The 72089-nt window shown below is 43.6% G+C and overlaps 2 protein-coding genes across 2 annotated transcripts in view; both read left to right on the top strand.

Moving 5' to 3' along the window:
- The first annotated feature begins 29580 nt into the window (after positions 1–29580).
- POU2AF2 (POU class 2 homeobox associating factor 2) lies at positions 29581–59432 on the top strand. Its single transcript, XM_053670404.1, has 5 exons — positions 29581–29824; positions 32453–32562; positions 55555–55597; positions 57542–57840; positions 59031–59432. The coding sequence occupies exons 1-5, from the start codon at positions 29581–29583 to the stop codon at positions 59430–59432; spliced, it is 1098 nt and encodes a 365-aa protein (XP_053526379.1).
- An 11067-nt stretch (positions 59433–70499) lies between these two features.
- POU2AF3 (POU class 2 homeobox associating factor 3) overlaps positions 70500–72089 on the top strand; it is a 7558-nt gene continuing 5968 nt past the window's right edge. Inside the window, exons 1-2 of the mRNA XM_053670403.1 lie at positions 70500–70515; positions 70840–70934. Coding sequence (XP_053526378.1) covers positions 70500–70515; positions 70840–70934 — 111 coding nt within the window. The remainder of the gene's footprint in view (positions 70516–70839; positions 70935–72089) is intronic.

The raw sequence follows: 72089 nt of genomic DNA, 5'->3' as shown, positions 1-72089 counted from the left end.
CAGCATCTTTTGTCTCGATGCCTCACTTGAGACTTCAATTTTAATGTCCTATTTCAAATTATATAAGTACATGTTCAGATATTAACAAATGCTTAGTCATAAAACACAACCCCAAATATAAACCCACTAATTTTATGTTATTTCTCTAGATTATAAATCCCTCAAGTGCTGTAACCATATCTTCTACTTCTTTGCAACACATGCACACACACAGAAACATACCTTCTGTCCCAACACTGACTCAATAAACACTGGTAGCTGACTTGTTGATGATTTATCAGTGTATAACTAATTCTACAAAAGCAATCAAGCATGAGGTCGAAACATAATTTGGAGTCAGAACTTAGACTGCTGAGTTTCCAGCTAAATCAATAGCTGGCCATTTACGAGGCTAGCGCTGGTTCGTCCAACCATCCTCAGCTAAAGAAAGATGCAGATGAGACTGTTGATCCTGAAGATCAAGGGGATGACCAGCGCTGCACCCAGAGCAAACTGAACACCCAAACCACTACCAAAATGCATCACTCAGGTAAAATATCATTTCCTCCCTGGTAACTCATTCAAATCTGTAAGTACCAACACTTTCAATTGGAGCTTTAGCCCCTCTAGAATTCAGACACAGAACCTAAAATTCAGGTAAAATGTGTGTTTTTTTAAATTTTTATTTTATTTATTATGCCATTACAGTTGTTCTATTCCCCCCCTTCATTGCCCTCCACCCTGCACCCCTCAACCCTATCATTCCCCCCCTTTAGTTTATGACCATGTGTCTCAAGTTCTATATTTCCCATACAATTCTTGCCCTCCCCCTATCTATTTTATACGTACCATCTATGCTACTTATTTTTCATACCTTCTCCCCCTTCTCCTCCCACTCCCCTGTTGCTAACCCTCCATGAGATCTTCATTTCTATGATTCTGCTCCTGATCTAGCTGTCCTTTTAGCTTGCTTTTGTTTTAGATGTGGTTGTTAATAATTGTGCATTTGCTGTCCTTTACTGTTCATATTTTCTATCTTTTTCTTAGATAAGTTCCTTTAACATTTCATATAATAAGGGCTTGGTGATGATGAACTCCTTGAATTTGATCTTATCTGAGAAGCACTTTATCTGCCCTTCCATTCTAAATGAAAGCTTTGCTAGATAGAGCAATCTTGGATGTAGGTATTTGGATTTTATGATTTGGAATACCTCTTTCCAGCCCTTTCTTGCCTGTAAGGTCTCTTTTTAGAAATCAGCTGACAGTCTGATGGGAACTCCTTTGTAGGTGACTGTCCCCTTAGCTCTTGCTGCTTCTAGGATTCTCTCTTTCATTTTAATCTTGGTTAATGTAATGATGATGTGCCTTGGTGTGTTTCTTCTTGGGTCCAAGTTCTTTGGGACTCTCTGAGCTTCCTGGATTTCCTGGAAGTCTATTTCCTTTGCCAGATTGGGGGAAATTCTCCTTTATTATTTGTTCAAATAAGTTTTCCACTGGTGGCTGTTCCTTTCCCCCTTCGGGTACCCCTATAATTCGGATGTTGGAGTGTTCAAAGATGTCCTGGAGGTTCCTAAGTCTCTCCTCATTTTTTTGAATTCTTGTTTCTGCATTCTTTTTTGGTTGGTCATTTTTACCCACCTTCTGGTCCATTCCTTTTATTTGAGTACCATTTTTCTTTCCATTACTCTTGGTTTCCTGTGCATTGCCATTCATTTCAATTAGTTTAGCTTCATATGTTTCTCTAATTTGTGACTAAAATCAACCAGTTCTGTGAGCATCCTGATCACCAGTGTTTTGAACTGTGCATCTGAAAGTTTGGCTATTTCTTCGTCACTTGGATTTATGGGCTCTGGGGCTTTGAGATCTTCTTGAGCCATTTTTGGTCCATTGGTGCCCAGGAGCGGAGCCTTAGGGGTGAGGCGGGGCCTCCAGGGTGGGGTCGCTTGGTTGTGATGCTGTATGTGGTGGTGGGGTCAGAGTGGGGAAATGGCGTCCCCTTCTCTTGCTTCTCGCTGCTGGGTGAGGAGGGAAGCCTTAGGTATTCACCAGGGTAGGGTCACTCAGGTCGCTGGGTTGTGGCGCTGTATGTGGGGGCGGGGTCAGAGCCAGAAAATGGCAGCCATCTCTGCTGCCTTCGGGACCGCTTGGTCCTGACTTACTGCCCACTCCCTCGTGGGTCTATCTGCACAGGGATGCGCCAGCACAGTCAACCTGCCACCCTTCACCCTCGCTGGATCTGCCGGTTGCTCACTGGGTTGCACTCACTAGGTCGCTCACTGGGTCTGCCCTTTGCAACCCATGCCTGGGATCCGTGCACCTGAGTCCGTCTGACTGAGTTTTCCTGTGTAACCCCGCTCCGCCAGCTGCTGGTTTCACCCCTCTTACCGGTCAGGCTGAAGAACTCATTGTTATCGGACTTCCGAAAAGTTCACTTTTCTGTGTTCTGGCTATGTTTTCTGTTGCTAACATTATGTTGTCTCTAAACTTGGTTGTGTGAGACAGCACGGCGTCTCCACCTATGCCTCCATCTTGGCGGAAGTCCGGGTAAAATGTGTTTTTACTGACAAGCTAGCAAGCCAGCTCAGTTCACCCTGCGGTGTGCAGCAGTGGGGGCATGCCCACAGTTTCCTTGGGTCAGAGGGGAAATGTTCTGAATATCTCCTCTTTGGCCGGGGATGAAGTTCTCCTGTTGTAACTCCTTCCTCACATAAGATGTTTCAAGTCCCTGCCGCTCTGTTCAGGGGCTTGCAGGGCTCCAGGGCTGTAAGGCAGCGGGTTGTGCAACGCCGTGGGCGAATTGGTGGGCCCCAGGACCAGCCACTGGCTCTGTCCGTCATCCTCACCGAACCTGGGTTTCTTCCCCACTTCCAGTCTGCTCTGTCCCTCCAATCCCTCCTCCTTTCCCAGACTTCCAGCTCACCTTACTTTTGGGGATGGAAAACTCTAGCTAAATATAAGCATGAGTTAGAGTCTTCTCTTCTACGTTAGGCCAGGGCTCCTTCAAGTCTTTGCTTCTGCTTCTGTGTGGTCTGGGGAGGGGTAACAGCCCCCAGGGCACCAGCAAGAGAGCAGGGGGTAAAGATGTACTGAACATTTGTCCGAAAACACACAGATTTAATACTATGAGATATAGCCCTGCCATAAATGTTTTCCAACCAGTACCCTTCCTTCTTTGTGAAAACTGCTCTCCTTATTCACCTCCCATGCGGTGCTCTTTAAAAGCAAAACTGTTTGAGAACAGAAAGTGATACAATTTGAAAATGTTTAACCAAGATAGACAGCAGAGCTTAATAGGTAGAGCAAAGGTCATGGCCCAACAAGAAAATTTAATCAGTTAGGCTAAGTTGAAGTCATGGTCAGGGGCGATGAGAAGGGAATGTTAGGCAGAGTTATGGTCACAGCTGATGGCCAGTGGCCAGGCAAGAAAAGTAACCATATGCTGAGAAAAGTCAAGCCTGGTACTCAGGCAAAAGTGGTGACCCACACCAGGTAGGTGCATCTTTCTATTCGTTTTCCATTAGTCCTAAGATAATAAATCAGAGCTCCTGGAAGCCGAGTATTTGAACTCAATCAGTCGAAACAGATGTGACCCCTGCCACCACTTCCACCTTCACTCCCAGGTGCCCTGTCCATGGGAAGTTCTCCTAAGTGATGCCCAGCCTCACTGTGTACTCCGGGCCTGTGGGAGACACGAATATCCTCACTCTGGCCACCCCTCTCTCAGCCCAACCAACTGCTAATCCTCCTTCCCCTGCTTGATGGGATCAGATGGAATCTGCCCAGGGCAGATCAGCAAGTCATCCGATTAGAGATCAAGAGTCCCATCTCCCCTTCTCCAAGCTCTACAAGTCATCCTTCGAAGCCTCCTCTGTCTTAGCTTTGGAGTGAGGAAAGGATCACATGTAACTCACTCCTGTCCCAGGGGATGGAGAAGAAATAACTTCTCCACAGGAATACCGCACACCCACAGCTTTTTGTTCCCTACCCCCTGCTTCATTCCCTCCTAAACTTTTTCTATAGTCTTTGGGCAGGTGGGGCGGCAAGTGCCTGATTGCTTTGTAATGCGCCTGAAGGAGGGGACTAGCAGGGGCTCCATGAGTTGGTGGCTCTTGACACCCCAGCAGGCAGTTCAGCCATTGTTTTCTGCTGTGGCCCTGGTGCCCATGTTGAGATACTAGGAGAAAGATCACTCTATATCTTGTAGCAGGCTTCAAAAGAAAAAAGGACAAGTTTTTTTTTTTTAATACAATATTTTCACCAGAGAATCCAAAGCACCAATCTGTTTATCAAGGATGAGCGAGACGGTGTCTTTTTTCTGTAGGCACAGAAATCCTCTCCCATCCATATGTTTCATCTCTTCTATAAGCCAGTCAGGGAGGATTATTCTCCAGTCAAGGAAGCCAAACAGCTGTTTTGAAATGGAGAATAGAGCTTCGTGGGAATAGACCCTCAAAGCTTCAGCACCCTCCAGTGCCCCCTCAAATACATTAGCCCGGGGGGGTGGTTCAACTTCCCCTCATACTCAGGTTCCCACTTAACCCCTAAGTCAGTCAAAAAGTTTCTAACTGGAGGACAAAACTGAAGTCCATAAAACATGGATAACTAGAAGAATTTAAGAAGTAAAGAGAGTTGTTAGCAATTAGAGAGCTGTTAAGTTGGCCCCTCTGATTTTCACGGTGGACCCTGAGAAGATGTGGATTTTATTTTATAACTTGATATGGAGAACAGAGGATTAGTGTATCCAGGAGACCCTGCTTTCTCCCTTCACCTTTCTGCATCCCCTGTAGCTGCGCAATGAGCTGACAACTCTGCAGTCCCTCTGTCCGTATGAGCAGAGAGCCGCCGCCTCCCCCTAGATGCTGCCAGGAGAGGCACACTGCAGTCACCACACCCCAGCTAAGCATGAAAGCCACCGACTAAGTTTTTTAAACCAAACTGATTTCAAAAGTGTTACATCTAGCAAAGTATCCAAAAGGATGAAGGAAAAAATGCCAAGCTAGATACAGGATGGTTACAAAGGGAGGAAATGCCAAGAGCAGGCCAATGGGAGTGGAGGAAGTGGGGAGGTGGTGAACGAAGGGAGGCAGCCAGCCTTGGGTTGAAACACTGGTATATGGTCTGGAGGCTCTGCATGCAAGGACATGGTCAACTGGAAGAAGTTCAAGATCGAAAGAGCAGCCTAACAGTCTTCTCCCAGCTTTGTGGTCAGAGGTGGAGCTCTCTCAGTCCTAGGAGCCGGAGGCATACCAACAGGAAAGACTAGAAAACTCATAAACTGATTCCGTCGTGAGGGCCAGTGAGGTGGCAGATTAATCCTACCAAGAACTAAATTTAGCTTGGTTTGATTTATATCTAACCTGGACAGGCCTAATAAATAATATCTACGCCACCACAGTGGAGCAATCCTGAGGCAGGTCACTTTCCTTATCCCCATTTTACAGATGAGAAAACTGAGTCGTGTCTTGCACATGTTTACATAGTTTATAAAGTGGAGCCAGGTTTGGACCTAACCCAACAGATCCAGAGCCTGTGTTTTTTGGCTTTGTTGCCTCGCATGAACAAGAGAGGAGTTCCCACCCCAGGATCCCCCCAAAACAGAGGCTCCTACTCTGTGCTATTTATTACCTACCCTGAGTGGCAGCAAAGGGCAGGGGAAAGAGTCAGAGAAATGAGCAAAGAAGTTGGGGAAATGAGCTCTTTCTCTGCAGGCAGCCATGAAAAGAACATTAGGTTGATTGACTTTCAGGATTTTCAGGAAGAAAGGAGTACATTCCTTTCATATTACTGCAGTTCCCCCCAAACCCTTGGCTCTTAACCCAGCAGTCAGATCTAGAGCCCTTTGGTGAGCTACTGATGGGCTTGAGGCGCCACCTAGTGGCTGAAACTGAAAATACTCCCAAAGGACGTCTCTGGGGAATCAGACAAGGCGGTAAACGGGAGATCTGTCCAAGGGAGGAAAAGAAAATCGAAAGCTAAAGCTACCCACGCCCCAAGCCTTACTGTAGTCTCCTGTAGCCTCTAGCTACTCATCATTAAAATATGTCTTTATGCATGCTGTCCTGTTCAAGGGTTTACCCAGTGTACCAGGAACGAAGCAAGAGTTAGAATGCCGGTGACCTTAACTCCAGACCCCAGTCACTTACTCCCCAGTAGACTGAAATATTGTGTCTCCTAAATATTTTCCCAGAACTGAAAACCAACCCGGATATCTGTGCACCTTACTCAACATCTGCGGGAAACTCAACAGAGGTGTTAGTGACAATGAAGGAGCAGGGAAACAAAGGAGGCATAGGAAAGAAGGTTTTCCCTCTCAAAGAACAGTTTCCAAGGACGCTATGCAAAAACCTCAGAGTAATAAAGGGAAGGGCCATGGAATGCACTGTTACAGGGCATGCCCCATCTTTTTTGTGGTTTTGGGGGTTATTAGCTGATGGAAATCCCCAGTCTCTTACTTGGCACGTGTTACAGAACAGCCAGAGGGGACCTGATGGAGCAGGAGCAAGGCAGTTCACCTGAGACTGAAGCATCACACAATTCTATGGCAGACAGACAGGCAGGCCAGGTCCACTCCCCTAATGGAACCCTGGCCTGGGTCAGGCATGTAACAATGGAGAGTTGTAAGAAAGGGGGGTAGCTAAGAGGGGCAATCTGGAGGACCCAGATGTAAGCACAGCTTCTGGGATTCTGCACCATGTCCCATGCCCCAGGGTCAAGGGCACATGAGGCAGGTAACTGGTAAAGTGAATTCAGGGAGGTTGGTGGGAGGCTTTGTGTAGGACCCAGCCCCAGGAAACTGGGCAGCAGCCTCCCTCCCCTCTAGAATCCTGGAGAAATTCCAGGCATTTAAAGGATCAGATGGGAAAGATCTAAATAGACAGTAGATTCAGGAAGGTGCCAGGTGTAGTGATAGAGCCTTTACCCTAAAGAAACCAGGATTCTGGTACATTTTCTAAGAATGAGCCTCCAGATGTGTCTTTCTGTCCCTGGACTTTATTACAACTACACTGCAGGCACTCCAGCCCCAGCAACCCCAGCACTCAGACCAAGGCAGGGAATGACATTTCTCCTGTTTTAGCCTCAAAATTCTTACCCTCAGACACACCTGGACAGGCTTTGCAGTCCACTCCTTCACCTTCGTAATTGGTCTCTATGTCAACTCCCGAAAGCCCCAGTTCCCTCTCATGTGTTTTAGCTCATCTTTATCTTTCTTTCTCAAGGTTGCTTCTGTCCTTGGTGAAGTGTGACTTTTTCACCTATGTTCTAAGCTGAGCTCAGGGCTCAGGCTCACCGGTGGTCACATGGTCTGAAGGCCTCCGGAGCCCCTCTGCCCTGTGTCAGATCCCTGCCGGCTGCCCAGCCACGGTGTCTGGCTGTTGTAAAGGCTCAGAGCATTGAGCTCCCCAGACTCCTTCAGGGCGGAGGGGTCAGTCCTGGGTCTTCATCTACTTGTCAGACAGAGCTATTAGCATCCCCTGAGATCAATAAATGAACGCACCTTCCTCTGCAGATGTTAATGGCATCCCTGCTTGTGTGTTTTCCCCATTGTAGTTGTAACAAAAGGCTAAACTGCTGTAACAAAGAGACCTTGAATTACGGTGGCTTAGGAATGAAGTTTCCTTCTCTCTCATGTTACATTCAGTTCAGAAAAGCTACAAGCTGTTTTCTGGGCACAGTCATTCAAGGTCTCGTCTATTTTATTTCTTCACTATGTTTTAGAGAATTCTCCTATGTGAGCACTTACTATTTAAAAGGTGCTGGGTAAAATTCCCCAGGAGGTACAGCCTCAGCCTCCTCACAAGCAAATGGTAAGTATGTTAAGGGAAGAAAAACAAGCACAGTAGAAGGTCTGTAAGGATGAAGTGGGGGAGGAGTCGTCTCCGATTCAGGGGCAACAAGAAAGCCTTCACCAAAGTCCCGCGTGAGATGGAATGTGAAGGATGAATTAAATGACAGCACATAAAGAAAAGGAGAATAAAGTGTTACCAGTAGAGGAAACAGTACGAACAAAAGCTTGAAGACAATAAAATCTAGAAAATCCAGGAAACGAGGAGCCTAAGCACGTGGTGTATTGGCAGAACAAGGCTCGGAGGGGAGAAGAGACCCTCACTGCAGAGGGTGGGTGAGGAACCAACCCTTCATGTGGGTGGGCCAGGGGGTGTCTTTTAGGATTTCGAGTTGGAGAATGAATGGTGAGAACTCTGAAGCCGACCAAAACAGGTGGACTGAAGGGGAAGCCCGGAGATAAGGAAACTCACAGAAAACCACCATGATAGTCAGGGAGACGACAGTGGCTGGAATCAGGTTATCAGGCAGACAAAGGAGCCAGAGAGAAACCCACAATGGAGGCAGGACCGATGACATTTGGCACCTGGTTGAATGTTGGACGTGAAAAGGAGAGATAAAGCAACTCAGTGGTCAAGGTTTAGCTGCCAAAGAGCGGCGCTGCTGCTGAGCTCTGAAAGCCAGTGGGTGGAAGGGTGAACACTGCAGTTCCAAATGTTAAGCTTAAGTTTCTGGCCGACTTGGGTAGTGGTTTCTAAAAGCAGTTCAAAATGCAAGTCTGTAGCTGAAAAGATAACGTTATTTCTGAGTGTGAGACCTGAATCTAAAAGTAGGCTGTAGGGAAAGATACCCAAACGGGTAAGAGGTTTCAGAGGAAAGGGGTCAGAAAACCCGCACACAGCAGTACTACAAGAGGGAATCTTCAGGGGGAGTAAGAAAAGGAAGACATCTGAAAAGCCAAATTAAAAAGTCCCAAGTGTGCCATGTCCTGGGAAAGAAGAAAAGGCCCTCCACGCGGCCAGCCACACCTAACACAGGGGGAACTCCAGGACGATGCAGGTGGAGGAGGAGACATTCAGTCTGATGCTTAGTGTGTAAGTCACGACTTTGCAGAGTGTTTGAGTAAACTGGGAAAAACAAAAACAAATGTATTAATCAGCCAGTTGGGGAAGTTAGGAAAAGAACAGAGAAAGTCAGGAAAGGGCCAACAAAATAAACCAAGGGCAAGCAGAAAAATGTATAAAGCATAAATTAATGAGGTAAAAAAATAGAACTAATACATGGATGAAAAGATGTATCTTTAAACAATTAACTACTAGCTAAATGGTTAACAAAAAGATAAAGCATAAATATACATAAAAATAAATAAGTGAGAAACCACCACTCCAAGAGTTGAATATTTAAAAATAAATAAATAATGAAAATACTAAAGGAAAACATGGAAGAATTCCTTTATTTATAAACCTGACATGGAAAGGTTTTCTTACTCAAATCAAAAACTAAAAGTGTAGAAGAAAAAATTTATAAATCCTGCTAAATAAAAACTGTATGAAAAAAACTACAAAAGTTAAAGCCATAACAAAATTAAGAGATAAATGACAAACTGCAGTAAATTACTTCCACTCACATCACAGAAAGTGCTGATCTCAATTTATAAAATACTGCTAGAATTTGATAAAATTAAAAATAATCAATCCAACAGAAAAGTAGACAAGTCACAGAAAAATAAATAAATCTATAAAGATATGCTCAATCTCACTCGTAGTAAGGACAGTGGAGATAAAAACTATACTGAGATAACATTCATCACTTAAATTGGCAATTATCTATAAATTTGGTAACTGTTAGTGTTCTATCATCACTGTGTTAGATTACCACAAAATTAAAGGGTTAAACAACACAAATTAATTATCTTACAGTTTTATAGGTTAGAGTCCTATATGGCTCTCCTAGAGCTCAAATCCAGGGGTCAGCTGGGCTATGTGCCTTTGTGGAGGTTCCAGGAGAGAACCTGTGTCCTCACTCTATCTAGCTCTGAGAGCTGCCCACACGCCTCTGCTGGTGGTCCTGTTGAAACCAGAAAAATAGAGGTTAAAATAGGGACTGCCTTAGAGATTTGGCCTGGAGACAGAAACCACAAGGAAAAAACATAGGGAGTGGAGAAGGCGGAACTACAAAACCAGTGGGGCTGAACAAGTAGAGGACCACCTGTTCAAGTGTCTAGGTTAAAATTTTTCCATTACTCAAAACCCAGAAAGCTTAGGTCATGCTCACACCACCCAAGTAGCCAATAGCTAACAGCCACATTTGCTTCTATACAATGCTTGCTTGCTCGCGCCACCCGAGTAGCCAGTAGCTAACAGCCACATTCACAATACTTGCTTGAGACTTAGCTGTAAGCGCTTAGGGCGGCTCTCATTTACAGCTCTTATGAGCACCGTGTCTCCGGACACTCTGAGGGTCCGCCCCTGCGCAGGTTAAAACTTTGGCCAATAAAATAACATCTCTGAATCCTGAAAGTTTCGGACAATTTGTCTCTCGCGTTGGTGGATGCAACAGTCCCATCCCCCCACCTAACGCAGCTGCATTGCCTCTCTCTGAGCTTTTCTCCTGTAGTCACATCTTCCTCTGACTGACTTTCCTCCTACTTCCCTTTTCTACTTAAAAAATTATTATATGTATTTTTACAAATTATTAAATCTATTGGAATGGCATTGGTTTATAAAAGTATATAGGTTTCAAGTGTACAATTATGGACCTTGGTTTTAGAGAGGATTTTATGAATTTGACCCCAAAGGCAAGGAAAGTGAAAGCAAAAATAAGTGAATGAGAAGCTAAAGATCTTCTGCACAGTAAAAGAAACCACCAACAAAACAAAAATGGCAGCACACTAAATGGGAGAAGATAGTTGCAAACAACAGCTCCAACAAGGAGATAATATCCAAGATTTATACAGAACTCATATCTCTCTCTTCTGCTTTTAAGGGCCTTTATGATGAGCTCAGACCCATCTAGACAACCCCAAAACATTGCCCCATTATAAGCTCTGCTGGTTGGCAACCTGAATTCCGCTTTGCCATGTTAGTTAACTTATCCACAGGTTCAAGGGATTAGGACTTGGGCAGCTTTGGGGGAGGCATTATTCTCCTGACCACGGACACTACCAGCACAGCTGTCAGAAACAGGCACCCCATGATGGCCGGGGCGGGGGGAAATGCTGCAAGGGCCATGCAGAGCAATTCGGCAATACCTCTCAAGATTTAGAATGTATATACCCTGCACAATACATACATATATCAGATCATTATGCTGAATACGTTAAAGTTGTACAATGTTAGAGGTCAATTCTATCTCAATAAAGCTGAAAAATTTTTAAATAAATAAATTAAGTGCACATAACCTTCAAGCCAGCAATTGTACTTCGTGAGTCGATTCTACAGATATACTTTCATATAGATAAAATGATGGATACCCACGATTTTCTGTTGTAGCAATGTCTGTAATAGAAGATTGGAAATAACTGAAATGTTTATTAGTAGAAAACTGACTGAATTAATGATGGCACATTCATAGAAAGCAACACTATGCAGAAACTTTTGAAAAAAAAGGCTGCAAGACAATAAAGTTAGGAAGCCAAAAATGGAATGTGGAGGAATTGTGTGTACCGTGTGCTAACATTTTTGTAGGAACTGGGAGCCCGATAAGAATTTATATTTATATTTACTAGAAAATACATATGGAACCCCTAGAAAAATACACAAGAAATGAAGAATGATAATCTACAGGGTCAATGGGATGGGTTGACAGGAAACATTTAATTATATACCGACAGACATATTTGGAAGACTCGGATCCAAGGCCTCCTCTCCAGGAACCCTTCCTGCATTCTGAACACTTCCTCGATCCCACTCGTACGCACTTCGTGCCAACAGTAGACATTCCGACAATGTTAGGGAATCTGTGCTCTTCTTTAAATTCCTTAATTTGAGCTAAATTATTTTGTCCACAGAGAATGAAAAGGAGAAGGAGGAGGAAGAGAAGAAAAATAGGGAGGAAAAAGTCACCTTCTAAATCTTTAGGAGGGGAAGATTTTTAATGTTTAACATGAATTTTTAACAAAAAGAAACATGAATTTTTAAATGGTTGAGAGGCACGTCCCTGCACCATAAACATTTTGAGGGCAGGGATAATCACCCTGAAGCGACATCTGTCACACACGGCATGCTTGCTGATCATTCACTTACTCCTGTCTTCCCACGGAACCATGAGCCCCTTTAAAGAATGAATGGCTTTCACAGTTTCCTCACACACAGTATGGAATCCATGAAGAACTGACTGAGAATAAATTTATATTCTTTAGCAGAGGAAAAGGTTGGCAGCTTGGAAAATGAATAATAAGACACACAGATCTTAGAAGTTTTTTCTTATTTTACAGATTCTAAGCTACAAACGTTTTCGCGTTTCAGCATCTCTGAAACTGAGTGGTGCGTGCCAAGCAGAGATCATGGCCCGCTGTCATCACCAGTGTCACTGGGACTTGGCCTAGTGGTTCCTGCTGTGCCTCAGTTGAGGTAAGTGTAAGGTGGCCACAGACCGTGATGCTCAAACCGAGACTCGTTTTCAAGTGAGAGGGAACTCTAACCAGACCGGATGCCATGACGAGTGGAAAGAGGGAGTGTGCCATGCAAACATGGACAGAGGGTCACCCTGGGGATGCACCTTGTTGGTACCACGTGTGCTGGACTTAATGTCATTCAAAAATGTCTTCAAAGAGAGGACACTGTGGTAAGCATTGTGGTTAAAAATGTCATGTCCACAAGAAGCACAGAAGAGAGCAGTGAGACATAAACTTGATATTAGTAAAACAAATATTTGTTTTTGGAGAAATGACTACAACTCCATATTTTTTTTACAAAGCAATAACTAAGTAAAGTAGATACTTCAAGTCTACAGAAGTGTGTTATATTTTGGGGTGGAAAATAGATTTAAAACATTTATCAATATTTTTAATCTTCACCTGAAGATGTTTGATGATTTTAGAGTGAGAGGAAGGGAGAGAGAGAGAGGGAAGGGGGAAGAGAGAGAAAGAGAAAGAGGAACATTGATGTGAGAAACATTCATTAGTCACCACTCATACAAGCTCCAAATGGGGACCAAACCTGCAACCTAAGTATGTGCCCTGACTGGGGATCAGACCCATAACTTTTTGATGTACAGAGTGACGCTCCAACCAACTGAACCACCTGGCCAGAGAGAGTGCATTTTTAATAAATATATTTAAATGCCAAACAATGTGATTAAAGGCAGGAAAAGTCATCACATCCCTCAAAATCAAAGACAGGTCTTTCAAAGCAAGAAGAGGCTCAGTGACAAATTCCCGCATCAAGACTACTGTCACTGACAGCTGAGATGGCAGCTTTGCTTTCTGTCTGGGACAGACGAAATCACGGTCTGCTTTACAATCCATAGCACTGCAGCTTAGCCCACACAAATGCAAAGGCCACCCGCATCCCTGCAGACCATGCTGTCTCTGACTGGAAGGTATCTGTTGGAATGGTTTTTCAAGTGCCTTCAACGCCTACCAGAGGTGTGCTTAGGCCAACTTCAGGCCCAGCTTCTGCCTCAAATCAAGAATCTCTGAGTAGACTTACCTACCTCTTGTACCTAGGCAACATGAGGTGAAATCCCCATTCAGACAAAATCTACTGTCTACTTCTTGATGTGGATAGTGAAGTCCTCCACTTCAATGGTCCCATCCAGGATACCTAAAACATGAGAATCTATGATCCGAAAATCCTGGCATTTTTGTTAATCAAGGATTATGGTTCAGGGGAAAGTTTCTTTTCAACTCCCCTATCATCGGTGCTTCTTCCCCTCACTACACCAGAATTAAGAGACTCAGAGGCAGGCTCTTCCACTAAAGAAAAAGGCATGACGGTCAAGGGTGGGAGAGGGTAGGCATCCACCTTCTGCACCCCTGTAGCAGCTCACTCAGATGTTTCTTCTATCCCTAAAATCCCCTGATAGATTCTGGGAATAGGCTCAAGAATTTGACTGGTGTCTAAGTGTAAAGCTCAGGGTCCAAGAGTAGTGCTCAGCAAATAAACACATCTCCCTCCCCTGCCCCAGAGAGATATTTTGAGCAATTTCATTGCTTCCTGGAGGGGTCAGTGTGTGTCATGGAATTGTGTGAGAAATAAAATAAAATCTCCAAAGTCTTCCTTAGGCCACCTCATCCATCCTCTCCTGGGGCTAGGGGTCAGCCTGCCCTTGAAGCCTGCCCTGCCAAAAGCAGCCCCAGATGCCTCTCATCTATAGCTCCAGTGGCCTCTGATACCACAGTAAATGCCAGGATGGATTTAATCAGTTTTCCAGGGGTGGTGATCTAGGATCTCGGTCTAGGATAGCAATCCTCCCCATGCAAATTAAGGAATATAGGCTGCCGAATCAATGTCCTTTCCAGTGGAAACACTCTATTATTTGCATTTTATCCTTCAACTGACTGTCCACATGCCCAGTGCCAGAGTATTTGCAAAATAGCTATTTTCAGATTCAAGGGAAAGTTTGTAGCCATGAAGCTGGCCACATGCAGAAGGGTCATGATAAATGGCCAGGACACCCTACTCCCAATGTCTGACAGGTCCCTCTAAGTGACAGTTCAGCTGGTTCTGGGTGGCCACGTCCAGCTTCTTTCCTGCCCTTCATTGTACCTCAGCCATGCCATTGGCTCTGTTCTCAAGGCATCTTCACCCTTACGTGACAAACTCAGAGGGTCAAGCCCATCCTCCCTGCTCAGTCTTCCCCAGGATGACTATGCCCACCCCAACGAAGCATGAGCTGTTGGAGCAGACCCAGAAAGTTGCCACCTTCACACTGTCACACCAACCTTCACACCTAAGTGTAGGGAGGAAAGAAACCTCTGTCTGCAGGTGAGAATTCCACTGGGCCCACTGGGCATGTGCTTGTTCATGACTGAAATTTTTCTAAAAAATGAGAAAGTTCTCTATTCACAACACTTTTGACAGTGAATGTGTGTGTTTTCACACACCAAGCGACTGACTCTCCAGTTCTTGGCAGAACCTGACTGGGTGTCCCACAGTCAGGGTTGACTGGGACCCTAACGAGCCAGAGTTAGTGCAGACCCTGAAGGTTAGGGGCTCAGTCCTGTTAGACTGCCTCCCCACTTCAGACGCCAGCCACGAGTCCCAAGCCAGCATGTGCATGCATTTCTGAGCACTCTGCTACAATCGAAGATTTTCCATAACACCCGCCTCAGGTTCAGTAATTTGCTAGATCTGTCGACAGAACCCAGAGGAAGAGTTTGCTTACTAGTAACTGATTATAAAGGATTCCACTCAGGAATAGACAAGTGGACAAGATGAGTAAGGCAGAAGGGACAGAGACGTCATGCCCTCTCTGGGGGCATCACCTTCCCAGCACCTCGGTGTGTTCACCAGCCTTTAAGCTCTCTGGAGCCTGTAGTTCAGGGATTTGGGGGAAGGCCTCACCTTCCAGCATATAGGTGTGATCAATTATTAACTCAGACTCCAGCCCCTCTCCCCTTCCTGGAGGATGAGAAGCAGGGCTGAGAGTTCCAAGTTTCTAATCATGTCCTGGTCTTTCTGGTGACTAGCCCCATCAGAAGCCACCAAGTGTTGCCTCATTAAAACAAAAACACTCCTATCGCTCAGGAAATTCCAAGGAATTTTGGAGCTCTATGGAAGTAACTGGAAACAAAGACCAAATATTAGGGGAAAAAGATGCTCCTAGCACTCATATAGCTCAGGAAATTACAGGAGTTTGAGTTCTGTGTCAAGAACTGAGGGCAGAAACCAAATATATATTTCTAATTTGGTCACAATTTCATTCTTTTCTCCATTTAGGAGGTATCGGGTTACCATCAATAGCACATTTCTTCTCTACCTCCCAGTGAACCCTCTCCCCTTCCCCCGTACCCTATAGTAAGGGTGTCTCTGAGCCCCTGTGCACTGTGGGAGTGGGCGAGACATCACCCAAGCTACCAGGCAGCCTTACTGCTCCCTTCGCAGCCTTACTGCTCCCTTCGACTCTCCCCCAGAGAGGACTCGGAAAGAGAAAGCCTTGGAACAAAAGCAGGGTGGGGGACACAGAGGGTGCCTACTCCAGGGTCCCTCACACCCGCTCTCCACACCCTCCCCTCCCCCGTGTCTGCCAAGTTGTCAGGAGCTAGCCCACCCATGTAGCAGGTGCCCAGCCATGGAACGAACAGGGAAGCTGATACAGAAACCTGTGGTTTGGAGGATCTCAGGGTGTCCCCCATACAAGAGAAAGGAGACCAATACTAACCATGCCTGTGCTCCACGGACTTGTGTTTACTGTGCCCAAAACTACCCTTGCTTTCCCAACAGGCTGCCCAGACCAGCCCCACACCTCACCACGGCTCCACAACCCACCTGGCTGCACATGTGCCCTGTTTCTGAACCCATCAGCCATTGAAGCAAAACAGACAACATCCTTCCAGCAGCAACCATCCACTCAGATCTACAGAAGACTCATTTCTTTGGTGTATGAAAACAACCTTTTTGAGGAATTTTTAAAACGTGTCTAGTTCTATGTAAATAATTCTGGAGTTCTATGCAAATGAAGCAAGTGTACTAGAGGGCTGTTTAAAGCACAGCAATGTATCTTTTGCAAATCAGTAACTCAGCTTCAATGCATTTGAGCTCTCTTCCCATGACACTTAACATCTGTAATGCTTCTGCAAGGTACTGAGCATTTCTTCATTAAACTTCCTCTGGGAAATCAGCATGTCTTTGAGTCTGGGGTACAGGACCAGCTACAGGATGAAGGTTACAAACTCTTCAGTGTTGTATTCAGTTTGTGGAAAGAGGAAGGAGTTATACTCATCATGTTTCTTTACCATGAAAAGTTAAGGAATCCCTTCTGCTCTGCTTTCTCTTTTATGTGCTGCTGCTCATACCCAGAGACTATTGTTTCTGATGGATCCAATGGCAGGCTTTAGCATGTCCAGCACTCATAAGGACCTACTATGTGCAGAGACCCATACACACAGTTAAGTGCTATAGGAATACAGAGAAGAAAAAAGAGACTCTGGATGGGAGGGTGGATATACAAACCACTTACCAGAATGAAAAACAGCATGAAATCAGTGTCATTAAAGAGAGCCAAGTAAGACACACCATGAAAGGGGCCACTGAATCCATCCTGGTGAGTGTACAAGCAAACTATGTGGAGAAGGTGTTACCGAACAAGAGGAGGTGGTCCGAGGGAGGGGCAATACAATATTCGGCCCACCTAGGGATGCCCAAAACTGCTGTACAACAGGGGCCCCTCCCAAAAACCAAAATATTAAAATCTACTGGGCCCTTCTGTCCGCCGCCAATTGGAAACACATCTCTTAATGCCAGAGATTTGTGAAAAGGAAACAAAATGTTTATTTAATGCTATTCAGGCCTAATGCCTCCACTAAAATATTAAAGTCCTTTAGGTTGTACACCTACACCCACACAGCGTTCCCTTCTCCCACTGTCCCAACTCCGGGTACCGTAAATCAGGAAAAGAGCACACGTCTGTGTTGCAGGCCGCTGGCACCGTCAGCTGTGTCGCTGTGCAGGATCTCGAGTTAATCCAAAGTACTGTGGTACCCTCTCATGGTCCACTGGCAAGAGTCCTTTGTACCCAGTTCCAGTCAAAGTCTCTGTTGCTTTTCAGGCCCCGCGGCCAAAGGGGGCACCCCAAAGCCGCGTGGGCCTCTTCTACCAAAGCTGCAGGAGTCCGCACTCCACCAAAAGCATGTGGCTGTCTTCTTCACCTGGCTGCAGGGATCTCCATTCTGGCCAAACTGCGTGGTTTTTCCCTTTCACCTGGGAAAGAGGGGGTCCGCACTCCGCCAAAACCACGTGGCTCCCTCTTTCACCCCACCAACAGGGGGTCCTCACTCTGCTGAAACCGCGTGGCTCTCCCTCAATGGCTGCCGTGCCTGGCTCTTAAATCCCAGCACCCATCTTCCTCTGTACCCCTATTTCCGACTCCTCCCAAGATCAGTTACACCTGCCAGTATTCTGTATTAATACAAGTTTACTGGGCTGCCATCGTTAGTCTGGGCAGTAATCATCCCATGTCCTCGAGCCAATCTTCTCCAAGCCCCTACGCAGGCGCTGTAACTTGGGGGGACCTGCCCCCAGTTACATCTTGGGGGGAAGTGACTTCATCCCCCCTAGCTCCAAGCCTGGCCACAGCCATTTAACATATCCAAGTGACCGCCAGAGGCTATAGATATGTTAAAAGACAATGCCATGGATTAGCTGCAAGGCTGTGGCTGTACAAAACTGTCCCTTCCTCCCCAACTCACACCTGTGGGGGTGGGGTGAGGACATCTTATATGTCTCTCCATTATTCCCATACACTTTGAATTCTGGACACCATTCCAAATCTTTTTTTGGGGGGCCCCCTTTGGCTGCACCCTGTATCAAAGGTAGCATTGGTACTGAATATTGAAAACCACTGAGTTATCAGTTATAGCTAGAGCAGGGGCCCTCAGCCTTCAGTATTTATTAAGAATCACATGATTTACAGAGATTCCACTTCTGGGAATATATCTGAAGAAACCCAAAACATTAATTCAAAAGAATACATGCACCCCTGTATTCATTGCAGCATCATTTATAGTAGCCAAGACTTGGCAGCAGCCCAAGTGTCCATCAGTAGATGAGTGGATAAAAAGGCTGTGGTACATTTACACAGTGGAATGCTACTTGGTCATTAAAAAGGAAATATTACCCTTTGTGACAGTATGGATGGACCTGGAGGACATTATGGTAAGTGAAATAAGCTAGTCAGAGAAAGACAAGTACCATATGATTTCACTTATGTGTGGGATCTAATGAACAAAATAAACTAACAAACAAACTAGATAGAGAGGACAGACTGACAGCTGTCAGAGGAGAGGGGGGTTAGGTGAAAAAGGTGAAGGAATTAAGCAAAAACAAAAAAAAACAAAAAAACCCGATAGATACAGACAACAAGATGGCTACTACCCTTTGCAACAACATGGATGGAACTTGAAAGCATTATGCTGAGTGCTGAGTGAAATAGGCCAGGTGTTAAAAGACAAATACCATATGATCTCACCTTTAACAGGAAGCTAAACAACAAAACAAACAAGCAAGCAGGATAAAAACAAAGACACTGAAATAGAGAACAAGGGGACAGTGACCAGAGGTGAGAGGGGAGGGAATTTAAGGGGAAAAAATGGGAGGGATTTGGAGGAACAAGTATGAAGGACACAAGGACAAGAACTAAGGGGGGGTGGAAATGGGAGGGAGGTGGGGGGCATGGGGCGGGGTGGGCTGGGATGGGAGAAATAGAAAACTAACTGTACTTGAAAAATAACTAAATAAAAATTTTTAAAAGGGGGGTGGGGAGAGGCAGAAGAGAGTAAATGGGGGAATAAATGGTGATGGAAGGAGACTTGACTTGGGGTGGGGAACAGAATAAATGGACAGGTGGTGTGTCATAGGACTGTACCCTTGAAACCTACATAATCTTATTAACCAATATCACTCCCAATAAATTCAATTATAAAAAAGAATCGCAGCAATGGGAAGGGCAGGGATTTCCTTTAGAAATGCAGCAACCATGAGAGAGATGTGTTCTGCCAGTAAGAGAAGCACAGACAAAAAGTTCTCAACTTTGAATGTGCATTGGTACACCCTAGAAACTCACTTAAACTTAGCTTTTTTTCCAGAAGAGCAGGTTTCAAATATTTTGTTCTCAGAACACCATTACTCTCTCATAAATTATTGAGGACCCCAAAGAGCTTTGTTTTAATATGACTTATTAAAATATAAATAAATTAAAATTTAATTGATCGAGCTATCTTTATTATATAATGTATTCATTAATATACATTAATGTAAAATTCTTAGTATATTATATACTAAAATTTTAAGCACTTATTATTCATTTAAAATAACAATAATGAGTGACAGATAACCTTATAATAAAAAATAGCAATGTTTTCCAAACTAAAGAAATTATTGAAAAGGTAGCACTGTTTTATAATTTTGTAAATGTCCTGGTATGTCTGGCTTCATAGAAAACAGCTGGATTCTCATATCTGGTTCCCATGTAATCTACTAGCATATCACAAGTCAGACAGCCTCTAGTCAGCGGCTAGAAAGTCAGAAAACTCCTCTGTACATTCATGAGAAGATGAGAGAGTAAAGGCAAACTAATCTGTTATGAAATTAATTTGGAATTTGCAGATCTCCTGAACCAGTCTCTGGGACCCTGGGGACCTCCTAGACTCACTTTGAGAGCCACTAGTGTCTGGGTCCATTGGTCTGAAAGGTGGTTAGCACGTGAGATTCCGAGCCAGGTTGCAGGACCACTGCTCGACACCCGTGTGAAGCCCTGAACTACTGGGTGTTACACAGATCCAGGGAGACAAGAAAGGTGTCCAGGAACTAACTCTGTTTAAAGACAGGAGACAGAACCAAAAATTAGGTTAAATAGCAATTGTGGGTAAAGATGAATAGAGACATGTCAGAAAATACCTAAAATTTCATTTCTTTAAATTTTTCTCTAGAGGAGTTTATGATGATGACTGTACATCAGAAAAGACCCATTTCCCACTTTTAAATCATTTTTATTCTTCAATTTTAATGGTGACACACATTATTATGTTAGTTTTGGGTGTACACCTCAGTGATTAGACATTAGTAACTTACTTAGTGATCATCCTGACCAACCTTGCACCCATATGTCACTATACAGGTTTTAGAACATTATTGGCTATTTTTCCAGCGCGGTGATTAACACCCCAAAACTATTCTGGAACTACCAGTTGGCACTTCTCAAGCCCCTCACCTTTTTCACCCACCCTCCCGAGCCCCTCCCATCTGGCAACCACCGAAATGTTCCCTGTATCTCTGAGTCTGTTTCTGTTCTGCTTATTCAGTTATTTTTGTTTTTTAGATTCAATTGTTAATGTATGTGTGTTTATTTTCACTTTGGTGTTCATATCGTTTTTACCAAAAAAAGACCCTTTTTTAAAAACAACAGAAAGTTTGGTTTAAAAACACAGCTCTCCTGGGCCTCCCTTGGGAAGAGTCTGAGCAAGAGTCCAGGGAACAGGGCTGGACACAGGTCTTTCTAACCAGCTCCCCAGGGACTCGGTGTGCTGCCGGTCTAGGAGCTCTGTCCGAGACCCGATAGTTATGTTTTGTGCATAATGAAAAGGCTAATCCATTGTATGAAAATGACATTCATTTTTATTTTTATTCATATGCAAAAATATCTTCCTAGGATTCTGAAAGATACCTAGCTTTTAAAAAAGCTATTATAATAAGTGCTTATAATCTAAGTATTACAAGCATAGTACCTATATTTCCTACAGTTCTTTTTCACACATACTGTTTTTTAAAACCTACATCTAAATTAAAGGGATAGAAAATGCCACTTCTATTCATAGACAAATAATGGATTCCTTGTTTCCATAATAAACTTTTGAAAGAGTGTGTTCCTAGTGGAAACTCATTGTTACTGAATAAAAATCTTCTTGGGGAGGAAAACAGTACCTTCATATATAATCTACATTGGAGATGCAAATTGGAGAGAAACAGACACCAAAGTATTTGCATTTAATAAAATCCAGAGCTAGTCATTCAGAAGCATCACTACCGTGTACAGAAGCCTTTCCCATCAAGATCAGCCAGCCCTTTCCAGGAGACCAGGACTCTTGATCAAGGAAAATACACCATTCACCAGAAACCCTACATTGCTATTAAGAAGGAAATTCAGCAGAATCATCAAGAATGGAAAGTGGTAAGTCAGTGTCAATTATTAAATTTTAGAAGAAACTTTCAGGGTGGGGACCTGCTGAGGGAGTGGGGGTGGGTGGGGCAGGGGAGAACAATGGGGGGAAACTGGGACAACTGGAATTGAACAACAATTTTAAAAATACAAAAAAAACCTGTCAATAATCATAATGTTTATTTTTGGCATCACAAAGTCATAACTGAAGCAAAGGACAAGGAGAAATATCCTTAACTCTGGCTAGAAGATATAAAAATATCAAAACATATACCAGAGACCAACTATTTAGAACTCCTGGTAACATTTTTATAATTCTATTCACATTTAATTACTAGTTGTTGATTTATTTTTGCTGCATATAATTTAGATTCATATTTATTCTGAAAGATGAAATCTATTGAACATCATTTTTATAAAATGAGGACTTGGATATTAAAGCATTCTTTTCCAGTCTACTAAAGTTTTATGGTAAATGAAATGACTTCCAGCAAGCCCTTTGTTATAAGGAAAGTGTGAGAGGAGAATCCACACATATAGAGAACTTGAACTATCCTTTATTCATGCAGCTTGCTCTGGGGTCTTAGGCTAAAAATGAGGACTTTCCACATGCAGGAGATGAGGAAGAACCTGAGCCGTTATTGCATGAAGTCAAACTATATGGAGATCTTTTCTCTGTGTGTTCACTCTGAAGATACAAATATTAGTGTAAACATAGAGTAAAACCCAAATCTGAGATTAAAAAGTTAGCATTTTACGTATCAATAAATAATGACAAGAAGTATTTCAAAAATGCTTTGTAAAGTACCTTGCAAGAAAAACTAATATTTTTTCAAATGCCACAACTCTTCAAGGTCTGGTCTCAAACAATAAGACAGCAAGATCCATGAAAGCATCTATGTTCTGCAGTATGAAATTGGTTATTGACAAAAGTGTTAAGTTTTGGGATCCAGCTGCTATGAGGTTTAAAATCTGGGAAATGGGGGCAGCTCCTGGGAAGGCCTGTGGACAGATGCCTGCTGTGTGGGCAAACCAAACTTTAACAAAATCCTAGCAGGTTAACTAATTTGGCTTCCGTTCTTTAAAAGTTTTGGACTTTATTTCCAGTTTAAGATTTTATAAGCAGTATATATTTTTCCTGCCTAATAATCAATATTTTGAACATTTCAACATAACTTGTTCAGTGTGCCTTTCCTTGTGTTCTCCTGAAGGTTTCCTATGATACAATGACTACGACAAAAAGTCCAAGGTCAGGAGTGGAACTACCAATGCCGAGCCTCTCAGGGGTAGACCTAGCACTGTTATTCCTAGGTGGGGGTCTGCCTCTCCCCGTGAGGGGGCTCTGCTCCTCAGCAAGGCAGGCCGAGCTGGGTTATCAGCATGAGGAGAGGGACCCCCCACAGTTCCCAGGGTTGGCACCTGAACCAGATGGTGCAACAACACACTATTGTCACAGGCCTGTCCAGACCTCATTCTTGGCACTTTCTGGACAGGCAGAGAAATAGCACCAACATTTACACTGTCCACCAATAACTCATCATTCAGAATTTTCATTCTGTTCTGTCTTGAGTGAGATTATGACTATATTCCATATCTTGAGGGTTTACAATGGAAAAAGACATCATCTATTATCTCAATTCTGGCATTGTCTAATGATATAACTCAAAGTATAAATTGTTCTTTTCTAAAGTTATGATATGGGGGTGGTTTTATTCTTTTTTAATTATATTTTATTAATTATGCTATTACAATTTTCCCAATTATCCCCCCTTTATTTCCCCTTCACCCTGCACCCCCCAACCCTCCAGCATCCCCCCTTTATTCATGTCCATGGGCTGTACATATAAGTTCTTTGAGTTCTTTTTCTTATACAATTTTTGACCTCTCCCTGTCTATTTAATGCCTAGCAATTATGCTTCTTCTTCCCTGTACCTTTTTCCCCCATTCCTCCCCTCCCCTTCACTGAAAACCCTCCACGTGATGTCCATTTCTCTGATTCTGTTCCTGTTCTAATTGTTTGCTTAGTTTTTGTTTTCATTGTTTTTCTGTATTTTTTTAGGTTCATTTGTTGATAGTTGTGAGTTTGTTATCATTTTACTTTTCATATTTTTTATCTTCCTTTTCTTAGATAAGTTCCTTTAACATTTCATATAATAAGGGCTTGGTGATGATGAACTCCTTTAACTTGACCTTATCTTGGAAGTACTTTATCTGCCCTTCCATTCTAAATGAAAGCTTCGCTGGATAGAGTCATCTTGGATAGAGGTCCTTGACTTGCATGACTTCAGGTATTTCTTTCCAGCCCCTTTTTGCCTGTAAGGTCTGTTTTGAGAAATCAGCTGACAGTATGATGGGAACTCCTTTGTAGGTAACTCTTTCCTACCCTACCCTCTGCTGGGTAACTTAATGATGATGTGCCTTGGTGTGTTCCTCTTTGTGTCCAACTTCTTTGGGACTCTCTGGGCTTCCTGGACATCCTAAAAAGTCTGTTTCCTTCACCGGATTGAGAAATTTTTCCTTCATTATTTGTTTAAATAAATTTTTAATGTCTTGCTCTTCCCCTTCTCCTTCTGGCACCCCTGTGATTCAGATATTGGAACGTCTCAGGTTGTCCCAGAGATTCCTTAACCTCTCTTCATTTTTTTTAGATTCTTGTTTCTTTGTTCTGCTCCAGTTGGATGTTTATTTCTTCCTTTTGTTCCAAATCGTTGCTTTGAGAGCTGGTTTCCTTCCTGTCACTGTTGGTCCCCTGAATATTTTGCTTTATTTCATTTTGGGTATCTTTCATGTGCTCTTTCATTTTTCAACCAAACTCAATCAGTTCTGTGAGCATTTGGATTACCAGGACTTTAAATTTTCCATCAGCTAGATTGGCTATGTCCTCCTCACTTAGCTCTCTTTCTGAGGTTTTGTTCTGTTCTTTCGTTTTGCCCCTATTTCTTTGCTCCGGTCCCCTGGTAAGTTATAAGGGGGTGGGGACTTAGGTTTTCACCTGGGCAGGGCCACACACCCTCTTGCTGTGCTGCAGCACTGCCTGTGGGGGAGGGGCCAGAGAGGGAACGAACGATGCAGCTCCCCTGCTCATCTCTAGTGCCCTTTTCAATGAACCCTCCTCTGAGAATGGCAGTTTCTCCCACCGCGGCAACCCCAGCGGTAGTCCACAGTCAGCTCTGAGTCTCCGTTTCCCCTTAAGTCAGCCCCTCCCTTGCAGCCTGCTGCCTGACCTCACCCAGTCCTGCCCCCATGGTCTCCTGCCTCACTGAGGTTTCTCTTTGTCCACCACCTTACCAGTCTAGTTGTTCTGGTTCATTTTTTCTTTAATTCTGTGGTTGTCAGAGTTCCATACAATTTGATTTTCTGGCCCTTCTGGTTATTTATTGATTTTAGAGTGGTTTTTTTCTCCTTTTGGTTGTTTGAGAAAGTGAAGGGTTTCTACCTTCACCCCCATCTTGGCCAAAACTTGTTTTATTCTTCTGCTTTGTTTTGGTTTGAACTCTCTCTTCATTCCCTTACCTATTTAACAAGAACCTTCTTTGATACTCTAAAAATTTTAAAGCAAGGAAATGTAGTTCAGAGAATGTCATAAAAATAATAAAATAAGAATATGCTTAAATACCATAAATGTATTTGATATTTAATAACTAAAAACAGTTTAAAAATTACCCACATTTTTAAATATTCAATTTCAAAATATATGAATCTGACTTAATGCAGGAAATGTTTAATTTTCAAAACAATATTAAAGTAAAAGCACCATTAAATTTACTAGGGGCCAAATTCTTCAGCAAAGTAAACAGGAACAGGGAGAGGATGTGATGGAGATGACCTGTTGCATATGCCTTGTTATGCAATGCTACACAGTGCTACACAGGGCTGCACAGTGTTGCGCAGGGCTGCACAGTGCTGCACAGGGCTACGCAGTTCTACACAGTGCTGCACAGGGCTGCACAGTGCTGCACAGGGCTGCACAGGGCTGCACAGTGCTGCACAGGGCTGCACAGGGCTGCACAGTGCTGCACAGGGCTGCATAGTTCTACACAGTGCTGCACAGGGCTACACAGTGCTGCACAGGGCTGCACAGGGCTGCACAGTTCTGCACAGGGCTGCACAGTGCTGCACAGGGCTACACAGGGCTGCACAGTGCTGCACAGGGCTGCACAGTGCTGCACAGGGCTACGCAGTTCTTCACAGTGCTGCACAGGGCTACACAGTGCTGCACAGTGCTGCACAGGGCTGCACAGGGCTGCATAGTGCTGCACAGGGCTGCATAGTTCTACACAGTGCTGCACAGGGCTACACAGTGCTGCACAGGGCTGCACAGGGCTGCACAGTTCTGCACAGGGCTGCACAGTGCTGCACAGGGCTACACAGGGCTGCACAGTGCTGCACAGGGCTGCATAGTGCTGCACAGGGCTGCATAGTTCTACACAGGGCTGCACAGGGCTACACAGTGCTGCACAGGGCTGCACCGGGCTGCACAGGGCTGCACAGGGCTGCACAGGGCTGCACAAGGCTGCACAGTGCTGCACAGGGCTACGCAGTTCTTCACAGTGCTGCACAGGGCTGCACAGGGCTGCACAGTGCTGCACGGTGCTGCACAGTGCTGCACAGGGCTGCATAGTGCTGCACAGGGCTGCACAGTTCTACACAGTGCTGCACAGTTCTACACAGGGCTGCACAGGGCTGCACAGTACTGCACAGTGCTGCACAGTTCTACACAGTGCTGCATCGTGCTACACCATACCTCACCACAACACTACAGTATAGTTATTTCCCAATTCTAATGATTCTTATTAATAAATTTGGGATTTTCCCCGGAAACATGTGTCTTTGTTTTCTCAACAACTGATCTGAATGCAAGCTTGTATCTAGAGTATTTGAATAAAAACCCAAGCCTCTCCTGGTTTACTCAGGTGCAGAGCCTTTAAATAGACACAGCACAGGGAAACTGATGTCTGGGAGTAGGGATACTGGTAACATTTTTAGACTCTAAATATCAGGGCACTCCAAAAAAAAAAGAAAGTAGGGTGAGTTAAGGCACTTTCAGAATTCTTGAAAACATGAGGAATATTCGAATGATAGTTTAAATTTGTACTAGGTTCCGTTGCTTAAAATCTATTTTAATTCTCCTTGAGTGCTGCGTAAAATGTTGGTATTTGCTTTTCGGTACCACTGCTTTGGAACATGGTTTATCCCCACTCCCCCTACTTTCTCACAACCAGAGAAGGGTTTTCATTGCCACCTCTTATGAAACTGTTCTCCCACACTCTAAAAAAGATCTGTGCCTTTCCAAACCTGTGGTCTTTCTGGGCCTTCGTTTCCTTCAGCTTCTCCAAAGCATTTTATTTACTCCACAAATATTTATTGAGTGCCTACTAGGTTCCAGACACCTGACGTCACTGGTGATTTCTATTTCTCTGCACTCCCCCTTTCTTTCATTTCTCTGGCACTACCCTGATGGGACATTGCATACTTACGTTTCTGACCTCTCCCACCCCTTGGCTCCCTAGCCCCACTTCCCTGTCCCCTGCTTCCCCCTGAGAACAAGATCTAGCCTTTTCTTGATATTCTGTGCTTGGATTTCTATTCTTCTTTTACCACAAAGACTTCCTTGGAGAACTTCATTTTCATAGCCTTAGTTACCATAGTTTTAATGATGATCCTTAGATGTGCAGTTCTAATCCTAGTCAAAGTTCCTACCCCATATATAACGTATTTTATTTGATTAAGCCACCACAATTACATGAGTCTTTACCCTTTCTACACAAGCCTTGCTCCTTCCTGCCTCTGCCTTTGCTCATGCCCTGCCTGATGTCTCAAATACCTTTCTCCCTCCTTCCTAACCTGTCCGCACTCTTCCAAATCCAACTGAAGTCCCACCCTTTCCCACAAAACATTCATCAACAATCAAAAATGCCCCTTTCCCTCCCCTACTCTTTTACATGTAAATTCCTGGTCTCTCTCACTAAAATAGGATCTCTTTGAGGACATCTGTTATGTAATCTAAAATTATTTTGCATCCCCTGTGGCATACAGCCCCATACTTTGCACCAAAGCAATACCAACTGGTACATAAGACTGATTGTTTTATGACAAAACTTCAGAAGTGTTGATCTGGTTATTTGCCATCTCATGAACTTTATCCCTCTATTCATGACTGTGTGGTTATTTGTTAAACTTATTTAGAATAGGTGTATTTCCTCTGAGCTTTTTGGCATACACACAGAGTATAAATAGATCATTCAGATTGAAAACATCAATTAAAAAGCCCTTTGGGAAAAAAGTGAAGCCAAGACTTTCTGCAAACACACAAAGGATCCAGCCTGAACCTCTTCAACTTCCACCTTCTCCTCCTTCTCAGATCTGAGTCCACACCTGCCGGCAACCAGTCAGGTGTTCCCCCTTTTGCTTAGCCAGGAATGCCTGTGTTAGAGTTGGCCCTGCCTCCAGAGGAACCTCATCTGAAGTCCTTATTCCTATGTTTACCCCAGGTTCTCATCAGAATTACCAGGAGGGCTTATTAAAACATGGATTTCTGGGCCCCCACCCCTACGTCTCTGATTCAGTACATCTAGAGGAGGGCCTGAGAATCTGCATGTCTCCTTTCCTAGCTGATGTTGTTGCTGCTGGTCTGCAGATCACATGTCTAGGACCACTGGTGCGCATTCTTGCTACGGCTCATCTGTCTAGCTTTGACCTCTACCTTGTTCTGACATTTAGTACTTGCGTCATTCTCCTACTCCAGGATGCTTCTAGGGGCACTAAAGGGGTCTTGATCACTGTGAGTACCACCCAGCCACTGCCCCTCCCCCCTAGATTATCTCAGCCTCAGAGGTTGAGAACCAACTTGTGCCCCTGACCCCAATTTCTTCCTTCCTTTTCAAAACATCATTCCATCATTTTCTCCCTTCCCTAAGTCTTTAGTTCCTTCATCTGTCCTATTTAAATATCCTCGAATCTCTGCCACCCATAAGCACATAAATGGATATAAAACCATAAGCAAACCTCTCCTTGACACTGTAGTTCTCTCTAGTTATGATCCAATGTCCTGCTGCCCTGTGTCATCCAAACTTCAAGAAGTTGTTTCCCTCCCTGTCTCCACCTCTTCCCTTGACATCATTATCTGCAAAGGAAAGAGTATTAGGAGATGAGGTAAGAGGTATCACAGAACAAGGCTCTAGCTGTTCTACATGTTCACAATTGCCATTAATCAAGTCTAACACCAGCCACCAAATTGAGAGCAATAGAAAACAATGGCTGCTTTGCTGTCTTTATCTTCCTGGATCATTCTGCTACATCTCATGCTTTTTCCTTTTTTTTTTTTTAATCTCCTCCCCCGAATTCTGTGATATCTTATGTCCCTGGTTTTTCCTGGTTTTTCTTCAACCATTTCATCTCCACAGGACTCTCTCATCCTCTGACAACCCTCCAAATAAGGACGTTCCCCAGGTTTCCATCTTTGACCACTTAGTCCAGAGCTTCACAACCAGAGTTTCAGGAATCAGTGTTCTAGGAGTTTCCAGGATATTGATCCTTTCAGCCCTTGGATATGGCCTGGCTCGTTTATTCCAGGGTGCCTGACACATGCTGTTTCTGTGTGTGCCATCCTGTGACTCTGCCTCTCAAATGCTCCCCAAGAGATTTCATCCTCTTTCCTGGTTTCCTCACCATCAACAGTGTGATGGCTTCTACCTTGTGTGTTCAGAGCGAACCCATGGAGGAAGCTTAAGACTTACCCTTGAATTTTCCGTCTCCTTTCCCTCCCACATATGAATAACTTCCAAATCCACCTGCTCCTTGTTCTCCTATACTACCTCTACTCAGACCCCATTATCTCTTGCTTGAATTATTCTAGAATCTTCCTGCCTGATCTCCCCGTGTTTTGGGGATTTTTAAATCCATCCTTCACAGAGCTGCCAGATAAATCTATACAAAACGTAAATCTAACCACGGCACCCCCACGCTCAACAGCCGCCAGTGCCTCTGTGACCTCGTCTGGACAGGATGAAGTCCAAACTCCTTCACACAAGAAACTTCATGACCGAGCCCCGCTCATATTATTTCCCCAGGCGCACTGCCTGCCACATCCTCCCTCACCCGCCTCTCTGTCCGTGCCTGCAGCCGTCGCCCATGCTGCCCTCTACGCCTGAACGTCCCTGCCCACTTTGCCGCCTCCGCAGAACCCTGGTCTCAGCTCGGTGTCACCCCGCCTTCCCCAGCTCCCACCCACACACAGAGGACGGACACGGTCTGTTTCTCTGACTATCCGGGGCGTATTTCCCTTGTTGTACTTAGCACCTTGCATTATAATTATTTTCTCATTATAAGTATTTCTCTACTCCCACTTGAGAGCATGTTCTTTTGTATCCCCACTTCTGACACAATGCCTGACACAGAATACATTCAACAAATAACTGATGAATAAATACAGCTTTAAGCTTTTCTAAAGGGTAAGACATCACACATAATTCTAGGAGCAACACTTAGATGTCTTTGGAAAATCCATCATTAAGGTCATTAAGCTTTAAATTTTAGGCTGATTTGAAAGGTGTACTTCAAGCTACTTTAATTAAAAGATATATAGTTCAACTCCTGTCAAATTTAGACCCAAGGGATCATTCAAATAACTTTGTTTTGCTAAAATTAGGTTATGTGTGCATTATCTGTATTAAATAATAAATTGTCTTGGAACCTAGATTTTTTTTCCTCCATTTTGTACAGGTGCTTTGTATAAAATTTGGTAGTTTTCAGAGCATTTTCATATACATACATGATAAAACTCTGAAGTCAACTATGGAGTTATTATACCCCTATTGCAGATGACAACACTGAGGCCAAACCATCAGGACTGTCCCAAGCCAGTGACTAGCACGCAGCCGTGCAGCGCAGACGCAGGGCCAGCGGCCTTTCCTTCCAGCGCATCACTCCGCCTCTGGTTCGGGTTTGGTTTCGTCCTTTCCTCCCTCCTCTCACTCTCTTTGTAATGAGCTTTGGCTCTTAAGTCAGATACATGCTAGCCTACGTACAAACTCAGCCAGATTGCATAATAGTTTGGTTAGATACCTAATACATATGAACGTTAGTAGGGTCTGCCAGACACACGATGCTGAAGTCTGTGCCACTGTAATTGCTGGTAAGCCAGCAACACCTCAGTGAATCAAATCCATCCAACCTTCTACAGAACAACGGTATCATAATTAGAAAATGTCTTATAATCCCTCTAGCTAACTACTAATTCAGGGCTTAAATATTTTCTGTAATAATCCAAAGAAAAAGGGTCTCCTGTCTTTGTTTGATCATCCTTGTGAAAAGAACTTACTTCTCCCAAAAGCAGTGCTGACAATTTCAGAATGTTGGGGGGACATTTTCTCTTATCATCTGTTATATCTCTGTATTTCATCAGGGTAAAAGTAGGAAACTCTCAGGTCGTTAGAGCTACAACTTGACCTATGTCTGGATTGTAGCTGCTAAGTCTGGTTATTAGTTGAGTATGATACCTTAGCCAATAAATAACTTAGTCCCCAACCTAAGTTTCTTCATCTGTAAAATGACATAATGGATCAAATGAAGTAATACATGTAAATTGTCAAGCACTATAATATGTTCAATAACTACATGTGGTAAGTGCTCAATAAGTATTTGTTAAATGAATGAATGACTCTTCCCTTATCCTTGGCCTAGTTTCAAAACAGCAACTCTTCATGTTGAATCAGTGTACTTTCAAAAATTAAAAAAATACATACAGAAACAAATCGCTGTCTCCTTAAGAACATAATCTTCCCAAAACAGTCCAGTTGACCTGCTCACCCACACCTGGTAGCAACATGATGCGGCAGGAATACGGTCACACTGTAACCTAAATCATGCAAATCTGACTTTTGCATCAGGTGTTAAGAAGCATTATTCCCAGTTGTATCCAATCCATGATCATGCAAGGAAAGCACAAATTTTAAGTCTTCCTTGAGTAAATCTTGACAAACCAGAGTACAAAGAAGGGGACACTTAGAACAATTGTGTAGGAGATGGAGTAGTGTTTCTTAATCAGAGTGTGGATGAGTTTCCATTAAGGACCAGGAGATAAAAATAAATGACCTTTTTTGAAGCCTCTTCAAATTCAAGCCTATTGCCCTGGCCACTCAGTTGATTGGAGCATCGTCCCATATACCAAAAGGTTGCGGGTTCAATTCCCAGTCAGGATACATACCCAGATTACAGGTTTGATCCCCATAGAGGCATGTATGAGAGGCAACCAATCAATGTTTCTTTCTAACATCCATGTTTCTCTTTATCTGTCTCTCTCTCTTCCCCGTCCCTCTCTATAAAGCCAATAAAAATATATCTTCAGGTAGGAATAAAAAAACATCTATTACTTTATTTTTTAATATATTTTATTGATTATATCATTACAGTTTTTCTATTTCCTCCCTTCATTCCCCTCCACCCTGCACACCCCTCCCCCACCATTCCCCCCTTTAGTTTATGACCATGTGTCTCAAGTTCTTTAGATTCTATATTTCCCATACTATTCTTACCCTCCCCCCTATCTATTTTCTACCTACCATCTATGCTACTTATTCTCTGTACCTTCTCCCCCCTTCTCCTCCTCCCACTCCCCTGTTGCTAACCCTCCTTGAGATCTTCATTTCTATGGTTCTGCTCCTGATCTAGCTGTCCTCTTACTTTGTTTTTGTTTTCGGTGTGGTTGTTAATAACTGTGAGTTTGCTGTCCTTTCACTGTGCATCTTTTTTATCTTCTTTTTCTTAGGTTACTTTAATGAGAAAATAGCATCACAATGATCAACTCTGAACACCTCCCTCCGGAGGTTAACCTAATCACTCCATCCACATTTGATTGTTACTATTCTATTTTCTTAAGTCCCAGGAGACTACAGCAAACGAGTGTATCAAGGTGTAAGAGTGAAGCACACAGTCAAAGATCTACTGGCAGAAAAACGATCCAGGCAAACGAGTAATTCAAGATTTAATGTAAGTCTTAATTTAATACATTCTGAAGTCTTTGGTGGGGGTGGGGGGGTAAGTCTTCTATTAAGGTTAGTTATCTCCCCTCTCCCTTTATTTACACACCAACCTCTCACCTCTTGAGTCTGATATCTAGATCGAAAAGCCTTCCCTCAACGGCACTTACTATATAATTACCATTATTAACACTATGGCACATCTGTCAAGCAACAAGTAAGCATTCCAAGAGCCCTACAAATGTATTGGCTGACTACTACAACTAGTGGCAATGAAAAAAAAATATGTCCTCACTTTTCACATCCCCTCAGTCATGAATTCACAAAGGCTCAGTTGGTGAAAATAAAGCTGACCTTTATCACTTCTCACTCTAAACTTGATAAAGACAACTTAGAAGAGTCCTCTCGTAACACACAAAATCCGATTTTAAAATCCAAGTAGGGCTCAGCCATAAGAAAATATGAAATACCGCCATTTGCGAGAACATGAATGGACCTTGAGAATATCATGTTAAGCGAAGTAAGTCAGACAGAGAAAGCCAAGAACCCTGTGACTGCACTCATATGTAGGGTGTAAAACTGAAACTCAGAGACGAAGACAACAGTGTGGCGGTTACCAGAGGGAAAGGGAGGCCAAATATATGGTGATGGAAGAGGATTTGACGTTAGGTGGTAAACACATGGTGCAACATACAGACGGTGTATTACAGAATGTACACTTAAGACCTATGTAATTTTATTAACCAGTGTCACCCCAATAAATTTAATAAAAATTCAAAAACAAAAGATGAATCTTAGTAAGAGATGTCTTAAGTCTAAAGCCTTTATCTACCAGATATGTCTTCATAAATAGCCCTGCTCTGTGCCTATAATGTCCAAATAAGGGCATCCAATGCTCTAAAATAAAAATGACCCTAGAATGGAAACATTTGGCTATCAAGATGGATGTATAACTGTTACCCTATTGGGTAAAATATAACCGCGTGACTGTCAGGCATCTGTCAGGCATTGCTGGGTGCAGGACATGAGAGCAGGCAACCAGGGACAACTGGAGCAACACGCACAGCAGCCAGCACAAGGGCTGGCACACATGGGCATCAGTTCTTCCAGCGCGTCTGCTCTGAATGCCAGCACCAGTTCCAGCACTGCTCCCAAACCAAACTTCTAGGGCATGTCTTAAATCAACAGTCCCAGATCTGATTTTCCAAGAACACCTTTGGCTGCATATTTTCTGCCTGCTTTTCTTTTAAACTACCTCCTCTCTTCTAGTTCAACAGATAGAGCTTAACTGATAAAGAGAAATCTAAAGAAAGCAATGAAAAATTGTCCTTCAGCGAGGATAAAAAATATATATCCATACTAATCTATGAGACTGGGGAAGGGGTGGGGGAAAGAGATTCAGAGTCTTCTGTAAATGAACCACAGCTTCACAGAAGTCGTGTGAATTGCTCAGCCACAACTGTAGCTAAAATTGTACAACTAAATGAAAGTTCCAGGAGAACTGTCAATTGGGAAGACAAAAGTCACAATAAGGATAACACCCTAATCAAGGAACAAACAGTGTATCTTTGCAGTGTGAGTGAGGATGTAATTCAGTCTCTGGCATTGTTATCAATACCTGTACCCGACAGACTTACATGGAAAGACCAGAAGGTGTACGTCCAAATGGTGGATATAAATATATTTTTCTTTAAAAATTACTTAACATGACTTCTTGTTCAAGATATGTAACTATCAAATAGTGTGTTCTTTTTTGATATTTTTGCTTTTTAAAAACTATACCAATATAAAAACAAAAATAAGCCACATTATTTTATTTAAAATGCAGATTCCTGGTCCCTGTCTCACATCCACTAACATAGAGTTATTGGGCTAAAGCCAAGGAATGGTCACTTCTACCAGCTCATTGGGTGATTCTTTACACATCACACTTTGGGAACTTTGCCATCAAGCAAAGAGCAAGCGTTCAAGCCTCACACTGCACAGCCACAGTTCTTACCTTTACCCAGAAAAAAGCTCGCTGACCCAGTGACATTGAAAGTGTTTACAGCACAAGTGGCTACAAGAAATGCACGATACATAGCCTGTGCCATTAAACACCAAATAACCTGGTAGAAAAGAAAAATACTTATACACTAAAAAGATATAAGACCATATAGTCATGCACTAGGCTGAATGCTAAAGACAAAAGACCAGGCTGCATGGCCATGTGATATGAAAACTATAATACTACTTATATAAGAACAACTTAAAGTGCACTTCCTTATGTGTATCTCATTTGATAGACACACTAATTCTGTGACATTGATATTGACATGGTTTCCCATCTTACAGACTAAAAAGTTGAGAACAAGAAAAAGGAATTGTTTCCAAGTTGCAGTTAGCAAGTAGTGGGTTTTTTGACTCCTAATTCCATATTCCTTTTAAAGGGAAAAATTGATGTGGACTAGAGTAGAAAAGTCTCTCATTCATGCTGTCATGTCCATTTGAACTGCTATAACAAATCACCACAGACTGGGTAGCTTATAAACAGCAAACATTCCTCACAGTTCTGGAGGCTGCAAGTCTAAGACCAGGCTGCCAGCATGGTCTTGTTCTCGTGAGGTCCTCCTCCGGTTGTACACTTCTCACCGTATTCTCACATGGGGCTTATGGGGCTGTCTAGGACCTCTTGTATAAAGGCACTACTCCATTCGTGAGGGCTCTGCCTTCATAATCTAATCACCCCCAAGGGAAGGCCCCGCCTCCTAATGCCATCTCACTGGGCATTAGAATTTCAGCATATGAATTTGGGGAGGACACAAATATTCAGAACATGGCACATGCCAATAAAGAAAATCAAAACGTAAGAAACTATATTATGTAGAAAGAACTTCTCAGACTAGGAAAGTTCAAACCAGCTCTAACTGTGACACTTAGTCTTACACATCAAATACATAGGTCAGGACTTCCAGCCAAGATGGAGGCGTAGGTGGAAATACTGTACCTCCTCACACAACCAAATTTAAGGACAACAAATATTCACAAACAAAAACACAACCAGAAGAGACAGAAAATTGAAATGTACTGAAGTCCGACAACAAGGAACCATTCATCCAGACCAGTAAGAGGGGTGGAGTCCATGGCCAGCAGAGAGGGGTCCAGGCAGGAAGAGGCGGTGGTTGGCAACCCCGGCACAGGAAAAAAACAAGCAAACCCAGTGAGGTGCACATGGCTGCTGGCTGACTCCACACACACTTTTACATACAGACAAACCAGGCAGGTTTTAAAATGGTCAGTGAGACAGACCATGCAACCCAGGGCCCCAGCAACAAGATATAAAACCTAAAAGCACCAATTGGAAAAACTTTCAGGGATTGAGGCATTGGGAGAGGCACCCAGTTTCACAGGAGAGTTTGTCAGAGAGACACACAGGGTCCTAGAATGTACACAAGCCCATCCACCCAGGAACCAGCACCAGAAGGGCCCAATTTGCTTATGAGAAGCAGCACAGGGGACCAAAATCTGAGAGAGAGCCCAACAAATGCCATTGCTCCCTCTCTGACCCCACCCCCAGTCACAACCTAGCGACTGGATTGACCCACCCCAGTGAACACCTAAGCCTCCATCCCTCATACATAACAGGCACAAACAGACCAAAACATTATGGCTCAAGCAGAACAGCTCAAAGCCCCAGAGCCAATACTTCTAAGTGACAAAGAGATAGCCAACCTATCAGATGCACAGTTCAAAACACTGGGGATCAGGATGCTCACAGAACTGGTTGACTTTAGTCACAAATTAGAGGAACATATGAAGGCTAAACTAAATTGAAATTAATGGTAATGCACAGGAAACCAATAGTAATGGAAAGGAGACTGGGACTCAAATCAAGGGAGTAGACCAGAAGGAAGGAAAAAATGACCAAACAGAAAAGGATGAAGAAACAAGAATTTTTAAAAAATGAGGAGAGGCTTAGGAACCTCCAGGACATCTTTAAATGCTCCAACATTCGAATTATAGGGGTACCAGAAGGGGAAGAGGAACAGCCACCAGTGGAAACCTTATTTGAACAAATAATAAAAGAGAACTTCCCCATTCTGGCAAAGGAAATAGACTTCCAGGAAATCCAGGAAGCTCAGAGAGTCCCAAAGAAGGTGGACCCAAGGAGGAACACACCAAAGCACACCATAATTATATTAGCCAAGATTAAAACGAAGGAGAGAATTCTAGAAGCAGCAAGAGATAAGGGGACAGTCACTTACAAAGAAGTTCCCATCAGACTGTCAGTGGATTTCTCAAAAGAGACCTTACAAGCAAGAAGGGGCTAGAAAGAGGTATTCTGAGTCATGAAATCCAAAGACCTACAACCAAGATTGCTCTATCCAGCAAAATTTTCATTTAGAATAGAAGGGCAGGTAAAGTGCTTCTCAGATAAGGTCAAGTTCAAAGAGTTCATCATCACCAAGCCCTTATTATATGAAATGTTAAAGGGACTTATCTAAGAAAAAGAAGATAAAAAAGATAAACAGTGAAAGGACAGCAAACTCACAGTTATCAACAACCACACCTAGAACAAAAGTAAACTAAGAGGACAGCTAGATCAGGAGTGAACCATAGAAATGAAGATCACATGGAGGGTTAGCAACAGGGGAGTTGGAGGAGGAGAAGGGGGGAGAAGGTACAGAAAATAAGTAGCATAGACAGTAGATAGAAAATGGATAGGGGGAAGGGTAAGAATAGTAGGGGAAATACAGGATCTAAAGAACTTGAGACACGTGTTCATGAACTAAAGGGGGGGAATGATAGGGGAGGGGTGTGCAGGGTGGAGGGGCATGGGGGGGGAATAGAACAAATGTAATGGCATAATCAATAAAAAAATAAAATAAAAATTAAATAAACTCAGACATATCCGCAGGAAAAAAAATAACTAAATAAATTTTTTAAATAAATAAATAAATTTCAAATAAAGTATGTAAGTCATATGAACTTGGCCTTAACCTTGTTTACATACATTACCCAATGTCTCCATGCTAGCATCTTACTCGTATGTCACATCAATAGCCTTTTAAATGTGAATAATTAAATGCATATAAAGTTGAAATGTGGTTATTTGGACTTTAGGTATCTTAATAAAATGACTTTACTGTCTATCTGCTCATGTTTCATCTTCTCAACCACCATTCTAGAATATCTATATCCCAAGAAGGATATTGTATTCAGTAACCATTCGCTCTTGATGACCAAAAAGCAGGAATTATGGAGGATCACATCATCGGCAGGCATTTGGGGGCTCTAACTGCATGGGTAATAATAAGAATACCTCTTAATTCTCATTCCAATACATGAGGAGACACTGAGTCAATGATTCTTAGACTATTTCAGACAGGGGAGCCAACTTTACACAAGTTCAAAATTTGCTATTAACAAGATAGATTATAGCCAGTGAAAGGCTAACTGGAGGAGATGGGAGATCCTACCATGCGATTTCACCATATATATTGTGCTGGGCCAAAAATGGACCCCCAAAATACCCCAGGTCAAATCTGTGGAGCCTATGCATGTTGCCTTGTATAGCAAATTGAGCGATTAAATCAAGGTTCTTGAAGGAGCTTCCCTGGATTAGCAACCACATATATCCTTGTAAGGATGAATTTGAAAGAGACACACAGAAGAGAAAGAGGCAACGTGATGCCACCTGCCCCAAGTCAAGGAATGAGGGCAGCCATTGAAATCTGAAAGACGCAAAGAACGAGTTCTCCCCGGAGTCCTACAGGCAGCACAGCCCTGCCAGCACCTTGACTCGGACTTCTGGCCTGTGAAAAAATAAATTTCTGTCTTTTTAAACCATTCAGTATCTGCTAGTTTTTTACCAGCAGCCCTAGGAAGCTACTGCACATATATTAATGAAACTATGTCACCCTGAATAAGTATCTTAGGAAGTTCCTATCTAACGTCTCAGTTGCTGCTCTGCTCTTTACAGCAACACTATCATAAGTTTCCACAGGTTGTGCAGATCCAGCTTTACATAGTTTCTCTGAGAGCATCTGTTGTGACACCACGAGATGTTTTTCACGTCTTTGCAGCAAGAATCAAAGGGGAAAACAATCCCTCCCATCAAAAAAGACTTCCACCAAAGACTCCATTTAAAACCACTTCTGTAGATTGTAGCCATAATCCTGTGGTTTCACGCTGTTATTGTGGATATGTTTCTAAATAATGGTTTTTCCTATTCTTTCTAAAACTTTTCTGTTATTCCTTACTACTCTACCAAATCTTCTATCAGGATATTTAAAATATGAGCCATTCATTAACCTCTAGTACCAAAAAGTATATATAATTAAACTTTTGATGTAGGTGTAGGTTGTGGGGGGTTTTTCAGTTACACTATTTTAATTGAGTTCCATAAAGGCTAATCATTGAAAAATTTTAATAATGTAACAAAATTCAATGAACTCTCAGTTATATATAGCAGAGGGGGGAAGAATAACAAGACAAATAAATACTAAGCCTATTAACCATAATTTTTCGTTTTGATTTGAAATTCAATGAACAATTTGCAAGCTATTGAGCTTTCTAATCAATTTTAAGCTATGGTAAAGGTTCATTTAAAGTCATTGAATATACAACAGTTGGCATGAGGGGAAATACTTTTAAACCTATTGAGTAAAGAATGAAAGTCTGTTTGGAATTAAAATTGTGTCGTGGAAAAGGGCAACAGTGCAGTTAGTTTGAAGGAGATTGAAATGAACCTGGAATCAGGATTTTGATGTTCAATGTATTTGGGGGGGTTGGGGAGGTTTTATTTCTTTTTTATGGGGAGGGGGTGGTATGGACATGCTAATAGCTGTCCTGCTGTGATCAGCCATCAAAATGTGATGGTGCTGAATAATAAGGAAATAGCTGTGAAATTTACTTTAATATTTTACATAAACATGAGGGAAAATAAGTGAAGATTTCTGGTTCTTTAAAAAGTCTGAACTGAGGAAAATATTGAAGGAATGCATCCCAAGTGGGAAATATATTTGGATTATATCAGTCTTGAATTATACATATTACACATATACACACCAAAATTTAGTTATTTTCACTTGCCATGATTCTTTTATACCAACCCTGAGTATCTGCTGTTCAAATCACAATTACTAACAATTATTTTCTTTTTTCTATATTTTCCTAAATATCAACATTTAAATTAGCTGCTAAAATCTCCCATCAAGGACACATAAGATAAGACCATATTGTTAGCTGGGCATCATGATTAAAATCTTTCCTAAGTATTTTTGTAACAAAACCATTTCATGCACAGAAAGAAGTATGACAATAATACATACTGATGGGGAAATGGGGAGGAACAGACAGTCTATGCATTTATGGCACAGAATAACTGGAAGTGTTTGATCTTGGTTGGGAAGTGGGTAAAGTCTAACTGTGGAGCAGATGTGCACTGCCAGCTCCATGCCTGAGGCCTGCCTGCTTTGCTATCAGGACTGCTGGTTAGTGATTTGTTTAGTTCAATGTCCAGCTGTTGTTTTGTGGCACCAAACACAGGCCCACTTCGGTCACCACTGCGTGTAAATATTGTGACATCCGTATCTATGATTTGCATTTGGATTTCTTGTGAAATACTTTAAATAGTACACAAAAATTGGAGACTGTATATTATAGCATCTCGAAGTTTCTTTGATTTCTCTGAAATTTGGAAAAAGCATCCAAGACATCTCTTCATATCAAAGGAGAAATCAACCCTTCCTAGGTCTGTTTGAACCCTCCCTGTGGCTCTCAGTGGTCTTAGGCAAATCCTTTCTGCTCTTGGAGCTCCTCTCTGAAAGATGAGTTAGATTCCTCCCATTTCAGTACTCAATTATAATACTCAAACTTTTAATAGTTTATACTATTTCTTTATCCTCTTTATTACTGTTACTCATGTTTCACATGTTCCCATGCCACTGTTTAGGATTTAAAATAGATCCGAGTCTCTGCAAACTAGCTCAGAGCCACGATGAAGCACCTTTGAGCTGACATGTGAGACTGCTGTCACCTGGGAACCCACAGCACTTAGGTTGGTCTGGAGCTCATCAACCACCACACGGACAGCATGGCATGGTGAAGAGTTTGGGCTCTGGATCCAGGTGACCTGAATTCAAATCCCAGCTCTGCCACTTGGCAGCTGTATGATGACTTAATCTTGCTGTCAAAGGAAGATAATACCTGCCTTGCACAGTGTCATAAGGGTTAGATTTAATATTTGTTAAGGGCTTATCACACAGTATATGCTCAATCAATGCTACTGTTATTAATTACTGACTGTACAAAAGGAACATTAGAATTCAAAGTGATGTAAGAAACTGATTGACCTGAAGAAATGTACAGTCCAGCTGTGGGAAAAGAAATCCTATGTGAAATAAGTGATTAAAAATAAAATGATGGCTTTGCTCCAAGTGCCAAACATGTGATAGTGGCCATCACTGAATATGTGGGGGATTAGAAGAGTGTGAGTAAAGCATGGACAGGGCAGGTGGCAAAAGACCTCTTCAAAAAAGATGAGCCTTGGGATAAACCTTGAAGGCACAAGATAACTCAAGTGAGCAGTGAGGCAGGGTGAAAGTCCCAACAGAACACAGAGTGGTCTAGCAGTGAGGGGCATCTGTCTGTGATGTGCAGCAGGTGGACAATCTGGTGTGCAGGGTACACTGAAAGAGAAGGTTGAGAGGCCTGACCTGGTGCATGACCCTTCAAAATTCAGGGCTAGCCTTGCCTGCTAAGGTCTTCCAGACACTCCCCTCTACTCCCTCAGACTCCAGTATATTTATCTGCTAAAATATTTATGACATTGCATTATGACTGTTTATTTTCTTAAATCTCTTCTTCAACTGGCTGATGTCTTTCTATTCCCATTTGTTCCCTGTGGAGTCTTGAGCCAGAGAGGAACAGTAGTGTGATAGAGTGGTTAAGAGCTTGTGTTTAGGCCTCAGACAGACTGACAATCTGACTCCACTATGTGAAAGTGATCTAACTTCTCTGGGGCTGTTTCTGCCCATGTAAGTGGGGATAGTGATTCCACCATAAAGTTGTCGCGAAAATGAAATTAGATGATGTATATAAAGCCCTTGGTACAGCTGGTACATAGCATGGTGTAAGTGGTCAAGAAATGGCAGCTCTTACAGTGTTTATAGCACCTGGAACATGGCACCACTTGATAACATTCCAGTGAAAGTATGCTGTGCAAAAGGAGATATTCACAAGACTGTGGACATCTCTACATAGCAGCCTTTGCAGTTAGATACCCCCTGTTTACATTACTATAGATTCTAACAAAATATAAAGAAATCAAACTGTTAAACGGCCACAGGGTGCCTTTTGTAAGTTGGAATTGACTCACTGTGAAGAACGGAACAATAAAGCAGCAGAAGCCACAGTTAGCAGCCTTACTTTTTATTCTGACTCAGAAATGCCACCCTCCTCCGTTCTGAAAATGGCTAGAGCTGAAGCTCCAACTTGGTGCATTTCATTGATATAAATCCAACTGCTCTCACTCTGCAGTCTTAATATCCAAAGACTTAACGAGTCTTGGATAATGAACCAAGTATTATACTTCCCAATCATGGGCAACTGCTTTATGAAAACTCCAACTTCAAATAGTAGGAAGAGGGAAATAAAAATTCTAACATTTAAATCAGTTTGTTGACTTAAGAAGTAATGTTACTTTTTTAAACCTATATTTCCTCAATTACAAAGAATTGCATAATATTATGAATGGTACAGATGGCAGGAGACTGGTATTAAGAGTGTTTTCACGTTTCCCCTTCTCCCTACTGACTACGGCCCTTTCCCATCCTGACCCTATAGTTTTTCCCGTGTTCCATCCACTGGCACCCCAAGCCCCAACTTCCAAGGCCAAGCTAAACACTCTCATTCTTCTAAGAAAGAGAAGTTCCCTTTCCTCTAGTTCCACTAAAGTTTTGCAGATTGAGTTTTCCAGAAAAATAGGGAACAGAAAAATCACATACAGCACAGGAACAATTATGTAGAGTGCAAATGTCATGACACTTACTTTCATATCTGGTCAAAGGTCAGCGCAGGTGGCACAGTTGGGGTGACTTCTAGGCCTGGGTCCCCTTCTATCATCTCAGTTCTCTCTGGAGAAATATACATTCTTAATAATAATAATAATAATAAATAATAAATAATAATAATACTTATTATTTAATGCTAGGCTCCTAAATAGAAACTTTACAATATTTTCAGGTATCCACTTCTAAATATATACCATTTACCAACAAGAAGCCCTGCAGTGGCAAGAGGGTGGCACTCATCTATTTTTCAGATGTAGAAACTAAGACTCACAGAAAGCAGTGAAGCTTAAATTTGGACTCAGGTTTTTGGACTCCAAGGTCTTTATTTTACCTAAAGTACTGCCTTCTTGAGTGGACACTTCTGGTCCGAGGAAGGACTAGTTTTGGAATTCCCACTTTGCTTAGTTCCTCTGCTCAGTGCTCACTTCACCCTTCACGTTACACACACAAGGCTGGGCTCTAGTCATGCCTCTTGCTCCTTCTCCACTTCATGTCTGTCTCCCTGTCCATCCTGCAGTGATTCTGTAGGCTGCTCAGATCAAATTAGAACCAAAGCCTTTCTTTCCTATGATACTCAGATATCTAGGTGCAAGAAGTCCTTAATTTCTTTCTAGAACCTATTTCTAGTTCCATCCCAGAGCCTGCTTCCAGAATATCGCTCCTCTCTGTCATTCCCCACCACTCCTGAACCCCTGGTCTCTTAGGTTCTACACACTGAACTTACATGAAGCTCTTTGCTGTTCTCCTAGAGACCTCCAGGGCCTACCTCACTGAACCCCTTTAGTGCTGACCTTTTCTTCTTGCCTGAAGTTTACTCTCCTGCTATCCTTTTTTTTAATGAAGTGTGACTTCTTTTCTGAATATTGCCAAGCTGACCTGAGAGGCGGGTAATCCATGGCTCATGCCTGGGATTGTATGTCAACTGCTACTTCTCCCACTTAGAAGGCAGAAATGGTATCAGAAATGAAGTTGATGCCTTTTGAGGTCTTGAAGGGATATCTGAGCCCAAGAAAGCATAGAGCTTATCAGCTTTTACCTGCTGTCTCCAGTGACTCACCAATTAGATGCTTTCCCAACCTCCATCGTATCCAGCATTCTCTCATAGTCTTACACGCTAACGATCCTATGTATATTCTTAATAAATATAATAGCCACTATGGAAAGGGGAGGGTAATTTCCTCATTCTCTTCCCTTATGAAAGTATGAGAAGAGATAGGAAGAGAGGGATCACTAATGGATTCAATTCTTAAGTACAAAGCTGATTTTTAGTAATCTATACAAAAGATGTAGGAAAGCCTTGACTAACATAAAAATTTTAATTTTAATCAAGATATAACCTCTAAACCCTGCTAAAACTTGAACAACTTATATATTGCAGTATTCTAATAGTAGTGCTATCAACAATTAAAAGGCCCAAAGAAGAAAGAAGCAGACTGGAAAGAAACTGATGTAAATAAAAAAGCTGATTATCCATGCCTTAAACCTAGGAAGTTGGCCATGCATAAATTCAAGGAAGAAGTCACAGCCATTGCTGCCATCACCACATTATCAAATCGAAGAGCAGAGCACATGGACACGATATTGAGTTTGTGGTCAGCAGGAGTCCCAACCACTGAATGCCTGTGAGGGCAGCAGAGTCTGTACCACTGCCATCACAAGAAATATTCATGCCCTCCTCTGAATTCTTAAAATTCACCATGAAAATTATTTTTCATCCCTTCAAATCTCATAAGTTGAACCTATCCTACCATGTGTTCCAGCCTTAGTAAGATTTTCACACTTGTCTGGGCAAGGCAAACTGTCATGACGTGGCCAGCGTGTTATCGGCCAGCGTGTTATTTCTCTTATATTATTTTTTTATTTTTCAGCAGTACCTTTTCTCTCTGTGTTCTCTTATGAAAACTATATTTTTTCTTTAATATGTACATGTCATTTGCCCTTCCTGCTTTTTTCTGAATTGCCAGCAGAATGAAATAATCGCTTTGTCTGTCAGGTTTGCAAGGTTGATAAAGGGAATCAGTGTCTACCCTGGTGCACTGTTTTGCTCACTCTCATAGCACAGCGCTTTGCATGTTGCTTGTTAACATTACCAACTAACCCCCTTCACCAGCCTAGCAAGAGTCTAAAAAGAAAACCAAACCCACAATGAAAAACTTTTTCTGAGTAGGCAATGCCTTGTAAACTCAAAACGTGACTGTTCGAATGCAGACATACACATGATAACATCTGAATAAATGTTTTATTAGAGGCTTTCAAAATGACCCATTGTCTGATTTTAATTAGCCCACTGTCCCACCCTGTTTAGACAACTGAACCACATTTCCAGGGCTTTTGTGTTCCTCACCCAACCACCTGCTCCTTCACAATTGCAAAATTTTTTTTAAATAATAATAATAAAAGTGAGCTTTTTGCACACACCTTATTTTTCAGCTGTTCTATTAGTTCTGCCATTTTTAAAAATGTTATGAAATTTAAAATAATTCCTGATGGGGAATTCTTTCACACAGCTTGCAGAAATGATCAGGTTTGCAGCACAAGATCCGTGGCAAGCCGGTCTGGCAGGGCTGGATTCCTGCCGACTCTGCCCTGGCCCAAGCGTGCCAGACCACTGATCAACGTGCATCCCCGTGGTTCCTGTGTTCTAACTTAGCTGCATAAATACAAAAAGCATTCCAAAGGCACAGGAACACCCAGGGGTAAAAAAAAAGTGTTTCAGTTTGTAACTTAGGCAACAGAAATCACTTCCTTACAGAGACAGCTGGGTCATAGTTTTATGCCAAGCAGGAGAGTTTTAACAGTAACATTTCAAGAAACTGTCAGAGTTGGAATTCCGTAACTGCGTTAGCTTTCTGAAGGATATAAAACAGTCCATATACCAAAAATAAACTGACAAAATACAAACGGACATGGAACAGAACAAACTGTCATCTGTCAGAGGAGAGAGGGGAGGGGGAAACTGACAAAAGAAGGTGAAGGGATTGGCCAAAGAACATATATGCGTGACCCATGGACATGCACAACAGTGTGGTGCTGGCCAGAGGGAAGGGTGAATGGGAACTGGGTGGAGGAAAGCAAAGTGGGGGTGGGGAGAATGGGGACATCTGTAATAATGTCAACAATAAAAATAAAGTAAAAATAAATAAGAATAAAGGCCATATTTACAATAAATATTAAATAAATAAATAAATAAATAAATAAATAAATAAATAAAATAGTTCATATAGCAGAAATGTAAGACACTTAGAATCTTAATTCTGCTAACAATTAGAGGAGGGTATAGAGAAATAAATGGTGATGGAAGGAGACCTGATTGGGGTGGTGAGCACACAGCACAGTGCACAGATGTGTAGTAACAGAACCATGCACCTGAAACCTGGGTAATCTTGTTCACCAGTGTCACCCCAATAAATCTGATAAAAAGGAGAAGAAGAGATTTTAGATTTAGGATAAAGATGTAAGACCTAAATTTTACTTTTTTAGTTTCTATTAGCTAGCTGTTTTAACTACAAAAATAATACATGGTAAAATTTCAAACAGAAAAAAAGAGTATGAAGTAAAAAATAGAAGTCTATTGACCCCCATGCTCTTCACCTATCCCCTCCTGCCTTCCAGGGCTCACCACACTGAGTTTCATGTAGTTTTCCAGAATTTTGCTGTTATTATATTATGAAGAAATAAAGTTAATGAAGTTAACTTTCATCAAGTTAACTTGATGAAGTTAAAGTTCATCAAGTCAATGAAGCTCAAAATCAACGTTAGATATTTACATGCACTTACAAAATGCATAAATTAATGGTTCACAGTAAATTCCCTTCCCCAAAATAGGATTTAAATGTGCCTTTTAGTCTTCATTTTACTTCTGTACATTTGAAGTCCTTCAGCAAATCACTTACCACCCACCTCACCAACCATTCCTGACCTACCATTTTCAGCACCAGATTAAATACTCAGAATGCTACTCTTACCACATCTGTATTGCTAAAAACATCTAGAGGGTCATTGCCTGCTACCAGACATAGACCAAGTTCCTTAGCATGTCTCCAGAAAGTCCTCTCTGACCTGGCTCCTACACCCTCCTCCTGCTTCTCTTCAGCTTCTCTGACCCTTCCCATGTCTGCGACATGCTATCTGCTCATTCTGGCCTTGCTTTGGACCCCAACTGCAATGCCACTTATCCTATCTACTTACTCATTTCCTTTCATCCTTCAAAACTAGACTCACATATCATCTACAGCATGACATGTTCAGTCACCTTCCCTTAATACAGCAATCCACCACCCTCCCTACCCTCATTCTTACCTCCCCTTCAGCCCCCAGCCCGCAACTGCACTAAATCATGGTCGGAATAGATCTATATTGGGACCCAGCCTATGTCATTTACTAGTTTTGTGACCTTGGACAAGTCCCTTATAATCCTTATTAGCGTTCCAATATAAACCTAGAGGTAATAGCTTATAACAATCTACTTCATTGATTAATGGTAAAATTTAATGGGAATGCATATGAATCATCTAGCATAATGCAAAGGACATAAAGGAATGTTAGTTGTCACTAAAAATGATGAAACACACACTAATATATGTAAAGTGCTTGACAGAGAATCTGCCATGAAGTAATTAGTCATGAAATGCTAGTCCTTTCAACCCTTCCTTTTATTGTAGTTTTAGTTAGTTAGTTAGTTAGTTAGTTAGTTAGTTAGTTAGTTAGTTAGTTAGTTAGACACATAGCCATACACACAAGTGCGGTGCTGTGTCTGTGTGCTCCCTGACAGCAGGGTCCATGCCTTACTCCTAGTTGTATTTCTGGAAATTACGACAACCCTGATGTATAGTGGACACATAATACATTTTTATTGAATCAATTAAGTAAAGCTGCTCCTGACAAACCAACTGGCTATCATTCCCTAAAGAATAAGAGGTGGATACGCTTTCCCACCTCTGTGCTTCATTCACAAAATTCTTTGCACTTGGGAGTTTTCTTTCTCCTTCCTGCCTCCTCTCATCCTTCAGTGCTCAAATCCGTAGCAAATCGATTGCTCCCTTTTCTTCTGGAGTATGTAGAGCATGTACCGTGCACCTGGAAGCTGGAAACATGCTGTTCTGCTCCATGACCTACTTTTTCCTGGATATATCTGTGTCAGTTATTTCAGAATTCACTGGAACCTTAGTAATTAATAATAATGATTATGATTTCTTACCATTCTGTGGGGTGGCTAAAAGTTTCTCTGAAGGTTTCCCCAGGGCTCACCCACGCACTTGCACTTAGCTAAAGTCGAAGACAGCTTCGTGTGGCTCTCAACTGGCGCCAGCTGTCAGCAGGAGTCCCTGCATTCACTTCCACGTGGTCACTAATCATCCGGGACTTCCTTAAAAGGAAGTTGTAAGGCAACATTCAATGCAAGGAAAGGTAAAAGCTACAAATCCTCTTGAAGCCTAGACTCTAAAACTCACCCAACATCACCTCAGTCACATTATATTAGTCAGAGAAAGTCTTACAACCAACCCAGATTCAAAGGGGTGGAGGAATAGACTCCACGGCTTGATGGGAGGAGCTACAAAGAAATTGTGGCCATATTTAATCTATTATAAATGGCCTGTGTCCCTGAGCACATCCCAATTGAAGCTGTTTGGTTGTAGTTTTCCCCAGTGTCTGCAACATTCAGCACTATGCCTTGTACATTGGGGGCGCCCAGTAGGTACCTGTGGTTTGATGGAAAGGCGAGGGCAGATGACCTGCGTGGTTACGTCACTGAGAGTCTGAGGGACCAGTCAGAGAAGTAGGGTTTAAGTCCTAGTGTTATAGTTTACTAGATGGATGATTTCAGACACGTTACTTAACTTCTCTACACTTCCATACTTTGTAAACCTGAGATGATAATAACTACTTTATAATGAGATAACATTATGTTAAAAACTTGGTGAATGATAGATCCTTATAAACTGTAGTTCCTATGCATTATAGAGCAGTTTCCTAATTCATGATTAAATTACCACATAACCGTGCCAAGTGACCCAAAAATCAAAATCTCTTTCAGACTTTACAAAACAGTCAAGATTTATAAGAACAGCTCTGGTACAGTTTAGTCACTGTATAAGGTTTCACACCAAGTACAACGGCCCTGGTTCTGCTACATCCTAGTGACAATGTGAAGTTCTCTCTGCCCACTTTTTACTGGAGGGAGAAGGTATTTCAGCCTAACATGGGTACCTATGTAAAGGTTGTCTTAAGCCCAGCATTAACTTTCCACTTGTTTCGAAGTTGAAGGAAAATCATATGACCTAGGGTGGCTCCAAATCCAGGTATTAAAATGTGGTTTTAGAATGTTTGGCATAACAACATCAGTCCCACCTCTCTCCCAACCATAGATTTAATGGCAACAAGAAATTAAATGTAAAAAATACTGTGAATTCCTTGAAGAGGGACCCCAGGTATTCACAAGTGGCTATGATTATTGCTATTTAAGCATTAATAACAATATTTTTAAACAGATACTTTCTAAACTATATTATCAGAATTTTAAAAATATGTTGTTCAGCAGTGTGAAAAGTCTTATGCTAATTAGAGATCTTTCTTTGGTACATTTCAATATGTTCCTTCATCTAGGTTGGCACCTAAAATTATTATAGGGTCATAAAAATGAGTATAAATAGTCTCAAGGGGATCTCTTATCTATCATTTTACTACCTTGGTGACCTATTAGTTCAAATTAACTCATTTCCACGGAAGAGCTTTGGGGGCAGCTGTGAGGCTGCTGGGGTAGCTACAGGAAGTTGCAGACTGGCAAATTTCATTCAAATATAAACCTCTTAATTTGGGTACCTGGCATGGCAGGATCCTGTTGTTTGGAGTATGCAAAACAAAAATTATATACCATCTCGCTAAGTCAAAAGTTATGGGCTCTTTAATATCAATACTGTTTCTGGAGGATTCATATGATGAGAGGTATCTGTGGGAGTGTTGGTCTCGAAGGAGGAAGAAAGGAGTGCGAGCTTCCACTCCACATGAGCAGCGACAGCGCGTGCTCGCTCACGCTGAGGCCTCCCGTTTGAGGCTGCTCTCTCTCAGCTCCAACACGTGGGGAGGGGTGGGCAGTAAGTCAGCTCGGAAACCTGCCCAGTGAAAGCCTTCCCAGTCCCAGCGTGGGCCCTTCAGAACTCTTCTGTGTCCTGTGAGATGAACTGAAGTGATGCCTTTTCACTGATCTTTACATTTGTCCCTCTAAATATCTCCCAGATGCCACAGAGAGGGCAGCACTAATTACAGCTATAAAATAACTAATTTTATAGAAACGTGGTTGTCACAGGAATTTGTAAAATTTCTCATCCATCACACTGTATACTTAAATTTTGTGCATTTGATTATATGTAAATTATACCTCACTGAAGTTGATCCTCCAAAAATAGAATACGCATTCATTCGTTGAAAGACTAAGAAACTGATTGCCAGATAGATATCAAACAAAGATGTGTAAATCCTACTCAGTCATTTTTGTGAGCTTTTAGATAATTATGTTATCTTTCTTGGATATGCCTAAGTCTCCTCTGGACTAAAAATATTTAACTAAGATGCTTTTCTATTTTAATTTTTGAATTATTGAAATGCTTAGAAGGCAAAAGGCCCTCACTGGCTCCAGCCACCACCACCACCTGCAGGGGAGTTTGGGTCACCCCCTTCTGGGGTCGTCATGGTTACTCTGAGAAATAATGTGTGTAACGTTTGTGACCATGTGTTTAATAGTGTGCTTACACAATTACTATAACTATGTGCTTCTGATTACTTATACTATAATTTAAATCTCTGGTGGAAAATCTTGGAAATCATGAAAAAAATAAAAGCTTTTGTTCTGTGTAAAAATCAGAAAGCTATCTATATCTGGTTTCTGTATTTAGAGATTCCATTCTGTGTCAGGCAGACGAGAAGGTCTGGGGTGGGGTGGGGTGGGGAGACCTCGCCCATGACAAACTGGGTCCTGCGTGAAACACATTCACTGAGCCGCTGAGCTGGCAGGAAGTAAGGAAGACCTCCAAAACTGGGTCTGTGGGTGGGTAGGGTTGACATGAGAGGGTAGAGAAAGATTTGAGCAGAAGTTAAGACACTGAATGATGAGAAAGTGGTCACATCAAAAGGCAGGTGCCCCTGAGGGCAGGTATCCAAATTAGCTCTGCATGTCAAGACTAGTCTTTGAGCTGCTGCCAAGTTTGAAGAGCTGAACCTGGGAGTTCGGGATTACTTTGGGAAGCCTGGAAGGAAGCTGGCTCCCGAGAAATGTAGACATGAATCTTCTGGAGAACAGTAACCTCAGCTTAGGACCCCAGATTTTCCCTGGGTTAAGGTTGACCAGATACGAGTTTCGATCAAAGGTCACCAAGTGCTCAACAAAATACACCATTAAGAATGAGAGTCAGCATGAACAGTAAACAATACATTTAAATTCCAAGAACTTTCAGATATTAGAATTACCAATAACTTAATAATGAACACTCAACAGAAGACTCAAAAATTACCAAGCATATTGTTTTTAATCAAATGGAATTTGTAGACATGGAAAAAATGTAATCATTACATTTTTAAATACTTTAAAAGTATTTTGAATACTTTAAAAAACTCAGTGTATGAGTTACACAGCAAGCTACAATTGAAGAAAGAATAACTGAACTGGATATAGATTTGAAGAAATCTATATTAATCTATATCAAAATATAAAACAGAGAATCATGAATGCAGGAAAACAAAGGAGTGGTTAAGGGATATGGAGGATAAAAGTAAGAGCGTTAACACTCATCTTAAACAGAGTCCCAGAAGGAGAGAGAAGGGACAATCCAGACAAGGCAAACTTTAAAGAGAGGATGGATGAAACTTTTCCAAAATTTAGGGAACACACAGTCCTAAGTCCTCGGACATATGAAGCATATCCTATGACAAGCAGAATAAAATTTTTAAATACACCTCTAGATAAAAATAAAGTCAACTTGAAAAATCCTGAAGACAAAGGGAGTATATTGAAATGCACTCAGAAAGAAAAGAAAGATTGTCACAAAGAATGAATGTGAGGTTGGTAGCAAACTCCTCAATAGCTGCCAATCATGTAATGATATCTTGGAAGTGCTGATAGCAGAATAACTACAAAGTTACCATTGTGAACCCAGCAATATTATGTTTCAAATACAGGGGCAAAAGAAATGATATTTGCAGATAAATAAAACTGAAACAGTTTACTACCAATATAACCCTCATAAAAGGAATGTTCTAAAATTTTACTTTAGAACAGCAATGTTCAACTGGTGTGCCACAGAAATTTTTAAAACATGTTACACCTATCTATTTAGTCAGGGCACTGACCACTCTTCCCCTAGATTGTCAAATTTAAAAAATGACAATAACCAACACAACAATAGTTGTTTGGTGTGAATAAATCAAAATTGTACCTATTTTTGTCAGGTCAGCAAAAAACATATATATTTTGGTGTGCTGCAGAATTTTAGTAATTACTTTAGGTGTGCCATGAGATGAAAAAGGTTAAAAACTGCTGTTTTAGAAGAATGGAAAAGTGAATCTAAGGGGAAAGTCTAGAAGAGGAGCAAGCAAAGAAAACTGTGAATATGTAAGTAAATCTAATGCAGGTCTACTTAACAAAATGATGATTACTACGAGGTCTAGTTTGTGTAAGTTAATAGGAAGAAACTAGCTGACATGGAAGAAAACATTCACATATAAACGAGAAGAGCACGAACAAGAGTGAGTGCTCCAAGGACCATGTCCATCAGTGAGAGCATTGAGAGAGTCTTTGCAGTTTGTGTTAAGTACACAAGGTAAAATTTTATGGGCAACTGTAATGGGAATGAAAATAGTTCAATTTTCACAGCAGGTGGAGGGCAAAGTTAGGTAGGAGAAATGAACATGGGTTTCTTTCAATTGTGTAATGAGTAAAATCAACCACACAGGTGACTCTGAAAACTATGTAGACTCTTAAGATTTTAAAATTGGGTTGGGCAGGATACAGTGCTGGGAATTTCACAGTAATGGTTAAATTGGGCATATTTTGAAAAAAGAAGAAAAATGAGTGTGAGAAGATTCTGGGGGTCGCTGGTGGTGAGAGAGAATACGATGTAAGCTCTTCCAGCAGAGTTGTCTGAAGCTGAAGGGGCTGTGGCAGCATCGGCCGAGCTCCACCCAGGCTCCGGGTGGAGGCCAGGGGCACAGCTGTGCCACTGGTGAAGGCATGGCTGAAGATGCTGAGAGGACAATAGTCACTTATGTTCGCCTAATTGGGCATGGGTAGGGGGTCTCACAGAGGCCTGACCCCTGGCCCCAGCCTTGGCCAGAGCAACTTACCGCAAGCAGGCAAGAGAAGGGCAATGGGACGTCACCGCAGGCAGCACCAGGACAGCTGCCAGCCTGCCACACCCTACTTACCCACAGAAGGAGGCTGAGAAAGAAGAAGCCAGAGCATATAGGACTTGGCACAAGCCTTCAATGAAATAGCCAGCCAGGTAGAGACAGAAATTGGAAGGAAGTGCTGGACGAGGTGGGGAAATGTGCTTCCAGAATTCATCGCTGCCTCTTTTCCTCCCTGGACAAATCACCTGATCTACACTCACCTCTGACCCCACAGAGTTCCCTTCTGCACTCAAAAGTGTTAACTTATTAAGCATGAAGACACACAAATTAGAATTCATTTAGAGAAGTATACCATATATTTGAAGGAACATAAAAATGCATTTGATAATAGCTAACACTTATGTCCTGCTTACGCTATTCTAAGTGCTTGACATATATGATGTCATTTCATCTTCATGTGCCCAAGATCACATAGCTAATAAGAGACAGAGCTGGGATTCCAATACAGACACCCTGGTTCCAATGTCTCCACTCTTAAATATTAGGCTGCTTCTTAGTGGTTGGAGGCCATCCTGCCCGGAGAAGATAGAATTCCAGGTTGGCGCTGTGAACGGAATGCTTGTGTCCTCCAGGATTCTTGTGTTAAAGACCTAAGAGCCAATGTGATGGTGTCGGGAGATGGGGCTTTTGGAAGGTAATTAGATCGTGAAAGTGGAGCCCTTGTGAATGGGATGAGTGTGCTTATAAGAAGAGATACATGAGAAAGATGACCTCTGTTCCAAAACAAGGAGACACAGGGAGCAGCCAACTGTCTCGGGAAGAGAGCCCTCCCCAAGAATCCAACTGTCCCGGCACCCTGGTCGCCAACTTCCAGCCTTGGTGTCCATTCTTTACAGTTACCCATAACATTTCACCCCACATATTTAACAAAGACTAAAAACAGTACCTTAAACCTCTCACTGACGTATGTACAACTTCCAGCCTCCAGAAGTGAGAGAAAGGTTCGCTGTTGTTAAGAAACGTTAAGCCACCCAGTCCACAGCTTTCTATAACCACCCAAACTGATTAAGACAGCTAGGTAGATTGATGGTAGTGATTAACATATGGGATTAATCTTCTTTTGTCCATATGGACAAAGAGATTAGAATTAATAATGTAACTCTTCTCAGCCTACTTGGTAAGAGTCAGAGGTCTCCAAAGAAGAAATGGGCTTTCTCAGGGAGTGCTGATTTCTTTATCACTAGAGACTAAGTGCACCCAGTGTGGAGAGCACTTAGGTTAGGTGAGACCCTCTGTAAGAATCTCTTCCACATTGGAGAGTCTATAGAACCGTGAGGGTCAGAGCTAAGAGCTCAGATCCACAGACCAGGAACTGGATAACTTTTTAAACAGCTACATTTTCCACTTAACTTTGTTCCTGAGCACCTTGAAGCCAGATTTGCATTTGTATATTGTAAGGCTCTACACTCCTGGATATGCTTCCTTTCAGAGGTTAGCTTGGGTATCACTTCCTCACCCTCCCCCAGTACCTGCTCAAGTGCGCTCCTCCCTGCATCTGCCCCAGACCATGCCCCTTCTCCCGCTGTAGTCAACTGTCACTTTCATCATCAGCCACTCTCTGTACTAGTCCCTTAGGGCTGAAGAAGGGATGTCTTGAAACAACAGGAACTTACTGTCCCACAGTTCTGGGGACTGGAAATCCAAAATCAAGGTGTCAGCAGAGCCAGGCTCCCTTGGGGGTGGCCTCCTGCCTTGCCCCTTCCTTACTTCTTCTGGTGGTCGCTGGCAGGCCGGGGTGTTCCTGAGCTTCACGTTGTATCGCTCACATTTCCGCCTCTGTCTTCACATGGCCTTCTCCTCTCTGTGCCTGTGTCTCTCTCCTCGTCGTCTGTGAACACCAGCCGAGTTGCATTTAGGGCCCACCCTAATCCAGCATGACTTCATCTGAATTTAACTAGTATATCCCCAAAGTTTCTATTTCCAAATGAGGTCACATTCACAGGTACTGAAGGTTAAGAAGGACTTCGGCATATCTTTTGGGGCAGTTAATTCAACTGGCCACACCCCCAACCTCCCATGGTCACCAGACTGTGGCTTTGAGGATTATATGTTTATTCCACATATTTTTATTGTGTTTACTGTGAACCACACTCTGATCTGGTCACTGAACACAAGTCACAGATAAGGTTCCAACCCTAAGTGGCATTTCAGTTCCATATGGAGGCAGGTAGTAAAAAAGAAAAAGGCCATTCAATGTTGAAGCCAAAGGCCAAGAACTGTAGACATACAGATAGACAGATACTTAATATCTATTTGATGAAGGACATTAATGCAAACAGTGAAAAACAAAGAATTAATTATTCCATTTCTTCTAGCCAGTGCTTTATGGCATGTTTACCAGAATCTAACACTGTGGGTTCTCTTTCTCCCGGGTGAAACTGTTCTCCAGGACTTGCATTCTTACTCACAACTGACTCCCCCGACTCTAACCATCCAAATAACCTCTTTTTTAAAGTATCAGGAAATAAATCTTGTAAAATATATTCCTGATTTTTTAAAATTCAAATGTGCAACTAATGAAGGGAACACTCACTGTCTTTGCCTTCCAGGGCAGCGCCGGCTCCCCTCCGTCTCCGTTCGTCCAGATGCCAGGTGAGCACTGCAGCTCAGCGAGCCGAGCCGTTGGCTCGTGCCTTGCTGAGTATAAACGAGGCATTTGGGCTTCCGTCTCCTGTAACTGTTTTATAGCACATTGCAAATGTTGCTCCTTTAATTCAGTGATTCTCGAATTTAGAATTCATTCTGTTTTGAAGGCAGCCCTTTGATCACTTGCCTAGCAGAAGTTTATTGGGCCAAAGCAATGAATGGCATGTAGGCCCTTGATACAATTTCAAAGGGTCTAAAATTCTGGGACCACGGTCTGATGGATTATGTACCTGCTTTAGCACACAATCAGAGAGACCTGTGGGCAGATGAGGAACCTGTCATCTAATGAGTGCTCTCTCAAAGTGCCAGGCACTGAGCTAAGTGTCTTGTAGTCACTTCAATACGTGCGTCTTACTAAACAGTCCTATAGGGACAAACAGGGGGCATTCTTGATAATAGAGTTAGGCACTCTCGTGTGTGCACACACACGTCCCTTCCAGACCCCAAACTCAGAAGTGGCACAGTCTTTCTCAGTCATTTTAGCAACCTTCAGAGAGGAATAAGGGAAAGGCACAAGAGCAGTAGAAGAACTGCACGCTTGGGTGTCTCTGCCTTGTTTCCCCATCACATTTACTGTCACTGGGTTCTGTTCCCTTTTACAAGGGAAACATTTCTGTAGCTTCTCTCACCGTCTGCAATGATTCTTTTTCTCTTTAAGTAGGAAGAAGCTATATACTTAAGAAAGCAGAGCATTTTTCTGTGTGCTTATTTATATTTGGAAATTGGAATCACAGACATAAGCCCTGGGAGCCTTGTTCATGTCGCCTTAATTTTATTCATAGTCTTAACCACTCCTGTGCATGTAGATTTGTGGTGTGAAACAGAACAGTATGTACTGATATGAATAGTCATTTGCTCCAATTTTTTTTCTAGGGAAATATGCTTATGATAAAACCCCTAATGGCAGCTTTCAAATTCATGAGCAGATTAGAAGTTTGGGGTTATTAGCTAATGAGACCACACCCACCACCAGCTGGAAACTGTTTTACTGGCTTTGACTCCATGCCCCTGAACATGTTCTAGATGATAATGTGTTTCCTGCTACAGCTCAACTACAAGCTCAGAAAGTTTTTAGCAAACACATCTTTTCCCTTCTGAATCCATTTCACTCGCCTTTCCTTAAATACAACTTTTCTCAGTTTCAGCTTCTTCCTGCTTTCCCCAAGGGAGAAACTGTGTGCCAGGCCCTGTCTTCCCAAACTTGCAGTGCCCAGACAATGGCCACAAGAGGGCAGCAAATAACACGAGACCGGTCCCCTAGGAAATATTATTTGTGGTGCTTCCCCTAACTTGGCTGCACAGAAGCCCTGTCATTCCAAAGCAAACAATCCATGCCTGCTAGGTGCCAGATGCGATGTTAGAAGTCAGTCAGTATACAGAGGATTAGAAGAATACAACCGGACTCCGGAATTGGGGTGAGGTTATAGTATCACCTATCTAGAGATACTGAATCTCAGATAATATGCCCAGAAGCAGCCTCTTGTTAACGGCCCTCTGTTTACCAGAGCAGAACTCAGAAGCAGTGGGAAAGATGCTTCATCGGATAAAATGTAAATGCCAGCCTCCTTATCTCTTTAAGCCCAAGCCCTCCCTAGCTCGGGTGCCTGACACAGAGAAGGCACACAGTGAACGTAAACTGAGTGAGTGAACGACTGAACAGTTATTGCACCACCCAAAATGAAATCATCCCCAAAGGCAGAGTGAACTTGAAACATAAAGCGATAACGCAGCAGTATTCAACACTTTCAAGGCATTTATCTTCTTAAATGCTAGCCTTGATGTAAGGCATGTGTTAGGAACATCATTTTATAGACGGAGGGACTCAGTTGCAACAGAGATCCCTTGACTTTCCCAAGAGGAAAAATTTGCTTGTTTTTCATTTGGCAACAGGTTCACCGGTCATGTCAGGTTACTATGGTGTCAGAAGATCTTTCCTCTCTGACTCGGACTTCCACAACACCAAACAATTTGCAAACGACCTCTCCACCTCCAGTGTGGCGAAGTCCTTCCCCTGCGAATCCTCCGCGGGCCAGAGCCACCCCGCCCTCCTGGATTCTTACTTCCCGGAGCCCTACGGGGACCACCGCCCGCCGGCCCTGACGCCCAGCACCGGCCCGCTGATGGGCGCCTCGCCTCTGCCGCCACTCCTGCCGCCCCCCTTCCCCAGCGACCCCACACACTTTGTGCTGGTGAGTGTGTGTATATATTCCACGGTTAGGGAGTCACCAAGATGAGGGCTTAGGCAGTCCCACCAGCCCAAGCGCTTGGCAACCAGGCTGAAGCCAGGCCTGGCTGGCCCTGGACACCCCTGAGGCTGTTCTGCGTCTGCCCTGGAGATGCCAGGGCAGCCAGGATACTCTCCGGGGGAGCCTCCTTCCCTCAGAGATCTGTGCGACCCAAGGCAGCAGGAGGGTTAATCCAGGGGCTTGGGCGGGGATGACTAACAAGGCCGGATTTATATCCATTGGGTTCATTCCCTGCTGGTTTGACCAAATGGTCTCCCACCATTCCTCCAGTGGCAAGGGAAGAGCCCTGAAGTTGAATCTCAGACAAGGTTAGACTGCAGTCCCCCTCTGCTCTCCACAGCACTTCTACCCTAATAGAACCTCGTTCATTCCCAGCCCTTCCTAAGAGCCGTCCATAAAGATCTGAAGAACACTAACATCCTCCTTGTAGAAAACTGGAAGGCCTTCAACCACAAAGGAATGAATCTCTCTAAAGGTGGAATTTTAGACAAAAGGAGGGTGGAGGCAGGGTGGGATTAACATTACTGAGTACCTATTCCAGTCAGGAGCTTCTAGGTGTCATTTACTATTTGCAACTTCCCAGGATATCATTACTAAAGCCTCATCTTACTGTGAACCAAGTGAAATGCTCAATCAGGAAGCTAGTAGGTGTCACAGCCAAGAGCGGAACCCCAAATCTTGCCAGCTCCAAGCCAATGAGATTCCTACAGCTTTGCTCCCCAGATCAGATGGTCTCCCCAGCCCACTCCAAGGCCCACTCCCTCCAGGGGCCCCTGGCCTGTTCCCCACTTGGAAAGGGCGTTCCAGGACACCTAGTATTGTGAAGTTCAAAAAGAATGCCAGACACAGTGCATTGTAAAGGTCAAAATGCTATATAAATGTTTATTTTATTATTCTCACATTCCACTCATTTAATGTTGTTTTCTGGGGAAAAGAATCTCAATACATACGGAGAACCTAATTCTGGAGTAAGAAGGGAGCTAACACCTTCGCTGCTGGTGTCAGTCACCAGAGGGAAAAGCTGCCTGGTACGGAGGCCTCGGTCCCGCAGCACGCCATGTGGGGGAGCAAATCTGTCCGCACCAGAGTCTCATCTCTTGACTAACCCCAGTAACCTTTTCCATTCTCCTCAGAGAGACTCGTGGGAGCAGACAGTGACGGACAGCCTCAGCCCGCTGGATCCTGTGCCCACCGATGCCCTGCAGACCTTGCCGCCCAGCATGAGCTGCCTCTCCCAGCTGGAGTCCAGCGGCAACCCCCAGCACAGGAACTCCAGCTGGGGGAGCCCCATGGCTGGGGCTCAGTCCTACTCGTTGCATGCACTGGAGGATCTGTATCACACCCCTGGGTACCCTGCCCCACCCCCGTACTCCTTCGCCTCCTTCACAGCGATGTCCAATGACCTACCACCCAAGGCGGTGCCCCTGGCCCCAGATGAGGGGGCAGATGCCTCTGCCCCTCAGGGCCCTTCACCATGGACCAAAGAAGATGGGAACATGGTGTGGGGGTCGTACGAATGCCGCAGAGCTTACTGACGCAAAGAACTTCTACGCTTTTATTTTATTTCTTAACTTGGGTTCTATGTGCCACAGATGGTTTTGGGTGTGGCATCTCACTCGGAACTCGGTTGTCAAGATAAGCCGTCCTTTTGTTAATGGACAATGAAATTTATTTGTAATATTCCCCAAGTTGTCAGGGACCATAGACTAATGAGAAAACCTGACAATGAGGTCTTTGTGGAATGTTAGTAACCCAATGTATTCTGAATCTTTGGCTATCTTTGAAGTATCATTTTTGGCACTAATTTTTCTTAAATTACATTAAAAGTTTATGCAGATCCATAAAACATACTAATTTTTCTGTTTAATTTTTATTTAATGTTTACTGTATTATTTTCCACTACCATTTAGTCCCCTTACACACCCCTGCCCCCAACAATGACCACCCTGTAGTCTGTGTCCATGAGTCCTTCCCCTTCTTTGCTCAGTCCCTCCACCCACCCCCCACTTCCCACCCAGCTGTCACTATGTGTATTTTTTAGTAAAGAGAATGCATAGGATACAATGTAGTTTAGGGCACTAAAATTACTCCATTTTATACTGTAGGACTATAAAGCATTATGTGTTTTTATGTACATTTTTCTCCTTACAGTGGCTTGTAAAGGTCCAGTAAGAAATACATCACCATTTATGAATGCTTTCTTGCCATTAACATAGGATGAGGTCAGGAGATTATGACTTCATAAACATACAGTTTTGACTCTTTCTTAAAGCCCTGAATGCCCAAAAGTTAGGCTAAGGCAAAAACACAATAAAGGCCAAAACTCAGGTTGATCGAGGGTTGCCACAGTTTAGCTGCACGTTGTCTCTCTGATGGAATACACCTACAGGTATCGGAGTCCGTTAGTAAAACGGGCATTCTGTGATCAAACAAGAACAAGTGCGTTGTAAGGAAAACACAGAGAGCAGGACTGAGCCTTTGGCAAGAACAGCAGACCATAGACCACAGAGCACGAGAAGCAAAAGGACTTTGAGGAGGATATATTGTCAGGTATGGGCCAGTAGCATTACAGATAACAGCACCCATTTAAAGGGATGTGCTGATGATGGCTCATGGGTCAGAACTGCATAGCTCTTCCTGGGTTTGAATGAAGAAACTGACACCTGAGGCAGCCATCGCTCTTATGCACGTTTGATTGATGTGCATTCCTTTGCCAGTTAAGTTCCCAGCGTAATTTCCACCAGGCAGCGCGCCCACCTGTAGGCCATCTGAATGCCTCGCACACACTTTGACTTTGCAATGCACAGATCGCAGCCCACAAGTTATACCCACACTCTTCCTCTTATCTTCTTACTACCTTCCTTTATTCCCTTTCCCATTTTTCTGACCCCTCTGGTCCCTCCTGACCCAATGCCTTTTCCCTCCATCTCCTAGGGGTCCAATCCTCTCATTTTCCACTTGGTTGCCAAAAGCTCCTCAAGAGCCTTCATCACATCCCTGGTGACGGTGTCCCATGCTCTACCTCAGCAAGGCAGGAGTCCAGAAAATCAAAAGAAGACATTAATTAACACTTAGAAGTGAGTAATTGCTCTCACTCCTTCTCCAGGCCTTCAAGAGTATTTGCTGGTTAAGCGCACACACACCTGATGTATGGAGCACCCCTGAAATGCCTGGAGGGGTGACTGTCCCCACCTCACACCTCTCAGTGCTCTCCTGGGGCAGGGTCCCTGCAGAAGCAGATCCAGGGGCACCTCTGGTCCTTGGCCGCAGGGCCGCGCTTCCCCGGGCCCCCGCCCTGCTCCTTCCCTCCTGCCCTCCTTTCAATTCCCTGATCCTTACTTTGCTTGGTATTTGTTCTTCAGTGGATTGGGGGCAAATTCTACTGTGGGAAAGAGAGCTGCCCTTTCAGGCCACTGAGACTTGAGACCGAAGTCCCGGTTCCCAGGGTCCTTGGCAGAGCCACCTGTCAGCCAGTGTCACTCACACCTGGACAGCAATTCCTGCATCAGAAAAAGGAGTGCTGGCCCTCGCTATAGATTTAGGGTCTTCATTAGGGTCTCAAAGTCATTTTTCTAGATTGGTTGTATAAAATTTATAATTGTAGTCATCTGTCCGCCCGTTACTAAGCAGCATACACAAGAATGGCTGTGTAAATCATAGGTGTATCTCCACATCACTTTAACCTTTGTTCGATTATAACGCCAGCTGGTAGGCATGCTCACTTCTCTTAGTTCTCTGTCATCTTCTCATGTGTCGTGTTCATCCCTTCACAACTGGAGGATGTGTTGGCTGCCAGGTAAGTGGTGTCTGGCAACCAGTAGTATCTGCATTCTTCTTAAAGCATCCAAGCCCTTTCATCGTGTCTGACAAAATTAATTTATAAAAAAGGAGACACATACAGGCCTCTATTCCATCTAGAATCCACTTAGCTAGCCTAAAGGTGGTGGGGAGTGGGGGGTTCTAATAATTCCACAGGTAAATGATTTTTAATAATTCTATTTAGCTTGACAGTGTGTTTTTATATCGCATATACTAATTTAGTTCTATCTTATTGTTCTAGGCATTTACAATACTTTCTTGAAAGGTGAAACCAAGCATAAAATTATGACATGGAGATTAGTTGTATTTCCCTGTCCCATTTCCCATCGGACTGCTCTCTGCTTCCTGCCGCTTGCCAGGAAACTGCATCTGGTCGCAGGAATGCACAGTGCCACTTCATAGTAACGCCAGCATAAGAAAAAGTGAGATTCTCCCCGCTCCCCTTCCTAAACCTGCTGTGCTCCCACTCACAGCTTTTGTGGGGAAACCAGAGAAAATTAGAGAGTTCGGGCTCAAAACACCATTTCTTTCAGGGCCTTGAAGATTAAGCAGAGATAGTGATGTCAAGTTCAAGCTACTTAAAAAAGCTTACTAGATGACAATATCAAAAAGAAGTTGAAAGCAAAGTTTGTCTATGCAAAAGCTGCAGTATTAACAATCCTCCCCTAAATCACCGGAAACGGACATTACAGCAGTAGTTGCAAGTGTTTGTGTCTCTTTATATGTTATACAGACCCCCAAGATGAGAGAAGAAAACCACATCTTCACCTTGCTGTTTAACAAACGCTCCTCAATGAGCATTGAGACTTGCTACATACAGCTCAGTCAGTAACACGGCACTGCCATGGCTGGGGAAGGAGTGGGGAAGAAATGTTCTGTTACCTCGGCACTGGAGAGCACTACAGGAAATTCCACAAAGGGAAAAGAGTTATTAGCCCCAATAGTAAAATATATGTTTACATGCATGCATACATACATACATAATGGATATAAAAGTTTTACTAGTAGCTTTGTGACCCACTATTCAATATGTAAATCTAAAGGGTACATTCATAAGAAGTGGGGCCTTAGTTATATTTAAAGAACTAAAATAAAACAGAAACAGATTCATACGTACAGGGCATAAACTGATGGTTACCAGAGTGGGAGTGGGGGCAGATGGAAAAAAAAGGTGAGGGAGACTAGGAGGCACAAACTTCCCGTTATAAAACACATCAGCCTCGGGGATAGAATGTACAGCCCGGGGAAAACAGTTGAAAGTACTGTAGTAACTTTGCGGTGGCAGATGGGCCCTAGACTCATGGTGATCACACTGTGAGGTGTATAAATGTTGAATCACTGTGTTGTACACCTGACACTAATATAATATTGTATGCCAACTACATTTACATAAAGAAAAGAAAAAAGAACTGAAAAAACTATCGATGCCCCAGGTTTAAGTCACTTTACGGTATAGTGATTCTACCAAACACGCACCTAAATTATATTTTCTTTAGGTTCTATTATTGGGTTCCGTCTGAAGTATCCTCTCTATCCAACATGACACCATTCCTCTCACACACCAAACTCAGTAACTGCTGACTCAGAGAGCAAGTGGACAAAATCCTACCCTCCAGTTAGAGAGGGTTCCTCTCACCGACTCATCCAGGGAGGAGTAGGGAACGGCTCAGCAGTGTGTCCCCCGCAGCGGGCTCAGTGCCCAGCATATTGCAGAAGCTCAGGAAAATCTTTGTTAGATCGAACTAAAATTGACTACAAAGATGGGTAACTACCGAGACCCTGGCTTTGTGGGTGACGAGAGATCCTGAGGCACCTCTTCCCCACCATGTTTAGGGGTGACATTAGCCACGCCCTGCACACACCAGCACTACTGGGTATCAGGCTTTGGTACTGATATATTTTTAAAAGTTAATGTAGTGTTTTTAAATGTCTCTAAAAATAAAAATTACCAAAGACTTGAAGCAGAACAGAAAAATGTGTATATATTCATTCTGCATCCATGTGTGCTATACTGTTAAGAAGGGTTATAAATAAAAGTTACCCAATGTTTGCTATCATCTGCAGTGTGATTAAAAACAAATGTGAAAATAGAGTAGTAAACAGAATCCCCGAAGATCAGACTAAAGAAATAGTGAAGAAAATCTTCTATGATCATCTGTAAACAATGATGCAATGTTAGCTTTGACATTTGATGTAAAGTGTCCTCTAATCATTACCCCCGATACAGGAGATGTGTGGTTTGCACTGTCATTGTTAGCACACTGCAAGCTAAGAGGAGACAACTGCAAAAAATTTTAGAAGTTCCAAAAGGAAAAAATGTGGACAAAACAAATAATACCTAAGAATTATCTCTTTTGCATTAGGAAATTTGATAGATGTCCTTACTGACCTTCCCCCTAACCAAGGGTCTCAAGGGGAATAAACCAGATTTAATGCCTAATACATTAACTTGGTCATTAAAGGAAACTCAACTGTGTATCAGCTGTGTTATATCTTAATATTCATAGGCTTTTATCATGGTAATCTTCAGGTATGTTTTCTATTCATATACTGTATAATAAAAGTGCTTTGAGTAGAAGATGAACTTTTCATCTGTGATGGTATTCATCTTGTGTGACGGTATTTCCCTTATTGAAGTGAAAAAATTATCAAATGTTCATTCCCTGTGGCAGCCTCTGAAGGGAAAGTTAAAACTTTGAACACGTCTTATGGGAAGAGACTGACTTACCGCAAATCATTACATAATCTCTGCCTAATGGTCTCCCTGGTCATTTTCATAAGGACCAAACATTCACTCTGGGCCCAGTAACTACTTATTTCCTCCACATTTTTTGGAACTTGATATTTCCCACAAGGTTTGGCAACAGTATCCCAAAGTCAAAATGACAAAAGAAGTTTGCATTAATAGAGGTTAGAGCTGTAGTCAAATTTGAAGAGAATAACCCCCCCCCTTTTCCTTACACTGAAAACCTTTTCATTGTGTCTAAGTTTAATAAAATCTCCTCCTTTGTGGAGAAAATACAGTGCTCTGCAGTGTCATTTACATACAAAAGACTGACAAGAAATTGAGTTAAAATAGTGCATTTGAAACTTTAAAAAGAAATGTATTCTATTCTCATTGTTCTGCATGCTGAGTGACTTTACGAAGGTCAGTGACAAACTGAAGGGTTTCTTAGCTCAGTGGCCCAGAGATCTGCAGAAAATAATATATGAAGAACTAGAGAAACTCTAGAAAGCTTTGGGTGGGGGGTGGGCATAACTTCTTCAGCCTTACCACAGCCTGGTCAAAGGAGATAATCAGTATATGCTTTTTGAATGAATGAATGAGTGAATGAATAAATGGCCAAGCCAACCCTTAGTGGAGAATCAATAGTAATAGTATGGAAGTAGGAAGCAGTTATTCCATGTTACTCACAGAGCAGTTGATGACAGCAAGCAGGACTTACTTATCTTTGCATTCCTGGTACTTGATACCATGGCTGGTACATAGGTGGTGCTCAATTAATACCTAACTGGCTTTTGGCTTGATAAATGATTATATTTAAGGCAGTCTAATCATAGAACAGGCTATCTGATAAATAATGAGCTCCCATTTCCTCAGCTACAGTGGGTCAGCAGCCCAGCAAGCAATGGAGAACCTGAGGCTGGACAACCTCCAGCAGGGACGTTGACAAGTTTCTCAGCACCTTAAAGATCCCTTCCAACATGCAAACATCAGGACCTTATGTTATATTTTTAAGCAAGTAAGCCTGTTGAAGCTGTTGAAACCCCACAATACTTTGCATCCTTGTATTAAGACCCAAAAATGCTTATCAGGACACCCTGGATAGGGCAATGCCCTCAGCAAGAGGGAAGAAGTTCCGAGTCTGCAAAGCACGAACTGTACTTACCGCAATTAACAGCTCACCCTCCCTTCTGCAAGCCTATTCTTTGGATTCTGATGTCTCGTGTTTACAGAATACTCTCAAGTCAGTGTGCTGCACCACCTGAGTCTCCTCGCACAACTGGAAAGTAAAACAGATAGCAAAACAGAACACTCCCAGATGCACGACAGAGACCCCTGTGTTCTCACGTCCTATAGGCAGGTTTTTCCCACTACTTGTCACAATGCTTCAGTGGGCCATTAAGTTATCTTAGTCACTCCCAGCCAACATAGACTTTTCATAAACAGAATGAAATAGGAAAAATGGAATGATAAAAATTTTCAGAGTGCCTTATATGCACAGGTATACACTGTCTCATGAAAAGTTTGTTTTATAAATATGTAGATATTGTTATAGATATAGTACATGAACATGCAAAGTGGATTTCTTAGGTGGGGTGACGTTGAAAAAGTTTGAAAGCCTGTGCTATAAAAGATCAGGAAGATGGCAATGACAGTTAGGAGGAAAGGCTCTAGCATTGGATGTATCAAAGTTCGGTTCCCAATCCTGCCATTTAGGGGGTCAATAACCTTGTGCATGTTGCTTACCTCTTTGTGCCTGTTCCCCCTGTTGTGAAATGAGACGATGATACCATATAGTGCCTGGCATCCAATCAACACTCAATAAATGACAACTTTTTAAAAGTCTTTTGTTTGAAACATCCAAGTCTATGGGGCCCCAGGGCAGACGTGGCTGCTCTAGGACTCACGGCACATGCAGATCAACGAGCATTCGCAGGATATATTTAGAAAGGATTCTCCCTTATGCCCAAAAGTATGGTGTTTGGCTCCTGAATACCTGAGCTGGGGTCTTGCAGTTATAGAAACAGCAGAAACTAAAAGTCCTTAATGTCGGGCTAAAAACGGGGACTTCTTTCTTAACATAGGGCTCAGGTCTAAGGAAACCCAGTTGTCTGAAGTTGCAGGCCAGCGATTGCACTGGAACACCTGTCCCAGCAGCAGGTGCCAGTGCACAAGCCCCCAGAACTGCTGGCATGGTTCAAGCAAAGGTTTTCTGGCAGAAGGACAGAGAGGTCTTTATTGTCCCTGTGGACCCCGTGATTTCCAAGGAGCCCATTTCCACCTCTCACTCAGCACTGCCGTCCATCTCCACAGGGCAGCCAATATCAGCATCAACTTCAGTGATGTTGTCAAGGGGATGCTATGGCTTCCTGACATCCTGTCCTTCTCCATGTGAAAGGAAAGGCTAGGAAGGAGACTGAGCCTGAAAATGAGACACGGTGCCTCAGAACAGGGGCAAACAGACACACACAGGGAGCCAGGAAGAAAGAAAAAACGCAAAGCCGGCAAGAAATGGAGGAAAGCAGTGAAAGGCAGACAAAAAGAAACTCGGAAAAAGATAAACAAAGAGGCCAAATAAAAAATAAGGATGATTTTTAAAAGCAAAACAAAAAAATAATTGTAAAACAAAAAGGTAGATGACAAAAGAAAAAAAGAAATAGTGGAAGAAGCTAGTAGGACAAGACACCATCTGAATCCATGCTGCTTTGTTCGCTGTTCCTGCAGCAGCAGTGCCCAGGCAGGGCAGAGCAGGGAGAAAGGAAACTGGAATCCTCTGTCTGACCTGGTGTTCTTCCCCTCTTCCTGAGTCTGGTCTGCAGCCTGACTTCCAGCAGGGAAACTCAGGGCACAGGCTCAGGGGCCTTTGGAGAAAGAGGCTCCAGAAGCTGTTATGATTCCAGCTGGGCTAGAGATAAGCACACCCTCTCCTACCTTCCACTGTCAGGTGCCACCTCTGGGGTTCCTAGCCCTGGTCCCCTCCACCAGAAACAGGGCTTCAGCTGCCAAGCAATTCCTACCCATCATAGACTCTGGTGTCTTGTCATTCCCAGACAGCCCTGTTCCCTCATTGCCTTAGGCTCCACCCTGCATCAGACACATTTGAAGTCATTCAGATTTTTTCTGGTGTCCTGTGGGGCTGAATTCCACTTTTGCATTTCAGAGAACTCAGGGAACACCAGCAGCGGCATAAAACCATCGCCTGGCCTGGCCTGGCCTGGCCTTATGGGAATGTCTGGCTTATTCGGAAAGGGAATCCCATCTTGCCTGTGTCTTTCAGGGCTTTCCGCTTCCCCCAGGGGCTAGGAGAGGGTTTGGCCTGGCGTTCTCTCCCTTTCTGCACCACTCCTATCTTCTCAAGCTTCCAAGTCACACGGAAGAAGTACAGCAAGTGCTTGGAAAAGATGACCCAACACAGGCCCAGGTCATTGGTGAAGGGCTCAGGCCTGGATCATCTCCCCACCACCGCCTCTCTTGCCAAAGTCTGAAGGCTTGAGTACATCCACGTCCTTTCAGCTCAAACAAGCAAGAGCCAAGTGCATTATTATTTCTCAACAAAAGCTCCTGCAGCAAACTAGCAGGGATGCTCTAGAGGGAGAAAAAGGGGAGAAGAGGAAACTTCAGAGTGAAGAAAGCACTAGTCTCAGAAAATCTCCAAACTGCAAGGCCCTACGGGCAGCCCCAGAAGAGCAAAGGATCTTAAGGAGCAGGCGTTCTGCTGGAACCCGAGTGTCCGGGGCCCAGACAGAGAGCAGGCAAAAAGGGAGGGAAGCCTGCTGGTAGCCAAGCAGGGCCAGAAGGAGGTGAGGTGCAGAGCTAAGGCCTCTGCTGGGCCTCTGGCTTGCAACCTGGGCCCAGAGTGACTCCTTGCTATGCCATACCTACTGGCTGCCATGTTCACTGCACGAAAAGTAAGATTTTCCCCCTAAAATAGAAACAGGGGGTGTGGGGATCAGTCTGGCCAGCCAGCCTGGCTCAGGTGGTCATGAAGGGCAGCCTGAGTCATTCAGGGCTCCTGGAGCTGCCTTTGAGGCAGAAATACAGAGCATCTTTGAGCACTCCTGCTCTGTCTGTGGGAAGGTGGGAAAAATGCTCAAAATAGAATAAAGGGAAGGGTCAGGACCCAAAGGGGTCTCACTCCCTGTTTCTCTGGACCCTCTATGGGGTGTCTGTGTGCAGGATTTCTGCAGAAGATAGTTCATTTTGTTAAGCCTTTGAATATTCAAATTGAAAGTACCGCGCAATCATTGATTGTCAAATCATGGGTTTCTAGAGGTTTTAAATACTTGGCATGAGGGGGAAAAAACTCAAACCTATACCCGAAGGTATAAAACATTAATTCTGTTTGTCTCCTGCTCCAGGAACCTGGATGCAGCTAGATGCTTTGTGAAACTTTAAAAATGTTGCATCTCTGCTTCTCTCCTTGCACAGGAGCCCTCCGAGGTACTGAGTCCTTGCAGCCGCAGCATCCAGCCACGAATCCAGCTTCTGCTGACCACCATGTCGGGTAACTCAGCTGCTTCTCCTGGGGCAGGGTCACGCGGGCCAGGGGCATTTTGATTTGGGTATATTTCCACAGCTTTTCCTGCATTGAACAGAGAGGCACAAAGTCAGAGCATACAAGGGTGTGCCGGGGATCCGGAGTGAGCACAGGCCACACTGTGGCCGCTCTCCGCGCCTGCTCTCGAAAGCAGAAGCCCAGGTGCCGAGTTGAATGCTAAGGCGTCGTCCGCCTACCCCGGCCCCACACCCACCCTCCCACTTTGCCACAGTAGTGACCCGGGATTTCGCGGCGCGGATTCTGCGTGCTCAAAAGCAGCGGCGGGGGGAGCTAGAGGCTCACAGTGAGCCCTTGAAGCGAGGGAGGCGCGCGGGTCGCACGGAGCTGAACTGTGGCGGTCCCGTTGCCGACCCCTCGCCCGCCCGCAACCTGCGGAGCCGCGAACTCGGCGAGAAAATCGCGGGAAGAGACGGGACCGCGGACTGCACCGCCACTCCCATTTTCTGCGGGACGGGCAGGGATTCCCTGGGTTTGAGCGACAAATAGCGCAGCCTCCTTTCCTGAGGAGACCCCCTTGCTCCCAAGGCTAGGCCTGGGGGCTTCCTGCAGTCCAATTGCGGTCTCCGCACTGACCGGGCGAGGCGCTGTCCCCAGGCGCCCAGGCGCCCCGCCGGGTCGCTCGGCCGCCCCAGGCGCCGGGCCCACCCCCTCCCCGCGCTATTACCCCGGCGGCGCTCAGTCTACTGTCGCGTTCCGAGTCCCCGTCGCCCTAGGCTCCGGCGGTCCCTCCGGACCGAGAAAGTTCACTCGGCCCGGAGTAACCTAACAGCCTCGCCCGAGCTACTCACTGCGGCTCAGCAGGCCCCGCGGCTGCCCTTCCCCGGCGCTGCGGCTCCCTCCCAGCCAACCGCCCCGCGCGCGCTCCGCCCGCCCAGCCCGCCGGAGCCGGCCCCGGAGGCAACCTCTTTGGGAGAGTAGCCTCCCAGCGGAGTGCTCGGTCCTAGGGATCCCGCACGGCTTTCCTGGAACTCGCGCTGCTCGGACTCGACTCCGAGCCTCCTAGCGCGGAGGAGAATAGCCAGCACCAGAAAGGGAGGGGGTGGGAAGAGACGGGAGGAAGGGGAGAGCCGGAGCGGGGCCTAAAGAGGGAGGAGGGAAAGATGGAGAGCAGGGAAGGCGGAGGAAGGGGGCAAGGGAGGGAAGGCAGAAGATAAAGATCGATGGAAGAGAGGGACAGAGTTCCCAGGGTCTGGTCCCTTTACTGGTGTCAGTCTGGCAGGTTCCTCACCGGTCTAAGGACAAGTCTCGCCCAACCTCCCAACCTGCCCCAGACCAAGGGCATATAGAGGCCGAAGCCTCCCCAGAAGCCACATCTGGCTTGGTGGAGAAGGAAGGGAATCAGTGATTGTGTACCAGTGGGAGCATCACGAAGGAGTGATCAGGTCAGCAACTACAGATCAGAGAGTGCCCCTGCACCTGCGCCCAGCCCCTCCCCGGTCTATAATACCCTTTGCCAGGCCAGCAGGCTGGGCCCAGGTACCCCCAACATAGTTAGCCAAGATGGTGAACTCCCCTGGCCTGGTCTCCACATACCTGAGCAGAAAAACCTATATGCTACTGGTCTGAGGATAGGACCTCAGGTCTAACCTGAGGTGGGTGGCCCCACAGATTTCTGTATGTTCTAGACCCCACTGAGGCCCTGCAATCTGTCCAGCTCCTCTTCACCCCTCCAAATTTGAGAACTTTAAGTTTCTTTCCCACTTGCCTTTAGGCATTCTCTTTGTGTTCTCCAAACCTAGAAGGCTGGCCTCAGGTGCCATGGTCTATACACAGGACACCCACACGCCAGACTGATACCCAAACCTCACACTTGACCACTGACCAAGCTGTCTTTCCCCAGAAAAACCAAAGGTGTATCAAGGTGTCCGGGTGAAGATCACGGTGAAGGAGATGCTGCAGCAGAGAAGGGCTCACCAGGCAGCCTCAGGGGGAACAGTAAGCATAAACCCTTCACTTACTCCCAACTCCTGTTAGGCATCTGGAAAGGTGTGGAGATCATCCTGGGCCCCATTCGCCACCTAGACCTGGCCTTTCTCAGCTGTTCTTGTAAATTTGGTGCCCGGCTTCATCCCAGTTCACCACAGGAAGCCACAGAGAACAGCTGTGGTATGTTTGGGGCTCGTGGGATTTGGGAGAGCCCATCCCTCCCTGATTCTAGTTGAGTAAGAAGGGCTCGTTGGTTCTGTGTAGGAAGAGGAGCAGCCAGCAGGTTGTTCTGTTCGGAAGGCAGTGTGTGTGCTCTCACACATCCAAAGAAAATCTCTCCCAGAAACTTTGTTTTAGGAGGCCCCTTCAAGGATAGAATCTCTGTGGAACAGACCCCCCTCTCTCCTCATTCTTCTAGAACCCAGCCTCGGAGGTGGTTCAACTGGAAATCACCAAACTGAAAGTTCCCAATGGAAAGGAGCCATGTCTCTGCAGAGGAGACAGCTTGGAATATAGAACCACCTCCTTAAGATGTAATGACTGTTCCAGACCATCACGGGATAGGTCTGGATAGTCGTAAGAATATTCTAAACAGACAGTACTGACAAGAGCTCTCAGGCAGCAGCAGAACCAAATAAAGTAGGTCAGGTTATCTTCCAGGAGAGGGGAATTCATTACTGAAAGCCCTCGATTGTACAATTGCTTATGGGTTGGTTTAGGTGTACGCAGAGGAAGATCTGACAGCTAGGGCCCATATTGCCAATATCCATCAGCATTTGGTGCTCTCTCAAGCTTATTGGCATATGCCCCAGCAATGGTTTTTGTGCCTGATGCTGTTTGTGTGCAGTGCAAGACTTCATGAAATGGGTCTTTGTGAGAAGAGGCAAATGATTCAGGGGTGGTGAGCGCAGCTTCTAGAACCAGTGGACTAGATTCAGACCTCAGCACCTCAACGGGGTGTATATCCTCTGAGCAAGTTATTCTGCCTCTCTTGCCTCATTTTTCTGATCTTTAAACTGGAGATAAGATTGTGAGAGGGCTATATGAGTTATTGCATATAAAGCACTTAGAGTACTTACCATATGGTAAGTGCTCAGTTAATGCTAGCTTTCATTATTATTTGTGAAAAGCAGCTACAATAAAATTGCAACCAAGGCTTGAAAG

This window comes from Artibeus jamaicensis, unplaced genomic scaffold (assembly GCF_021234435.1).
Source record: "Artibeus jamaicensis isolate MK-2021 breed Jamaican fruit bat unplaced genomic scaffold, CSHL_Jam_final contig_585, whole genome shotgun sequence".
Lineage (NCBI taxonomy): Eukaryota > Metazoa > Chordata > Mammalia > Chiroptera > Phyllostomidae > Artibeus > Artibeus jamaicensis.
The sequence above is the reverse complement of the archived record's forward strand: the minus strand, read 5'-3'. Positions and strand labels throughout refer to the sequence as shown.

Excerpts from the sequence above, each read along its gene's own strand:
- POU2AF2 (XM_053670404.1), top strand. The coding sequence starts at position 29,581 with ATGAAGTCCAAACTCCTTCACACAAGAAACTTCATGACCGAGCCCCGC. Across the intron at positions 29,825-32,452 it reads ACACACAGAGGACGGACACG|TCCCAGGAGACTACAGCAAA; the intron begins GTCTGTTTCTCT and ends TATTTTCTTAAG. Across the intron at positions 55,598-57,541 it reads TCCGTTCGTCCAGATGCCAG|GTTCACCGGTCATGTCAGGT; the intron begins GTGAGCACTGCA and ends ATTTGGCAACAG.